General features: G+C 37.6%; 4 protein-coding genes across 8 annotated transcripts; 2 read left to right on the top strand and 2 right to left on the bottom strand.

The window, feature by feature from the left end:
• The first annotated feature begins 7,768 nt into the window (after nucleotides 1-7,768).
• LOC110630571 (transmembrane protein 256 homolog) lies at nucleotides 7,769-10,160 on the top strand. The gene is made up of 5 exons (XM_021778111.2): nucleotides 7,769-7,953; nucleotides 8,067-8,137; nucleotides 8,306-8,386; nucleotides 8,571-8,614; nucleotides 9,899-10,160. Exons 1-5 carry the CDS (start codon nucleotides 7,914-7,916, stop codon nucleotides 9,996-9,998), a joined length of 336 nt encoding a protein of 111 aa, XP_021633803.1. The 5' UTR covers nucleotides 7,769-7,913; the 3' UTR covers nucleotides 9,999-10,160.
• A 391-nt stretch (nucleotides 10,161-10,551) lies between these two features.
• Nucleotides 10,552-23,533, bottom strand: LOC110630569 (histidine kinase 2). Of its 5 annotated transcripts, XM_043949913.1 has the most exons (16): nucleotides 23,147-23,533; nucleotides 22,976-23,069; nucleotides 22,427-22,847; nucleotides 20,658-20,867; nucleotides 19,441-19,935; nucleotides 16,016-16,291; nucleotides 15,057-15,226; nucleotides 14,742-14,954; nucleotides 14,457-14,643; nucleotides 14,283-14,334; nucleotides 13,969-14,198; nucleotides 13,753-13,851; nucleotides 12,895-13,562; nucleotides 12,057-12,563; nucleotides 11,562-11,973; nucleotides 10,552-11,115 (listed from the first exon to the last, which is right to left on the bottom strand). In XM_043949913.1, the coding sequence occupies exons 3-15, from the start codon at nucleotides 22,817-22,819 to the stop codon at nucleotides 11,724-11,726; spliced, it is 3,750 nt and encodes a 1,249-aa protein (XP_043805848.1). In that variant the 5' UTR covers nucleotides 22,820-22,847; nucleotides 22,976-23,069; nucleotides 23,147-23,533; the 3' UTR covers nucleotides 10,552-11,115; nucleotides 11,562-11,723. The 5 variants fall into 5 exon arrangements, with proteins under 5 accessions (XP_043805848.1, XP_021633800.1, XP_021633802.1 ...); XM_021778108.2 differs by having other exon boundaries at nucleotides 10,552-10,941; nucleotides 11,013-11,115; nucleotides 22,427-23,533; XM_021778110.2 differs by having other exon boundaries at nucleotides 10,552-10,936; nucleotides 11,013-11,115; nucleotides 22,427-23,533.
• Nucleotides 23,534-30,706: 7,173 nt separating this feature from the next.
• On the bottom strand, nucleotides 30,707-34,348 carry LOC110629849 (OBERON-like protein). Its single transcript, XM_021777015.2, has 3 exons — nucleotides 34,173-34,348; nucleotides 32,158-33,313; nucleotides 30,707-31,429 (listed from the first exon to the last, which is right to left on the bottom strand). Exons 2-3 carry the CDS (start codon nucleotides 33,293-33,295, stop codon nucleotides 30,807-30,809), a joined length of 1,761 nt encoding a protein of 586 aa, XP_021632707.1. The 5' UTR covers nucleotides 33,296-33,313; nucleotides 34,173-34,348; the 3' UTR covers nucleotides 30,707-30,806.
• Nucleotides 34,349-36,863: 2,515 nt separating this feature from the next.
• Nucleotides 36,864-37,805, top strand: LOC110629175 (receptor-like protein 7). Its single transcript, XM_021776088.1, has one exon. The coding sequence runs from the start codon at nucleotides 36,864-36,866 to the stop codon at nucleotides 37,803-37,805; it is 942 nt and encodes a 313-aa protein (XP_021631780.1).
• The last annotated feature ends 26,083 nt before the right edge of the window (nucleotides 37,806-63,888 follow it).

Genomic DNA, 63,888 nt, shown 5'->3' with positions numbered 1-63,888 from the left:
ATCGAGGAGGAGACGACTCAACTCGGAGATCCAAGCACGAGAGCTCCAGAGTTTCCAAAGCTCCAAAACTTGCCTTTAAAGCTTAAAACTTGCAATGTGGGTTTAAAACTCAAGAAAGATGGAGGAGATCTAGTGAAAGAACACAAGATTTGAGGAGAGGGAGATCGGAAGCTTGTTGTGGCCGAAAATGGGAGAAAACCTCGCCCATTTCGGCTAAGGGTCCCTTTTATAGTGGCTGGCCAGGCCACGTTCGGGGGCCGAAGGTGCCTCCGCATGCATGCAAGGTTCGGCGGCCGAACTTGGAGTTCGGCGGCCGAACCTGCATTTCCCTCACTCAAACTTTCGGGCGCCTAAAGTCCCTCCGAAAGCATGCATGTTCGGCGGCCGAACCTCAAAGTTCGGCGGCCGAACCTGGGTTTTCCTCCAAGGATTTTTTTCATGTAAAAACTCATTTAATTCTTACTTAAAACATGAAATACATGAAAACATTTCATAAAATCATAGTTTTACCCTTCTAGAGATTTCCGACATCCGAGGTCCCACCGAACGGTAGAGATTCCGATACCGGAGTCTAGCCGGGTATTACACCTGTGATCCATAGAGAGCCCTATAGAGAAGACCAGGTTTGAGTCCTGTAACTCTATGGTAGCCAAGTTACCTTATGATATGCTGACCCTTACAGAGTGGGTTCTATGACACAGCGCATAGTGCATGGAGGTTACTTGGTAGAGTATCACTGGTGTAGCCCTGAGGGCGAGTTCAGATTAGTATGTCTGAACATTTGGTGCACATGGTTGGACCTACAATACAGTGTTTAAATGTTAAGTCTGGTAGTTTTCAAGAAACGTTTTTCCGCAGTCTGTTGTTGGATCATGTATGGGATTTTATCAGGTACACGGAGTTCAGGAGAGGCTTACTACGGGTTTAGGCGGCCTTAAGCCGATCTGGATCCTAGTGCCGAGCAGTTTGGAGCTGTTACAGAGGGGTATCGGTTTCCGGGCTGTTACATCTTCTGCTTCATTGAGGTCTTCTGCCTCATTGAGGTCTTCTGCCTCATTGAGGTCTTCTGCCTCTTTGAGGTCTTCTGCCTCTTTGAGGTCTTCTGCCTCTTTTGAGGTCTTCTGCCTCATTGAGGTCTTCTGCCTCATTGAGGTCTTCTCTTGTCAAGACCTCATTGAGGTCTTCTCTCGTCAAGACCTTATTGAGGTCTTCCTTTGCTAGGACCTCAGTGAGGTCTTCTTTTGTCAAGACCTTATTGAGGTCTTCTTTTGCTAGGACCTCAGTGAGGTCTTCTTTTGTCAAGACCTCATTGAGGTCTTCTCTTGTCAAGACCTTATTGAGGTCTTCCTTTGCTAGGACCTCAGTGAGGTCTTCTTTTGTCAAGACCTTATTGAGGTCTTCTCTTGTCAAGACCTTATTGAGGTCTTCCTTGTCAAGACCTTATTGAGGTCTTCCTTTGCTAGGACCTCAGTGAGGTCTTCTTTTGTCAAGACCTTATTGAGGTCTTCTTTTGCTAGGACCTCAGTGAGGTCTTCTTTTGTTAAGACCTTATTGAGGTCTTCTCTTGTCAAGACCTTATTGAGGTCTTCCTTGTCAAGACCTTATTGAGGTCTTCTCTTGTCAAGACCTCATTGAGGTCTTCTCTTGTCAAGACCTTATTGAGGTCTTCCTTTGCTAGGACCTTATTGAGGTCTTCCTTTGCTAGGACCTCAGTGAGGTCTTCTTTTGTCAAGACCTTATTGAGGTCTTCTTTTGCTAGGACCTCAGTGAGGTCTTCTTTTGTCAAGACCTTATTGAGGTCTTCTTTTGCTAGGACCTCAGTGAGGTCTTCTTTTGTCAAGACCTCATTGAGGTCTTCTCTTGTCAAGACCTTATTGAGGTCTTCCTTTGCTAGGACCTCAGTGAGGTCTTCTTTTGTCAAGACCTTATTGAGGTCTTCTCTTGTCAAGACCTTATTGAGGTCTTCCTTGTCAAGACCTTATTGAGGTCTTCCTTTGCTAGGACCTCAGTGAGGTCTTCTTTTGTCAAGACCTTATTGAGGTCTTCTTTTGCTAGGACCTCAGTGAGGTCTTCTTTTGTCAAGACCTTATTGAGGTCTTCTCTTGTCAAGACCTTATTGAGGTCTTCCTTGTCAAGACCTTATTGAGGTCTTCTCTTGTCAAGACCTCATTGAGGTCTTCTCTTGTCAAGACCTTATTGAGGTCTTCCTTTGCTAGGACCTCAGTGAGGTCTTCTTTTGTCAAGACCTTATTGAGGTCTTCTTTTGCCAGGAGATCTTGGGGACCCTGGTCTTCATGCTATGGGAGATCTTTTAAGATCCTCACCGACCGTTTTTATTTTGTTTTCCCGGGAGTTCTAGGGGATCCCAGTCTTCTTTGTTTTTCCGGGAGTTCTAGGGGATCCCGGTCTTCATGCTCCGGGAGGTCTTTTAAGATCCTCACCGGCCATTTTTATTTTGTTTTCCCGGGAGTTCTAGGGGATCCCGGTCTTCTTTGTTTTCCCGGGAGTTCTAGGGGATCCCGGTCTTCATGCTCCGGGAGGTCTTTTAAGATCCTCACCGGCCGTTTTTATTTTGTTTTCCCGGGAGTTCTAGGGGATCCCGGTCTTCTTTGTTTTCCCGGGAGTTCTAGGGGATCCCGGTCTTCATGCTCCGGGAGGTCTTTTTAAGATCCTCACCGGCCGTTCCGGGGTGACCTCGGGGCCCAGTTCTAGGGGATCCCGGTCTTCTTTGTTTTCCCTGGAGTTCTAGGGGATCCCGGTCTTCATGCTCCGGGAGGTCTTTTTAAGATCCTCACCGGCCGTTCCGGGGTGACCTCGGGGCCCACCGGCAGTTTTTTGTTTTGTTTTTCCGGGAGTTCTAGGGGATCCCGGTCTTCATGCTCCGGGAGGCATCTTTAAGATCCTCGCCGGCCGTTCCGGGGTGACCTCGGGGCCCGCCGGCAGTTTTTTGTTTTGTTTTCCCGGGAGTTCTAGGGGATCCCGGTCTTCATGCTCCGGGAGGCATCTTTAAGATCCTCGCCGGCCGTTCCGGGGTGACCTCGGGGCCCCGCCGGCAGTTTTTTGTGCCTTCTTGAGGTTTTTGCACAAGATTCAGGCTGATTGGCCTTACTGTCGCTTCGTCATCTCAGCTGGTTTTGTGCCTAACTGAGGTCTTGTTCATTTTTCTGAATTTTTTTGCAAAATAAGAGCTTGCACCGAGCGTATATAACGAGAATGCTTGTTGTTAATTCAATAATATCCGCCAATAAATAATATGTCACACATGTCACTCGGTTTCACCTTTCAGATGCATGCAAGTATTAACTCATGCAATTTCAGGGATGCAATGAACAATATTTTTGCATGTGTAAATTTCTCCAGGATTTTACTTTACAAAAGCAATATGTTTAAATACATAATCCCTTTCATTAGAATATTCATGCTATTTTAACTAGCAGCGAAAACTTTTCCATTGAGCTAGTTAATTTTATTTATTTTCTCCATGACATATTAATTATTTTTTATTTATTTTATTTTATTTTTAACTGAACATTATTAATTTTAAAAACTGAAATAATAATTCTTCTTTCCTTAATAATAGAAAACTCAAGCATTGATATGAGGGCATTCAGGACAATACTGACGCAAGACTTATTTATTATTATTATTATTTGAAAAATACGGATGCTTACCTCTCGAATCGTAGGAAGCTCCCTTCGCAGCATATCATAATCTCTTCCGGGGTTAAGTTTTTGTATATATTCAAGCTCATCATCTGAGAATGGGATTGAAGCTTGAGGCCAATGAATCCACTCAAAATGTGGGTCCTCCAATGTTTCGTGTTAAAAGAAGAGGAGAATCATTATGAACAGGACTGAGGTCATTACTCAGTACCATATCCCCAAAAGTCAAGCAACTCTCCTCCGTGGGGACTTTAAGAGCAATTTGCAACCTTCTTTTCACTGTATGTGCATTATCGCCACGATCCACTTCCGTCCTCAAGACACAACCAGTCTTAGTCTGCACAAAAACTCGTCTCCTCCCCGCGGGTTGTTTCCCCTCCATTCTCCTGTTCTCGTGATATTCCCCACCGAGTGGGCTGTTGAAGATTGCCACTGCCATCTGGGTTTGAACTGGGCTGTCCCAAGCACGTAGTCCACATGACGACGAAATCAGCAGCACCGACATCGTTCATGTCGACGCCGGCCTGCATGGTCTCATTGCTACATGGTCACGCCGACCTCACTTGTTGGAGCTCGACCAGACCCGCGACTTCCTCCTCAGGTCGGCACGTCTTTGGCAGCTCGTGGAGCGCTGGTGACGCTGGTCATCTCAAGATCGATGGCGACGAGATCGGCATCACCGACATCGTTTATTTCCGTGCCGACCTCATTCGTTGGAATTCGACCAGACCAGCAACTTCCTCCTCAGGTCGGCGCGTCTTTGGCTGCTCGATCTCCTTCCATTCTTGCTATTTCAACCATCCGACCTGCTTTTTCCTCACGGACTCCTCTTCTCTAACCTGTTACCTGGAACTTCACAGCAGATCTGCCCATCCAATCTCTACAATATGTGTATTGTTGATCTCACAGTTTTTAACAAAGATATTCATCATCTGAAATTTCACTTCTTTAAATCTCAAAGAAAAGATTAGTAATAATAAAATTTACTAAATATTAAAATAAACTATTTAAAAACTATCAAAATATTCTTGAACCAGCTGGGTCTTTCTTTTCAACTTAGTTATTCAGCTAGGTTATCCGCTGGGTTGTCTTCCCCGTCCTCGAGGTGACCGAGCTTTCTCTGCTGTTACAACGCACGGCTTCGGGCTTCACCGGTGACACCCATGATTGGACACGACATTGGATCGTCACCTTCCCGCGCCGGCTGTCCTGACGCCATTTATCAGGCGTGAAATCACTGTCATTGTGAACCCAAAGCAACAGATTCCTTGTTTTTCACTCTTTCCGAACAATGATGAAGAAGAAGAAAAGAGAAAAGTTGTTGCTGATTGGCAGTGGGCCCTAATCATCCTGTGTGGGTCAGGAATTCTTGACTTCTTGTTGAAAGCATCTCCACTCACGTCTTTACTCTATTATTTTCCTCAAACAGGGCCCCGATCTCGAGCGTGATCTCCAGCACGGATCTAGTTTCGCACATGGGTTCGGCTCCCACGTGTAGTCTCTTAACGATGTTGTTGATTTTAGTGAAAGTCCACCAGTTATTCCTTCTCAAGCCAACGTGCCTTCACTTATAATACTGTGATTATTGGATTTGCCGAGCTCTTTTCAGTTCTGCTACTTCGACCGGCGAAACCATTGACGGTCTTACTAGCGGTGTTTGATCAGTCGTTCTTTCGACAACCAGACGGGCTAATGCCGACCATGTCGATCTGGGTATCTCAGTTCACCTTGTTTTCGAGCTGGATGACATACTGCGTCCGAACTTTTCCACCTCGACCTGCCTGGATATTTGATTATTTGCTATTGTCTCCGGGTTGCTCTGATACTTGAGGGGCGTTGCTCTGCAACCGAGTTGAATGGCTATGAATCGTGTCTCCTCCGACCTCATGCCACCAGCTGGGTCTTTCTTTTCAGCTGGGTTACTGTAAATCTCCAGCTTTCTTTTTCGTGTAAGCTTTCTTTTTTGTATTGTCTCCCTGTCGCCCTGATGCTTTCCATCTGTCCTGAAATGCGACTCCAACCTCGACCACGAATCTAGTTTCGAACATGGATCCGACCTCAACGAGCAATCTATCACTGTGGTCGTCGGATTTGCTGAGTTCCTTTCTGTCTTGCTAAACACGGCTCCGACCTCCTTTTTTCTCACGGACTCCTCTTCTCTTTCTCTCACCTTCTTCTTCTCTCTCTTTTTTTTTTTTTTTTTATATATATACAACGGACCTCAGAATTTCAACAATACATATATTCCTCACCCTTTTTTTTTTTCTTTTACAGAAAATATTCACCAGACTTCAAAGAAAAAATCAGCCGTAATAAAATCTAATAAATATTAAAATAAATTATCTGAAAGACCATCAAAATATTCTTTAGCACAATGAACCTTTCTTTTCAGCTGGGTTATCTGCTCAAACTTTCGTACCTTATGTGGATCTCAATGGGTGGATCTGAAAACTTTTGAGATAGTAAAATCTCTTTCGTGGAGGGCACATTCCCGGCCAAGCTCGGCGAGGGGTTAAAAGGAATGGGTGGTTGGTTGTTTGGAGTTGTAGGACTGGAAAATAAGAACCGCTGCCCCTCTTGGGCAGAGCTCAGATTATTTGGAATGACGTTAAGGTTATTTTCTTGGTGGTTTGCCATTGTGGATCTCAGTGGGTTTTGAAAGTGAAAACTCCGGTGATGAAAAGATCTCCTTCGTTTCCCACAGACGGCGCCATTTGATAAATCTTTTCCTCTTCCTGGTTCATGATAGATCTGGTTTTCTTCTGGATCCTTTCTTGTTGGGCTCCCTGATGGGTCTCTCCATGTTCTACCTGGTGAAAGGATCTGTAAAATAAGAAAGAATGGTCAGGGGCCTACCGGGGGTGCCCCGGCAGAGGCCCTCCGACGCTCAAGTCAGATTTTATGGCTCAGAGTAGTATATTTAGGCAAGGGTTACAGAAAGAATAAAAATGGTGTCCAGGAAGGAAAAGGAAGAAGAAGAGAGCCCCCTCTGCGTGGCCTCTACCGTGATATATATATCTGTCTCTCTGCCACAATGCTAGCTGTCTTCTATCGCCTAGCTCCGTATGTACGGATGTGTCAGGCGCCTGCTCCATGCGTAACGGCCATTAATTCTCCTCTGATACATATGATTCTCCTCTGATACGCATGCGGAAGGACTTACCAGCGGGGCATCTTGGTCATTTTCCCCTTTCCGGGCTGGGTTGAATGGTAGGGCTGAAGTTGAGCCTGGTGAGGGCCTGATTACTGGGCCGAGAGGTTTGGGCCGGTTTGATTGAGGAGTCTAGGCGGAGTCCGGCCCTGTGACTGAGCGGGCTGGACCTGGCTCTCGAGGGGAATATTGAAGCCTCGGATCATGGACTGTTTTCATGGGCCTGGCCTTTATACCGGGGTGAAGAAATTCAGCGATCATCAATAATAAAATAGTTGATATGATAATTATATTAGATACTAACAATTAAAATAAGGGTAAGGTTATGATAAATTTAAATAATAGATATTTAATACCTAACTCGAACCTGATATATATTATATTTAAAATCTAAATTTATTTTAAATTTGATTATATAATATTTAAATTTATTTATTTATTTATTTTTTTGAAATGGTTAAATTTATTTTTATAATTTAAAAAGAAATCAGCTTTTTTTTTAAATTACAAAATTAAATTAGTTGAATATAAATCTCTTATTATTTCTTTATTTAAAATAAAAAATTAAAAAAATACAAAAGAAAATTGTGTAAGATAAGTTGATTCTCAAACTCCTTCAAATCATTTAATAACTCTTATATTTAAAATAAAAAATTTTAAAATATCAAGATCATTAGATTTTATTAAAATTATACTGAACCGGATTGAATTGCAACCGAAACCAGAACCGGGACTGAACTAGCACATTCGGGTTTTTACAAGTCAAATTATGATTCATATCTTCAAATGAACCAAAACCAAATCAGAACAATGGCCGGGTCAAACTCAAACTTGGAAGCTGCTTCTCCCTTGCGTCACCCCTTCAATGGAAAACCAGCTCAAACTATCAGCGGCCCAATTTCACTAGCCCCAATTTAGGCCCTTCATGGCTGCTTTCAGTTCAGAGTCCAGAGGCCTCTTCGTAGTTTCCAAAAGCTGCCTTGAGGTTGAGCAGATGGAGACGTCTCTGCACTGAGAACAATTAAGACCTTTAGACTTTGGTGTTTTTTTCCTGCAAGAAATTGAGAGAGCCAACAGAGCAAGCAGGGGAGAACTCAACAATGGACGCTTATATGTGGCACAAAGTAGCTGCTCTATCGGGTATTGTTTACTTTCCTTGATCATATTTGCTTTTCTAATTTTTTTTTTATTTTTATTTTTTAAATTTAATTTAACATGTCTTGCAATTCTATTTGGGATTGACACATAAACAGGAGTTGCAGCTCTTGGGTTGGGCACATATGGCGCCCATGTCTTCAAGCCCCAGAATCCCGCTTACAAGGAGGTTTCTCTCTTTTTCTTTTCTCTTTTGGGCGTTTTTATGTTATGAATTCATTCACTTTCTATATGGATTCTTTCTGCCCTGAAATTTGTTTGGTTTTCAAGAGAAGAACTAATAAATGTGTTTTTTTTTTGTTACTAATTTGTTGCAAAATGTAATTTTATTGTGAAGGTATGGCACACAGCATCTCTATACCATTTGGTTCATACTGCAGCTCTTCTTGCTGCCCCTATCACCAAAAATCCTAATGTTGTAAGTTTCCCACTTCCCATTTCTCTCTCTTTTTTATTTTTTCTTCTTTTGGTTCATCCCTGAAGATGTTTATTAATTAACGATCTTTATTCATACATGTAATGTGGGTAGCACTATGTTTGGGATTCTATTATCACTGTCTAAATGCATGTCTCTTTAAGATTTGTTCTTGTCTTTGTCTCAGTTTGGGGGCCTCTTAACAACTGGGATTCTTGCATTCTCTGGGACGTAAGTGATTATATTCTGCTTTTTGATGGGTTTTTTGCAGTTTGAGTAAACGTTTAAATGATATAGTTAAGCTTTTATCCTTTCAAGGCTACAAACTTTCCTGAGAAGTTAACTATGAAGTGCTTTCTTTTGGTATTTCAATGCTTTGTATATGTTGGGCAGTGGAAATGTGGAATGCTATTGAATTTTATCAAATTTGTATGTCCAAGATGACCTGTTGAATGCAAAAGAATCCCATGAATTCATGGGATCTTTTGGACTTGTGAGCATTTGTTGAAATACTGAATAGATCCCCTTTTCTTAATTTAGTTTGAGTATCATGAGTTTGATTATATCTGGGACAGCTACGCCAGAATAGGTCAGCCTAGTTGCAAATATTTGTAGATTAGCAACTAACTTTCAAACAAGTACTTGCCTTGGGCAATAAAGAGTTTCTTTAGAGATTTTAGAAGTTGTGACCAAGCATTTCTTATGTTTGACGAGTAATGAGATAGTAATGACTAATCTAAGTATTAAAGACACAAAAATTGAATATCATGCTCAACATTAAGATCTTGTCCCAGGATATGGTGAAACTTTTCCCTAATTCTATTTTTTTTAACTTAGCTGAGGCCGGAGGTGTGGCAATCTTGCAATGGCATCGCCTAATTGCCTTGTAAATGCAGTTCATTCTTCTCGAATAAAACGTTACACAAATAAGTATAGCACATGGTCTTGCTCTCAAGTGAAAATGCTGAACTTGAGTAGGGAAAAACCTTCAATTACATTATGTCAAACTGATGTGAAATATCAGTCTAATTAGTTTACTATAGCAATGGCATGAGAAACATACGTCTTTCTCTGGATTGTACATCATATTTTCTTTTCTGAACACATGGCGGAATAATACTGTCTGATATATTACAGATGACTTCTCTGCTACAATTAGAGAATCATTGGAATTGTTTTGAATTTGTTATCGTTTACACAATGTACTAGAATAATGGTATACTTATTCATGATTTGTGGAGCCACTGTATTCCACTTGCTGCGCTTGGAAATGCTGTGAACCAAGCATCTCTCTGTACTGGAATTTTTTGCAAAATGGATTTTCTTAGATGTTTTGGTGAGAATCCATTGCTGTTCTTTACTTCTTTCTACTACAAACATGTGTTGATTGGATGAGTTTCACTGCCTTCAAATTTTTTGTATCATTATTAATACTGTTCTGCTTTGTTGAATTTGCAATCTACAAAATTAGTTAACTACAGGTCAAAGAATAAAAAATTGTCTGGAATTGGGCAGGTGTTATACTGTGGCTTTACTTGAGGACAGAAAGTATGCTACCTTGGCTCCATTTGGTGGTTTTGCATTTATTGCTGCTTGGTCAAGCTTGCTTTTCTGAGGCATATATCTCACTTGTGCATTACTAGTCCCAACCACTTCTGTGGTGAGCTGTAAAATTAGATGCTATGTACTTTAATCTTAGAACTTGTGTTGCCTTTATGTTACTATTTCGATGGATTCACCATTCTTTGAAGAAAATAAAGACCCATCTCATTTGATATACAGAGCTTTTGTCTGATATGTGGGAAGATTGGATGGTTGGTTAAAATTTTCCCACTAAAAGTCTTTCCATGTGGTGTTTATCATTTTCTTTTCTATTTTCTTTTTATAACTCAGTTCACATCCTCATCTCCTGTTTGAAACAAAGCATTTGCAAAAAAAAAAAATAATAATAATAATCAATTCAATCCTTATAATCATGCATGATCAATTACCCTATATATCATATTAAAAAAAAAACAAAGAAATTACTCAATATGCTATCTATCATTAACAAGCAATATCAATCAAATTCAAGTTGAACAGCATAAAGAGTACATGAACAATGTCACCATTTACGTACAACAACTAAACTTTAATCCAATACTAGTTGGGACTTGGGATCTGCTAGATGAACATCGAAAAAGTTTATATGCAGTAAATAAATTTTATTTACAGCAAACTGGATCTTCATTACAAATTGACATACAACACTGCTTTCTCTTTCTTTAAATCTAAAGAACAATCAGAATGAATCTCAATTTGCAATTTTCAACTAAGAAAAAGCTACTGGTACATCTATCATGGGTGTGCTGCATTGAGTGCATAACCCCCTAGTTTATTTTGATCTTCCTTGGAAGAGATTATAGAAAGATAAATATTATACCGTCAGCAATTTGCTATTCGTTCCTTCATCCTCATATATATGCGCGAATATTTCATGCGTAAGTCAGCAGAAGATCGAAACTTGAATTCATCATCTCATCAGCATTCAAACAAGGATCACCTATCATCTGTCTACTCTGAAGAAATTACAAGAATAAAAATAAGGGTGAACAAACTATAGAGAAAAGGGCTCTGTGTAGAAAGCTACCATGTTAGTCATTGTCGTCTTCAATTTCTCATATGAGGAGCAACAGTTTGTATTTTCAAGATCATGCACACTCGAATCTGGTCACCTTCATAGTCTCAGATTCCTGAAACCAGAATACCTATGCGTTAAGTATCCACATGAATGAGAATTCTTCAATAACAGAATTCATAGCATATGGGTAAAAATTTTACAGTTGCTGAGGGAACAAGTAAAATTCTTGACCCGCAAAAAGTTTATGAAAAAAAAAATTCAGGAAAATGTTGATGGAAATATTTAAGCTACTTTCATGAGAAACTCTGTACTTATTCAGATCCACAGGAGAAACTTTTCTAGATAAAAATGAAAGAAAGTGCAATTCCAATAATCAATGAAATGATCTCCCCAAGAAACCGAAGACGATTAATATAGGGTCACACAGGGTTTCACAGAGGAAAAGGTATAAGCTTATGGATAAAAATAAAAAAATAAAAAAATAAAAAAATAAAAAAATAAAGGAGAATTTAAATGCATGTGCATTTCAAAACAAAAATTAATAAGATGAAATATTACCATAACTGGAAAGATGATAGGAATGTGTAGGGGATCATTCTGTCCGTCATTAGTCCGCTAACCAAATGCTTTACAGTCGATGTGAAGTTCAGCAATCAGCACAGATCAGCTGGCTGGCTGAAAGTCAGATGAGGAATAACTGATATCTACATGCATTCTCTATCAGCCAGACTCAAAAAAGCGAGCCACTGCGTTGTAAAGCTGCTCTTCCTCAAATGGCTTTGCCACATAATCATCCATCCCGCATTTCATGCATTCTTCATTTGTTGCTTGAATCACATCAGCTGTCATTGCCAATATTGGCGTGTGCCAGTAAGCCACATTTCCAAACATCTGTGCCGATGGTTCCCTAGATGCAATTTGCTCATTATATTGCCTCTCCCTTGACCGAATTTGCCGGGTAGCTTCAAAGCTGCATAATTAAAGCAATATGTAAATGGAAACATCAGAGAGGATAAGATTCAAGCATTAGCTTTCTAAGTAGAATTAGATTACCCATCCATTTCAGGCATATGGCGATCCATGAAACAAGCATCAAACGTGTGTGGTGGTTTTAGCAGTTCCAAAGCATCCTTGCCGCTCTCCACACAGGTAACAATTGCTCCGTATTTCTTTAGAGCTCCTTCTGCCACCCTTCTGTTGACTTTATTGTCATCCACCACCAAAATTCTCTTTCCTCTTAGTAGATTCTGAAGAGTTGATGGATTCTTTCTCTTTACTTGACTCTTCTTAACACTTCCAATGTCTTCTTGAAAGCAAGAAATTAAGACACTTAATCGAAGAGGCTTCATAATTACATTATCTATTAAACCAGCCGATGTGAGTTCACTTCGTTCCTCAAGACTAACAGTGGTAGCCAAGAGAAAAGTCTTTGGAAGGTTTATTACAATTTCTTTCCCACCATTTCGCTTGTGTTCTTTCAGCAAATGATAGAAAGCAATACCAGTTTCATTATGCCAAACATCTTTGTCAATAAGAACCACGGCCAAATCTGCTGGAACACTGTTAAGAACAATTTAACATGTTAGCTATATCAAACAGAATCATCATGTTCTATGGTATGTAAATTTTTTTCTGAAACCATAATCTACTGCTTCCACCCCTTTCAATTATCTTCAGTTCCTCTCTCTACCAGTAAACTTCACAAATACTTTCCAAAATTCAATTGTTTCACATTTCTTAGTTTTGAGTCAATGGAACAATTTATTTCTTTTCTTTCTTAGTTTTATGATCGAAGGATTTTTTCTTTTTAATTTACAGGCATTAAGGATTTTATTATAACCAAGTAAATCTCAACCTTCTGCACAAAACTATACTAGCAAGGCAAGTATACCTCGTGTAGCAACCTCCAGATAGATAAGAACATGCAGATTTCAGGCTAGAAGCTACATCCACAGATATCCCCAACCTCTGAAGATGATATCGAGTGACCTCTGCTCGGGTTCTTCTTTTATCAACTACCAAAGCTCTCCACCCTTGGAACTCCATAACATTACGATCACAAATTTGCCACTTCGTATCAAGAGAACTCAAATCTCCTTTTCTGAAAGCAGCAGTGAATGAGAAGGTACTGCCAGTGCCAGGTTCACTAACAAATCCAATCTCACCACCCATGAGATCCACCAGACATTTGCTGATGCTCAAGCCTATTCCAGTCCCACCATAGGTTCGTGAAGTGGAACTGTCAGCCTGCATAAACGGAGTGAAAATGCGACCTTGTGCATCCAGTGGTATTCCCACACCTGTATCCTCGACTGTAACTAGTAATCTAATCATCTCAGGTTCCCCCATTGTATCTGTGTTGTTTAAACTTTTAAAGCTTGCCCAACTTTTCCATCTGTCAACCACGGGACACCCGCTCAACGTATTATTAGTTTCATTCGAGATGTCTTTAACTAAATTCAAACCTTGCTCCAGCACTGCATCTCTAACACCGAGAGGACTTCTCACTTCAGCTGCCAGATGAATGGAGACAAATATATGTCCTTTGTCTCTAGTGAACTGAAATTAAAATGAGTATAATATAGTCAACGGGTTTATGAACTGATAGAAATAAAAAAAATGATGAAATCAAATGTTGTCTAATGTTATCAACAAGTGGCAACGTAGTTTATAACCATATTAGTTATATGAAAATGTTATATTGAGCATCCATCAAGAAATGTAAATATATTTATCTGCTGAAACTAACCTTCACCGAATTTTCAACAAGATTTTTAATTATTTGCCGGAACCGTCCAGGGTCACCAATAACAACTTCAGGCACTTGATCGGAGACATAAATGGCTAACTGCCCTCAGCCACAACAAGAAGGACCAAGTTTATGTAAGAAATGACGTCTACCAAAACAGAAGAAGAACAAGAAGAAGAACAACAAACAAAAGAAAGAAACCATCTTGGAATTTACCTCGATCCCTTTCTCATTGGATTTGCCTGAAACAAGTGATAGAACATTGTCAAGAACTGATCGCAGATCAAAAGGAACAGCTTCTAGTTCTAGCCTGCCTGAGTCTATCTTAGCCTGATCAAGAACCTTATTTATCAGTGAGATTAGATGTTTTCCACTAGTATGAGCAGTTTGGGCATAGTCCATTTGATTTGCATCAAGATCTGTATCCATTAGCATTTGCAGCATACCTGAAATATGATTGAAAGAAGCATTTGTTACTAAAACTTGCCATGCCGTCAGAAAAAGCATTGTGAATGAAATCTCTTAATTACCTAAAACGCCATTCATGGGGGTCCTGATTTCATGGGAAACAGTTGCAAGAAACTGCAAGATAGAAAACAATTCAGTCCCAAGAACAATGCGGAACTTTCAGCGAAGAAGAAGATAATATCCCAAAGTACAAGTGAAATTTCCAGGTAGAAGCCATCAAAAACACAGGGATGCACCTGAGATTTCGCCACATCTGCAGCTTCAGCACGGACTTTGAGCTCCATCGTCTCATGATAATCCTCCTCAACTTTAGCAATTCTACTTATGGCTGCATAAAAGATATGGCCAACGAGAAGAGTAATAACCAGGACTCCGACTGAAGCATTTATTGCTGTCCAAGGCAAAGTAGGTTTATGCTTGAACCTGTAATACCCAGAGGAGAACAAATTAAACCCAAGGGAAATATGTCACCACCCATCTGTATGCTAATAAGTAAACCTCATTATTTTCTGAAAAATAACCTGCAATGCATTTCATGCTTCCGCAATGGATCCCCAAAGTCAAGGTTGCTGATGTGCAAGAGGCCTGTATCAGTAACATCAGTGCCATACATAAGAATTGGAGCAGATGCATTAGTTGTGTCATAAACATTCACAACAATTGTTTGCTTGCTTGCAAGTTGGTGTAGAAGCTTCTCAACCAGTGATGGGATGTCATAAGATGCACCAAGATACCTTTATAACAAGTGAGAAACAAATTAGAAACAAATTTCATCTCATAAGATGAAACAAGGAACAATAGACTTAAAGTAAAAATTTTCAAGGCAACAGATATACCCCACAGTAGCCTCAAATCGTAGTTCCGGGGTGGCATCTGGAGGAAGATCAGCATTATAAATGGCAAACGTAAGTACAACTCCCAGGTGATTGGATTTTAAAAGCTTAAAAGGAGATGTCAATACTCCCTTTCCAGATGCCCTTGCTCGCAAGATGTTCCCTCGGTCTTCCTATATGTATACACAAGTTGATGGTAGAATCATCAGCTCATTGAAGGCCATCATTATGTGCACATAGAAGAAAAGTTTCCGAATGTAAATACTATCAGTAAACTCATATTCATATTGAGCTGTGGTGATAGAATAGAGTGCAATCATCAAAAAAAGAACTACAACCGCATAAGGACATGGTATTGCTGTAAAAGGATTCCTCTAACTTCCCACTAAAACCGCTAGAAAGAAAGGGCAAAAAATTTTTAACTTAGAAGGCAAAAGCAAGAGCCAATGGTTAAATTGAATGATAAAACTAAGCTATAATGAATCTTCAACAGGTCATATAAAAAATTAGTGAAATGGTCCAGATGATTATTAAAGCCAACTTGGTAAATCAACTGGCTTGATATATATATATATATATACACACACACAGAGGAAAATTACAAAATTCAGGATAGCAGTTTCATAGTTCACAAATTACAGATTAAAGATTTATTGCAATTATGGACAGGTAAATGGTGTCTATTACTCCATTCCTTTCTTCCAAACAAAGATCCATAAGAGTGGAGAAAAGGGCATTGTTCTAAGTTGCAACCACCAACAGATGACAGTTCTAATTTTAAGTTACCAGATTAACAAACCAAATGTCTGCTCTAATCCATCTTTGCATTAATTCAGTAGAGGAACATCAAAGATGTCAGATGGACTAAAAGCTAAAATACAACTATTTGGTCTAATTAGAGAGGAAGGAGCTGAGAAACACAAAACGGAACAATTGAAAGAACCAGGATGTATTTGGTGCACCTTTCCAGACATCATGTCAATAGAGACAATATGGGAAACAGTTTCTTGAGAAAATATCACAGGTGCATATTCATCTTGAATGGGTGCAGGATCCAACTTCTCTGGAATACAATCTTGAACTAGAGTCTGGTCCTCTGTCTCCATTTTCTTTATTGTCCAGCCATGTTGCTTCTCAAATTGCTCCCTTTCTGAATGTAGAACTTTCAAAGCATATGCAACACCACTAGTGAGTGGCCTCTCAAAAGCTGTTCTCTCGGTGTATTCACCAAAAGTTTTCTGTGAAATAAAATAGAGCTTAGAATAACATTGTTATGCCAGCTAGCATTACATATCAGTGTACATAACAATTTATTTCTGTGTGTAAAAGCTATGACCCTGTTTGGTATTATGGTTTAGGACCAATAGCATGCCTGACATTATTGTTAGAGTTACTGTTGAAAAAAGCAGTTTTAAAATATATTACCTAGGAGAGAATTAAAAATTGACTTGCAATTAAACTCAAAGTTTTTCAGTTATAAGAATTTTAAAATAACAAAATTACTCTTCATAAACTGCTTTTTCTAGCAGCATCTAATTGATACTTTTTAGAATGTGTTTTTTGACCAAAACCTCCATTGCCAAATGCGGCATTAAATGCTATTAGAAAAGTTTGGAAAAAGCTATTTTAGCATGTTAGTGTTAGTATGACTAAAATACATCGAATTTAAATTTAAATAAATTTGTAATACTAATTTATTAAAAAGGTGTTTTTTCTTAACATCAAGCCCAACAAATACCAAAAAGACCCTATATCAATTCTCAAGCAGTAGTGTTGCATTTCCTGCCTCTTATATGGTTTTGCATGATTCTTAGGTTATAAAGAATAGTATAGAAAAAGCTATCAACAATAATTAGGGGTGGGTATGGATTGGGTGAAAAACTGAAAATGGGATGACTAGTAAATGATCCACATGCCCATTTACAGATATGGGTATCCATACCCATTTAACCATAATTAACGCTAACCCATCTATTACCGCCTTAATGTCCAAGTTAGTGATGTTATCACCATAATGACCATCCTCACCGCCACGAGTACCAATGTGAAATATCAAAACTATTTATTTCTCATCATATCTCAATAAATTTTTATAGTATTGGCACCCTCTAAAAAAATATCTAGTGTTAGAAGTGATGAGATTCCATGCTACAATTAAGGGGGAGTATTATGGAAAGTTATTTCTATTTAATATAGGATTTATAGTCCTAAATAGATAGAATAACATATGTTTATATTCTTAAAATAGGAGGATTTGATATATTTCTAGTATAGTTAGAGAATCCCTTAATTTATGGTATCATACCATATATATCTTGAATCCTCTGTTATAAATAGGAAAACCTTTGTATTACAAGAAAATAATCCAATTCAATAAAGATGCAACCCTTTAAGATTTTCTATCCGTGAGTGTACACTATGCTCTCAAAGCTGAACCACATAAATCTTTGTGTTATTTTTTCTCTCTTCTTTTATTCTAACTTTAACATGATATTAAAGCCTTCAATTCTCTGAGACTTGGGCACGATTCACGAGTATTTTTCATTGACATTGTTCGCAGGTACTATTCATTGGTATTTTATATGGGCATTGTTCACAACTTTGTGTTTGATTGGTGTGGTTTATTCAATTGTATGAATTGTTTTCTGTTGATGTTTCCTTGCTGATATTGCCTTTGAAGAGTGATTTTGTGTTGATATTTCCTCATTGGCATTGTCTTTAGAGAGAGAAATGTAATTCTAAGGATTGTTTTGTATTTTGATACTTTGTGTGAGTGCCTTTGTGCAAGTGTTTTTGAAAATGCTCATGAGTTACTGGTTGTAAACCGTTATAAGAAAGTTTTTGGCTTTTACGTAGATGCTCATCAATGTTAGAATTGATGAGATTCCATGCTAAAATTGAGGAATTTGATATATTCCTATTCTAGTTGGAGAATCCCTTATTTTATGGTATCATGTCATATATGTTTTGGATTCTCCATTATAAATAGAAAAATCTTTTTATTATGATAAAATAATCCAAATAAAAATGTAACCCTATAAGGTTTTATGTCCGTAGATATAGACTCTCAAAGCCGAACCACTTAGATTTTTGTGTTATTTTCTTCTCTCTTCTATTATTCTAACTTTAACATCTATTAAAGTTTTTATTTTACTATACAACATTAATCCCTCAAAATATACCCAATGGAAGTAGTTAAAACTTTTTCAAACTAATTTTATATATATTGGACGCTCAGAAAAAACTTCTAGCTTAGCCCCTGACCACCATCACCTCTACCCGACAATCGCCATCACCACCACTTCTATCATGCCACCCACTACAATATATATTTTAGTGCACATAATTTTTGGATTAGTAAATTATTGTTAAAAAATAATTCAATAATTGTTTCATTAACAAAATTTTAATGAGACTTCCAACAATGCTTCTAAATAGTTTGCATCAATAGTCAATTCATTTAAGTAGCCCTGACCACGGATACAGTTCTTAAAGGTTCTAGCAGATTACATTTCTAACTTGTGGAACCAGTAAGCCAATGGTCTCACTTCGAACCGACTAGAGATAATTTTTTAAAACATTATAAAATAACTTATGGGGTTTTTCATTACAAATAAATGAAAAAAAAATCAAATAAGTAAACATTGAAAAAATAACTTATTTATTACAATCGGTTCCATTAAAAATCATTTTTCCCTTTTTTTTTAATTTAGTTACATTACCTTATATTAATTGGTGTTATTTCTTTTTTATCATGTTCAATTCTTGTATTTGAGTTAATTATATTGTTTTTCTATTTCCTTATTTATATTATTATAATTACAAGAAATCAATATCTTTTTCTTAATTGTATTTATTCACATTATTTAATGCCTTAATTGAAATGAAGAAGAGTTTAAGGTAAAATATTTAATGAGGTGAGGAAAAAATATATAAATATAATAAAGTTGATTTCTAAAAGGTTCACCTAAAAGTGATAAATGGCACTCCAATAGATTTTCTTTTGATTTATGCATTTTGCATGTCTTATCATTACCAATTAATAATGGATTTATTATTACCCATGTAGTAATGGATTTGCTGGGTAACAACCCATTTAATATACATCTTGAATTTAAGAGGGCCATTTACCACCCATATCTTTCTTGTAAAAGGTGGATATAGATGGGTAAATAGGTGTAGGTGAGTTTTGCTACCCTTAGAAAGAATTTATTACCAAACATTTTTGCACAGGAAAATACTGAAGAAGACTTGTTGGGTTCATCAAGGCAAAACCAAGTTTATCTGTGTTGGTATATCACAAGCTATGCTGTCCTAGAATGATGCACTTAATTAAAACTGAAGCATCAAACAGATCATTAACAAATTAAGGAGATGAGAAGATCACCTGATCAATTGCAGAGGGATCTTTTCCATGGTGAAAGGTGGATACAAGAATAGCCAAGGCATGAACATGATTCATGCTCACATTAAACTGATCCTGCAACATTCTTGCTCTTTCATCACACATATTGGTGAGAGTCTCTTCCCTTCTCAGCTTGATTTTTCCATTCAAGTGCCAAAACAACCAAATAGAGGTAAGAATCCCAAGCATAACAAATATTATAAGAAGCTTCTTCCTCCACTTTCCAGCACCCTTAGGAGGACTCTGTGATAACTGTTGCTGCTTCAGATGCAACAGTTGGTGCCGCTGCTGAGGCACTGGATCTAGATGAGCTAGCTTCAGCTTTTTCTTCCTCCAAAATTGCAAATGAAGAGCAGATAATGTGCAGCTCACAATCATTCCAAAAAGGACCCACCAACAAACTTTTTCCAAACCAAAAGAAAAAATATTACAACGATCTCCTGTGCGGTCCCTCAATTCCCTTGTTCGGAAGGTGTTCTGGTAAAAGCCCAAAAACAAAAAGAAAAAATTATTTATATGCCCTAACTCAAGGATATAAGATGTTTTGATTTTCTTCATCTAATTTTCTATTAAAATAGACACTTTGCATGAGTGAGTTTTCTTGAAGCTAAAAAGCGACTCCAGATCTTCAAATTTTTGCAGATGTGGAAAGCTAATTGCATAACCCTAGCAACATAATTAATAATATTAATGAAACATTGAAAACATGTTGTATCACTATTGCTAAAAAATTTTTTATTAGTATCACTTTTGCCAACTTCCTATGTTATATCCTGGCTATATAATTCCGTTCAAAACTTGGTACTTCTGAATGTGGGCCAATTCCACCACTGTAGCATTATCTGAGCCCCTCTCTTTAAGAATATGGTCAAAACACAAAATCAAAATATATAAAAAAGACAAAACAAAGAAGAGGAAATGCCTATTCTTCTCTAAAAATCTCCGTGATGTTAGCAGTCTGAAGGAGCTCACATTTACGCCTATCATACCCAATAAATAGCCAGGATAATTTTTTTAAATGTTTTCACTTTTTGTGTGCATGTGTGGTTGGAACTATTGCATAGTTACTTGCATTATTCACTCAAGCACAAAATTCTGGGGAACTAAATTGACAACTTCAAATCTAAAACTTTTAAGCAAGACTGCAAGAGATCCATGTTCAGTTGTTATCAGCAAACAAGTTGCAAAACAAAAGATACCAATTCGTCTCTCAATGATTGTTCAAGCTTCCTAGGAATGTTCGTTTCTTGAGCTGGGCATTGGTTGCTAGCTTCTACACCTTCAGTAGCCCATCCACCTTGTGGTTGAAACTCATGCTTCTTCGAGCACAGTACCTTCAGAGCACAGGCAATACCATCGGTCAACTCCTTTTCAGGTCCCAGTTCCTTGGAGCATTGAAGGGATGTTATCTGTAACATACAGGTTTGTGAGTACAATAACAGAAGTTAAAAAAAAAAAAGGATATATGATGAAGCAATCTTATTATTAATTTTTGCAATGAGAGGGAGAGCCGGTCAATTTCTTTCACAAACTTAAAATTATAATCATTAATGGGTAAAAAGAATGTGATATAAACAACTCAGCAGAAGGGTACGGCTAATCACCAAAGAAGTTGAAAAATAAAAAATAGAAAACCTGAACCTATATTTAATTTGCAATAATGACCTATACTCCAGATATTGTGAATTTTAACTTGCCGTTTAGCTATCCAGTGCCATCATGGCCAGGTTACCCAAAATCATTTCCATGTGATGTTTAACTTGTGAAAGAACACAATTAAGTGCACACTGAACACATCAATAGATTTGGTGGCTATCATCAATAGGTCCATCCTTCTATTGGTAGATCCTTTAAATCACCACATTAAAGCTGATTTTATATTTGCCAGGTTGCAAATGCACCTCATTAAAGTACACCTCAATCACTTAAAGTACAGGCTGTAGGTAATAGTTAAGGACAATTTGCAACTATGAGTATATTTAAATGGCTGTTCAGTCGGCTTCAAGAGTTGCCTAGTTGGCAAGTGGGTTCACTAACCACATTGTTGAACATGTTTGAACTCTTAAAGCCACAAAAGGGAAGTTTTTTTTCCTTTCCTTCTGAATCTCATTGACTAGCATAGATGATCTATTTTTTAACCTAATCAAGGAGGTCATATGATCAACAAATGAAAAATCGCAATACTAAGAAGGGGGAAATTTGAAGAGATAAAAGGTTATTTAGTTCCATATCCTCGAAAGACAAGCCATCTCACTTTTCTTCTCTGAACATGAGAACAACAATTAAATCCTACACGATTTATACAGTAAAATTAAAGTTTTTATGGAGTCCATGATTTCCTCTATATTCATCGGACTATTAAAAAATCTTATATCCAAAATCTTACTTTCATGCCAACAAAATATTGAGAACAGAAAAACTAAATGATAAATATATAAACAAAATACATGAAGATTTCTAATTCCCCTATTTTAGTATCAATAGTACATGACAGCAACATGGCCAACTCAATAGCAATGAACCACAAAATATCTGCCAAGAATAAGAGTTCTGAAAAAGAATGCATGCTGCTTACAACTAATTTCATTTTTTAAGTATAGGTTTTGACACAAATTACTATTCAACAATACAAAAACCAAGTAGCACAATGTCTTCCCATTGGCAGCGTCACGCCTGCCTGCATTGTAGTCCATCTGAGTTTTTAACCCATTGTCCCATTCAGCATGTTATATAGCGGATATAAACCAAGTTGTTAAAAAGAGCGAGTTGAATTTCAGAGAAGTAACTTGTAGTGTCTCATTCTCCACCGTAGTATATGTTCAGGCAACTTTTCAAGCAAAAAATAATTAACTAGTAAACCTGAATAGCAGCTAATTCAGCTTACAAACAAAACATATAGAACACAAAACAGGAAAATCCAGGCCTATTGAAGATAAATCTAGTTCAAGACAGATTAGCAGTTCAGCACCTGATCTGAATCAGAAAACAAAGAAACCAAAGCATGAAGCTGGCTCTTGCTGACATTAAAATGTTGGAGCAAAACTTGAGCTTTTTCTTCACAAGAATCTAGACTCTTGTCTTTCTTCCCCAATTCCCCATTTGTAAGACTCAAAAGGAACCACATGCTGGCTATGGTTAGAACACATAAAAGCCAAAGACAGAGAATCTTTCTCCATTTCCTGACAGAATTAGACCCATGCAAAGGATCATTTTGCTTCTTCAGCTTGAAACTTGCTGTCAATCTGCCATTTGAGCTACAAAGCTTGGAATTCATAGACATTTTAACCAAAGCCCACCTGTGTATCTTCACAAAGAGCCTTGAATGCTTGACAAAAACCCCAGTTCCAGCAGCACAACTCATCAAAGTTAAACCTCCAAGAGAAGAATCCCTGACAAATTCAAATTGAGAAGCAAAATTTGCTAAAATTCCGCCTCACATAACTCGTAAAAATCAACACTTTATCAACAAAACCCACGTAGAAGCCACAAAGAATGATGCAAAAACTGCACGGCTCACCTCTCTGATCTCTTCTTAGTATTCCACTTAATGGTTCAATACTAGTCTCCTTCCTCTTGTTGTATAGAGCATTAAAATCCCATCAGAACCTCCTCTGAAGAACACAAAAGAAGCAAAGTAATCATACCAAAGAGCAAGTTGAACAAAACCCAATCGTTATTTAGGGGAAACCTGTGAAGGAATCATTAGTGATGTGGATCCAGTTCTTTTGTTGCTCTTAAGGCTTTGTGCAGCCAAAAGTAGGCATCAAGAGTGAAAACTTTTTCAAACCCATCTCCAAGTAAAAAACTAAATCTGACCCAGTTGGCTTCTGTTTAAACCCAACAGGAATCAATCATCAGAGAGTGAGAGAGTGCTCTGTCTTCTCTCTCTCTCTCTACCCTTTTCTCTTCTCTAGACTCCCTGTCCCTCTCTGTCTTCAGTTTGCTGTCCAGCATTAGAATTAAGGTTGGGCACATCATTATCTCATCATCTATGGGGAAGTAAGCAAAACCTAAGATCATAATTCACCCCTTAAACAATATTATATTATCAATTTATTTAAAAAAAAAAAATTGATGACCAAGATCAAGAAAGACATTTTTTTATAATTCTCAATTTTTAATATTTTTCCCTATCATATTTTCTACTGCATGATTTATGTTTTTTTTAAAAATTTCACTTTTTTTTCTTGAATTTCTTACTCAGATCTCTCTCTCTCTCTCATTTTGCTTTTTGAGTGAGTTTTGAAAGCGACTGATCCATTCAGTGTTTAAAGATTAGTGTATTTGTTTCCTTCTTCTGTGCAGCAATACGAAGACTCTTTTAGCACACAAGACACGACCACAGATTCAACTTTCCACACTAAAATAAATAAATAAATAATTGCGAGAGAGATAAAGGGTAAAAATGGTATACGACCCATTACCTTTCAAGCACAGTATCTTTCAGACTCTCTGTTGGGTTATAGAAAAAGGCATTTCTTGATTTTATAAAAATTTTTTATTCATTCAAATATAAATTTTATAAAGAAACATGTGATGGATGGAAAACATAGATATTTTCTTTTCCTCTTTATTTTCCACCATTGTAATACTGACACGAATGAGCTTTTGGTCGGTTTGATTTACAATTAAACTAAACTGCATAAATTAAAAATTAAAATTTTAGTATTTATAAAAATCGAATTAAACTATTTTTAATTAAAAATCGAATCGAATTGAACCGATTTGATTCAGTTCGATTTAATTTAGTTTGATTAATTTTGATTTTTAATAATTTTTTTATTTTTTACACTTTATTTTTAATATTTTAAAATTTAATTAAAATATTTTAATCGATTTAATTTTTTTATATTATTGAAAAAATATATTATTATCATTAATCGATTCGGTTCGATTTTTTTAATTTTTTTCTGATCAAAATCGAACAGAATCGAAATAACTGAAATTTCTAAAATTAAAAATCAAATCGAACAGAAATATATAAAAAATCGAATCAAAATTTTAAATCAAAATATATAAAAAACCGAATCAAAATTTTAAATCAATTTGATTCGATCGATTTTTTCGATTTAAATCGAATACTGCTCACCCTTACTCATACAGGCTTAGTGGAGGCTAACATGCGCGGGACTTTCAGAAAAGTTAACGTGCGCACAGTTTGTTGAAATATTTTATTTGGAAGATAATGTGTATGAATGGGAATATGTGGGCTATAATAGCTTTGCCCACTTTTCATCTTTAAACAAAAAATAAAAAGTAAAACCCATTAAAAATTTTAAATTTATTACTTTAAACAATGACATGATTAGTTTGACCCCAATTTCTATACTTGTTCATTTGTCTTCTTTCATATAGTTAAGATTCCTAATCAAGTTTAAAGGAAAAACCATATAATAAGTAGACTCAATAATGAAATCCCATCAAGTTGGAGTTTAGACCCACAAGCCACTATGGTCTTCTAACTTCTCATCTCTATCTTTCTCCCAAGGAAGATTTCATTTGATGAAGCTAAAGCTAGAGCCAAGTAATTATTACAAGCCTCCTCCATTTGTCACCTTTTAATTTTTCTCATTAAAAATCATTATGCCATACATACAACACCATTAAAGCTTTGTAGAATATCTATATATGCTTTTGCCTTTATAGGTTAGCCTAGCTTGCATTTGACATTCCTAATCATGGATTAACATAATCTATCACACTGAGCCGGTCTGATTAATTAATTAATATTATTTTTTTATACAAATAAAATGCAAAAATTAAATAAAATTGATATGTTATATAATGAAAAAATCTATTTTAATAATAGAAGTGAGTATTTTATCGATTGTGATATTCTGAGATCTAGAAAAATAGAATTTTACAATGATTGAATAAGTTTTATTTGAAAGGAGGATGTTTTTCTCATTTTATTTTTTTCTTTTTATGTGCAAGTGACATCTAATGGTCTTGCAGCTATTAGGCCATCTATCTAATACATATGTATGAAAACATCAAATGTTTACTTCATACTAAACGGTCATTTAATTCTCTTCTGGCACACGTATAAACTGGACTGTTAGATGACTTGTTGTCCCCTCTTTTGCCAAATCTCATAGTCGAATTCAGGAGGAAGAGACTGAGACTCGAGAAGGACCCGATCTCAAGTCCGAATGGGTTGAGCCATCCCACTCGTGAGGTTTCACGAATCTTGAATTAGAATTTTCATTGTGGGTTCGATCTCATATCAAAATAGTGAAAATTCAGCGTTCATCTGATTGAATTTAAAATTTTAATGTTAATTGATATATTTTAAAACTCTAATAATTTAGTTGATGTATTTTGGCTACCTCAAACTAAAGTCCATAAAATATATCTTTAAAATATTTTGAATTTTATTTTTTTATTTACTTGAAAAGAAATACAGAAAATACTATAAAGAGCTCATGGGAATTTAGCTTTACAGTAATAAACAAACAAAGAATGAGGTGGAGGTGTTTTGTCGGAGGAGGGCCAAAGAATACACAACGGCGCTTCGATTCTTATCCTCCGATGTCGTGTAACTATGTGGGTCCCAAATGACAGCTGGATCTGACAAAAATCACGTTTCACATCCACCATTAAAAAAATAAAATAAAAAATCAAAGCATAATATGAGAGAAGGCACCAAGGCCAACACGTCATCGACGTCATGTGGGTCCCATTATAAGAGTTTTTTTTTTTTTTTTTTTCTGGTGTTGGCTTATAACCGCATCCGCATCCAGCCAATCTAAGAACCGACAGACAAATATCTGCCTCTACTACTTCTCTTATCCCTTTTTACCATTTTGCCCCTCCTTTATTTACTTATTTTTTAAATTAATAAAAATACTAAATAAAATGAGACGCCTACATGGTTACATCTCTCCTCTCACCTCACCGTATCAAAGCCTGAACCCTCAAGGGACCAGCAGATCCGTTTGAGAGCGATGCCTTCTGGCTTTATATATATATAATATCATATATTTTTTATCTTATAATTACTATTTATTTTTTTAACTATCTTTCAAGAAATTTAGATAATTTACCAAAATTCATTATTTACCCTTTATTTTTTAAATTTAATTAAAATTTTCTTATTTTTTATAAAATTAACTTATAACACTTTAACGAAATAACTACATTAGTCGGCTTATTTTAATATTGAATATTTTTATAGTTGACTTTATAAGTTGAACTGTCTATATTATTTAATCATTTTAATTAATGACATAAATCTAATAAAAGAAATTAAAAATTTATTTTTATTAAATTTAATAAAATATAAAAACTGAATAATAATTTATTTATTAAAATTATGAAATGGATAGTGAAAATATTAAATAACTCTTTTCCATTTCATACGCTCACAATAAATTTAATTTTATTATGAATACATCTGAATAAATTTGAGAAATTTTATATTTTATACTTTTTAATTTTCAATTTTCATTTAAAAAAAAATTATTTTCATCCCATAAAAATTTTGCTAATTTATTGAGAAAATGCTAAAAATTGAGAAAAATAAATAAAAACTAAAATAAAGACAGAGATGGGGTAGTTTAGATATTAATTAATTAATTAAGGCAAGAGGACATAGGAGAAGAAATTATGGGTTTGGTTGAGAAGAAGAAAATGCCTAAATTTGACTTTTAGGGTTCAAAAATTTTAAATGATTTTGGGTATTTGTTTGGGAGTATTATTGGTAATATTCAGTGGAATTCCTCTTTCACCAAATTAGGTAGAGATTGGTGTTTTCATGCATTAAATAATCATGAGCTTAATCTGACAGTAAATTCATTAAATTAAATTTTAAAAAATTTCAATTTTTTTAAATAAAAAATAGTGGAAACCTACATTTTCAATTGTCAAATATTAAAATAACTTAATAAAATATAAATATATTAATCTATTGATTTTGTTCGTTTACACTAAAAAAAAATTAATGAAACAAATAATATAAATTTATATATAAGATTAGTATACAGACATTCAAAAATTTAGTTTGATATTAAATATATTTAAATAAATTTAAAAAGTTTCAGATTCTATTTTTTTAATTTTTAATCTTATTAAAAAAATAATATACAAATAAATAGCGGTATATATAAATATAATAATAAAATTGATCTCATTATAATATAAAGTTAATATATCTAAACTTTATAAAAACTATGATTATTAAATTTTATTATATTTTGTAATTAAATTTAAATAAAAAATAATTAAAATAAAAATTTTAAATCATAGTAATTTTATATATTATTTTTATAATCGATTACAATAAAGATAATTTATAATAAATATAAATATAAATATTTTAAATAATTTTATTACTCTCTTCTCTTCCATTTTAATAATTTAATGATTTCATCTTCTTTAACTTTTATATATATATATAATTTAAATTAACTAGTACTACTTATTAAATTTAAATAATAAAATTATTTAAATTTTAAATTATAAATTATAATAGAGCTTTGGATATAATTACAATTATTACTAAAATAATTAATTAATTTATATAAAAAATTAATATAAAAATAACTCAATCAATTTTTAATTTATTACTCATACATAATAAATTAATTTATAATAATAAAATTTAAAAATTTTAAAAATAATAATAAAAAATATAATATTACATATTCAAATGTTTTAAATTATAAAATATTCTTATTGATTTTATAACAATACATTGATCTTGTCAGAATTATTTTAATTTTTATGTTAATTTTATTTTAAAAATATAAATTTATTTATTTCTTACATATTCATTAATTTAATTTAATTTTTTATTTTAAATTTTACTTTAAAAATATAAATTTATTAATTCAATAATCTTCTTAATATTTATCTAACATTTAAACATCTTATTTTAATAATTCTTATTTTAAAATTAATTTAAGAATATTTAAATTAATTAAAATTTTTTACTTTAGATTTTCTCAACAAACTCTAAAATTAATCTAAAATAATAAAATTATAATATAATATATATTTTTGTTTAAAAAAATTTAATCTTATTATATTTTTATATATTTTTTAAAATTTATTTTATTAACTAAATTTAATTTAAAAAATACAATTATCATCTTTTTTAAAAAATTAAATTTTAAATAATAAAATTATAAATTATTTAAAAATTAATTTATAAATAATTTTAAAAATTAAAGACATTATAAAAAATTCATTATTCTTTTTTTCTCACTTTTATATATAGTATAAAATTATAGATAAATCGTAAGTTTTTAATCTATTAATTTTATAAAATATAATAAAGTTAAATAGTTAGGATAGCGATGAAATAGTTACATTCTTCGTAAGGATTAAAACTCCATTTGTTTTTAAAATATTTTCTAATAAAATAATTTTTTTATTATTTAATTTTAATTTAAAAAATAATATATATTAATAAATTTATATATAAATCTTAATAGGATTTTTGAAATACAGATTTTTTTTTAAAAAGAAGTCAATTACTTTAAAATAATTTAATTTTTTAAAAAATATTTTTATTATTTTTTTGAGCACATTAAAAAATATAAAAATATTTTCTGAAACAAATAGATTCTAAATATTAAAATGAAATCAAATTGCGAATTACCTTTTTTTTATAAAAAATTAAAAATCAAATTATACATTCCGACTAATAAAATATAAAATATTGTTCACGTTTTCTATGCATTCTGAAAAATTGATTTATGAAAAAATATTTTTCTAATTAAAAAAAATAATTTTTTTAAACAAATGATTTTTTTTTAAAAAAAAAAGTAAATTATTGACTGCACTTAGAAAGTTTTACTAATACTATTATAAAAATATTTTGAAAAAGAAAAAATTGAAAACAAATTAATTTTTTTTTTCTCAAACAATTGAAGGCTTAATATATTTTTTTCTCTTGGTTTTCTTTTTCCCCTGAAAAGTTTCCCAAAGGTAATGTAAAAATCTATCCCAAGCTCACTCAGTCATCTTGCCGGCCCTAGCGATCACATCTTAAGTGGAACTAGGGTTAGGGTTCAATGGCTTTGATAGGCTGAGGGAATTTACTAGCATAGCAATCCACCTGTCACCCTTTACCTTCACGGCAAAAAATGATAATGCTCAATGCTAGGGCTTTTTAGATTTTGGGTGTTACAAAGAAAAATATTTAAAAAAGTAGAGAAAATATTTAACAAATAGAGATTTTCATGGCCATATTAGCCGTGAAGGACTGACTTGGCGCCTGTCTAATAAGTTTACAGGTTATACTGCGTGTTAAAAGTGCGGCACAATTTTTTTTAATTTTAATTTTAAAAAATAAAAATGGTGTTTATCGCGCATTACAACAGACCGTGAGGGACATTAATAATTACAAGGCCTTGTTATTTGTTTTTATTTTTAAAAAAATTTAAAAATTATATCTAGCACGCATTCCATATAATTAGACGTAGGAGAAACGGCCATTTGTTTATTTTTTTAAAAAATTTTGAGTCATGTTGAAAAATATGACCTTACGTTACGGTGATTGTGAAAAAATATTTGTACGGTTTAATTACTATATTATAATAATTAAAAAAAAAAAAACTAGCAGTGGTGCCCAGTCATCATTTTTATTTTATTTTTAATTAAAATTAAAAAAAAAATTATGCCACGCTTCTGACGCGATATGACTAGCGACTGTCTGACAAGTATTAAGTCCTCCTCTCACTGCCAACGTTTCTAAGTACTTTTATTTTTTAAGACCTAAAATCTAAAGCCCCAATAGTCATGGGTGAAATAACCCCCGTTCTTGAGAAGTTTGAAACGTACACAAAAATCAACCATCGGATTAGAACAGCCAATTAAAGCAAGAGAGATTATAACAAACATAAACAACTACTATTAAACTCGTCAATATGATTATAGAAATTCAGAGATGAAATATCAAATTATGTCAATATCCAGAGTCATGTGGGTAATTCAACGAAAAGAAAATTACAACAGCTGTAGCACTTGCTTTCAGCCAACTTCTTTTCTCAACGGAAATTTGCACGTCAGTAGCACGTTTTATTCACAAGCGCCTACCATTGTGTTTGTTTGAACTTCAAACCTCACACATGGAGTGAGGAACATGAAGGGTAACCGCACATCCACAGGAACATCTACTAGTCTATTTTGTATATACACGATAACAATTTTACGCAGAAAAATTATAAAAATAAATTACTTACACCTTAGCCTTAGCTCTCTAGCTCCTAGAAAGAGCGAAGCTGCGGGTTGAAAAGCTAAATAAAATGAAACCAACTAGCATTTCATTCACTTTGTTCAGAAAGAGTGACTGTCCTTTCACATTGTCAATTGATATATATAACAAATCAGAAAGCGTTTCCTCACGGATTTGACCTGAAATGGTGACGCTCATTTGGCTGCAATTCTGACTTTTGGGGGCCATTATAACCATTAAGCAGGTCATGAATTTTAGAATATGTCAACACCTGAGAAGGGTCAACTCCACCACTGCTTTGTGATGCATGTGTACTCTCCTGCAGTTTAATCTTCTCAAAAAGATACTGCTTCTCAGCTTCTGCTTCACTTAACCGGAGTTTGAGGTAGCTGCTGGCATATTCTTCTTCTGATTTGTCTGTTTTAGCAAGAGCAATTCTCTGCAACCTCTCAGCCTCTCGTTTTGCTTCATTGGCCTTGAGTTGGAACATATCAGCCTCAGCCTGCTTAAGCCTCACAATTCTCTCTAGCTCTTCTATCTGTATCTTTTTCTTTTGCCTGTCTAGCTTTAATTCCGTCACTTCCTTGGCCTTCTCCTCCAGTTCACGGTCACAAGCCTCAAGAGCCATACGAGCTTTCTTAAACATTCTCATCTTCTCATCAGCCACTAACTCCATCTTCCTTATAGCCTCTTGTACCACTTCAGCAATTCGGTTACATGCCTCCTGTGGGGCTATTAGCCTTCCACCCTCCCCATTTTCCAAGCTCTTAGGAGAGTCTACCTCAAGTTCTTCAATAGAAAATTAAAAAAAAAACACAAATAACTTAAATTTAATAATCCAATAATTCACATCAGCAGCTATTCTTATAGGTACTGTCTAAGCACGATTAGATATACATAACCGAAAAGGATGAGTTCTTATAGGACCATAACAAAACATGTAACAAAGCAGAGCTGAAACCTCAAAAAATGCAGATAAAATGGAACTTTTTTAAGTGTTAGAGAAAGGTTCAATGAAGTAGTTAGAACCAAGAATTTAATGATAGCATGAAAAATTAAACTGCTATAATGCTGATTCTCATAACTAGCATGAGATGGTGAAATTCTCATCAAATTGAGTCACTCACTTGTACAACAAGTGAAAGAAGGAAAACAAGGCTCTTGTTACAGTTGTCCTTACAAAAAATTAAGGCCCCTCCTACATAGCCAGAGAATGCAACAAGTATCCCTCCCCTAGTGAAACTTATTGCTACTTCATTATTAGAGATTCTCAAATTTGGCATAGAATATAGCGCACAGGAGAAAAGAGAAACAAGAAATGATAACTTGAGGAGACAAAAAATTGAAATATTATTTTGACAAACACATCGCTAGAAAACCCTCAGTAAATCAAATATCAATGTGAAACAAGCAGCCTATGCCAGCAGGTACAAACTAAAAACTCTTGCACTCATGCTGATTATTTAATGACACTAGCCAATACTCTTCAATAATATGATGGTATGCAAAACATGTACCTGCAAAAAACATAAGAATTACTCTGCAGGCCGTTGACTCTGCAAGTCCACCCTTCATTTTATCAATAAGTTCTTCACACTTCCAAAAGAGTTTCCTGCCTCTGGCGTCTTCACTTCCTCGGAAGATTCTACTGACAAAGTCAAGTTCTCTCATTAAAGCCTCTCGATCCCATGCTGGTGCACAATGTTGAAAAACATCTTTCACCCACCCTAGGAGCTCAGATGTTCGATTGCAGGCCCGACATCGAAAAAGCATTTCAGTAGGGCCTGATCCACTCTTTACAGAAGGGCCCATAGAAATTTGTCCATCACGAATAGCACAATCAGTGTGAGTCCAATGAGAACAAAGATCGCACCCAATCCAACGACAAGTATTGACTTCAAAATCAAACTTGTTACAGATTACACACATGCATAGATTGCAAAAACCATTTCTATTGGTACATATTTCACATGCACAATCAGCAGCTGGAAGTTGATTTTGGCATGCTATATTTCTGCATCTCTTGAAAACAAAAACCTCAATGAGGGATGTTTGAGAAAGACTAATACTTGGATGCAGAAATGCTTGAATTCCAGTGTTTATTGCAACAAGGATTTCAAGCTGCACCCGGTGAGCTCTAATTAATGTCTTAGCATTCAAATCAGGTCTACTCTGAACAAATTTCTGCAAAATTGAGAATTCCTCTCTATGCTGTGAGCCACCATTTCCTTCTAGTATAACTCGGAGCCCATTCTTTAGCTCTTCTAGAAACTCATCAGGTAAATGATGCATCTTTTCGGAGATAATATCAACTCGTTCTCTTGCTATGTCTCGAAGAGATATCTTATCAGCACTAGAAACACGGCGAATAACAGACTGTTCAGGACAATCATTTTCTGTTTTTCCATTCTCCATCTTCTTAGCCATGGCAGCATCAACAGTAGGCCAAGTTTCTCTAGAACTAGCACTCTCAGTGGGGGACTCACGGATATTATCTGAGTTTGATCTGGGTTCTTGGGCATCAGGAGACAGGTGAGGATCTGAAGAGACGAGGGACAGGGAAGTCTGTAGTCCTCCTGGCCGGGGTTGCTGACGTGGAGGCAACATTTTTGCTGAAGGCTGGTGATGGATGTTAGAACCAGATGATGTACCCATCAACCAATGTTACCTAATCTATCATTGTGAACAAATGGACTTCAACAGCAGCAATATAACAATGCCAGCCACAAGAATAAAAGAAATAAAAGCTACAGATTCCATTGAAATAAAAAATCAATTAAATAAAAGAGAGAATAATTTCTTGAAAACAATGATAATATTAAATTTTCTTCCATTTAGTCCTCCAGACTTTAAAAAAATCAGATTCATCTCTCCAGCCAAGTTTGTTAAATTTTGATTCTTACGATCCTCATTAAGTTATTTATTGGTTAATAAATAATTAAGAGCAGTTGATATCATGTCCAAAAACCGCACAATTCAACTTTAAATTCCAAGTGAAACACAATAATGATACAAAAAAGAGACAAGATCAGGTACTACTCATATATTAAAACACATAAAATAAGGGAAAAATCAATCACGTAAAAGCAAACATCAGTCACAGAATTAAATGCTTGAATTAAAAAGGGCAAGGGTGGCTAAAGAAGAAAACACTTTTTATGAAGTTCAAAAATTAAATCTTATAGAAAATACAGCAGCAGTAGATTAGATAAAAGTACATAAAGCACATAATAACAAGGCAGATCTGTTTGGTTACTGAGAAAGAAATTGCAAGGAAAGAAAAAGTAAAAACATGCCGGAAACCGAATCCCTGTTTCCAAAAATTAGGAATCTAACCAAAGTGAGATGAGACTAGATCATTTAGCTAAATTTAGCATTCCCAACACATTAATTAAACCCCAAAAACACTAAAAGTAACAAAGAGAAAAAAGAAAGTCAAACATTTCTAAAAATTTTCCTCTGTTTTCTCAGAAACCAAACAGCACGCAAGGTGATTGATTTTGAGAGGGAGAGAGAGAGAGAGAGAGCTTACCTGAGAAAAGCGAACTGAGCAGACGGATCGACAAAGAAGGAAGGACGGAGGAGAAAAGGGCAAAGTTCGGTTTTGGGATCACAGAGAACAATCTTACCATTTAGACCCTGGACGTTGAGGACTGAGAGAAGCACCACGACTCCCCACCAGGGACATAGATGGACAAAAGAATTGTAAGAAGACGGCTGAGCTGTTTTCTTTTCCTTAATTCTTTTATTTTTCAACGCTGAAATGACCGGCTCAACCGGTCGTGTGCTCAGTGATGACCGGAGTAGCAAAGCGCGTTGTTTTTTGTAATGTTGTCCACGTGGCAGTTGCTTGACCTGCCATAGATTGCTGTAGGGGTCAAAACTCTGTCGTTTTAACTTTTATTTTTCCTTAATTTTCTATTCTCGTGGGGAATGTTTGACTTTAGGTAAGCTTTTTATAGTTTGGTTTATAACAGAACTGATAAGTAAGATAAAATAAATCATATTTTTTGATCGCCTGTTTAAAATTAAGTTCTTTTTATTAAATTTAATCAAATCCTTTGATTTATTTTTTTATTAAATTTTTTTTTAGTTGGTTTATTTGATTTAACTAGATTATCATTCTTTTGAAAGGTTTAACTCTTAATTTGGTTATGTTATTGATGTGGCTTTAATCTTTTGTTTAACTGCTGATAGACATTTCAATATGTAAGGCAAAGAATATAAGTGAGTTACTATATAAAAAAATAGACAAAATTACTTTAATATTTTTTAGAATCAATTTAGACCTAAAAATTTTCAGGTACTCAAAGACTCGTGAGCAAGCTATTAGGATTAACATCCAATAAACTTTTGGTCAAAAGTTCAGCGCTTGGAATAGGGGTGATGAGGTGTATCGATAATCTTTTTTAAATTATCTAATTATTATACTAAAAATTTAATTTTGTTATATTTAAATATATCTTAAAAATTTTAAAATTTTGAATAACTTTAAAATTATTTTAAATAATAAAAATTATTTACTTTAAAATTTCAATATTTATAAAAAATAAAAAAATTAAGAACATCTAAGTAAATAATTCTTAAAATATCAATACATTTTAAAAAGGAATGAATATTTTCATCTACTTTTTAATACAAAATAAACAAATTCGAATTTATTATTTTAATGTCTATTTCAAAATTGTGAATTCATTATATTAATATTTATTATTTTTACAATACATTTTATAATATTTAATTTTTCAAATGTTTTATTTTAATAATACTTATTTAAATATGTTATTCTAAATTACGAGTAAATCGAATCAAATTAAAAAATAAAATTAATTTTAAAAATTAATTTGCATATATTTATTAAGAAAAAAAATTCAAAATACAATTGCGAAAACTAATAATTTAATTTTTTTTAATAATTATTTTTTGAATTATATTAAAATATTAATTTAATGTGTTGATTAAAATAATGATTTATAATTTTGATTTATAATTTTCATTAAATTTAATAATTTAACTTAATAATAATATAAATAAATTTAAATAGTTATTATAGAATATATTAATTAAAATTTTTAGTTTAGGATATATTTATTCAAATGCAAAAAGTCTTTTTATATCTAATAATAATAAGTATAGTTTTCTTTAAAATAGAATAACAAAATAATAAAATTATTAGAATGAAACATAAATAAGTAATAAAATAATACAAGTTAGCAAACATTGTCAAAATTTAAAATTCTCCATATTCATATTACTAATAAAACAATACCTAAAAAAAATTATAATAAAAATTTCAAGTCGTTACATCTTCTATTCCCACGCAATGCACACCTCTTTTCAGTGAGATATTTAGATAAATTGATATAAATAATTTTTAAATTTTATAATAACATAATTGAATTGAATTTAAATGAAAGAATTATTTACACAAAATAAACATAATAATTTAATGAAATTGAAGGCAATATGAAGCCAATAAATAAGACTTCATATAATATGCTGTTGCAATAAAATATAATTTAAATTATATGGTAGATTTTTTATGGAAAAATTTATTTTTTTATAGTGAATAATATATTTAAATATTCGGCCATTCAACAACCACGAAAAAGAATAAGGACACAGTGGTGTTAGTGAAAAACTCTTTTTTTCTTTTGCCAAACGATAGTGGAAGACTCGCCGACACGGTGGTGAGGAATTTAACAAGTATTTACAAGTAAACCAATGTAATTGGGAGGTCAAGGGAAGTTGCATCTCGTGATATTCTTTAAATATTTTAAAATTTTGCCTTTTTCTCTTAAATTAATTTTATTTTTTTATTGAGTCTCATAATTAAACAATAATAAACCAAAACAATAATTTTTTCAATAAAAATAAATTTATTGGCAATTATTCACTAATATTTATTATTTATTCAAGTTGTTATCAGTATATATTTTAAAAAAACTATTATACTCTACTTATAGTTTAGATTATAGGTTAAAAAAATAATTTATTGGCAATAAAATTTTAAAATCAATAATTGTATATTTTTCTTAAAAATATTGATTTTCAATAATAAATTTTATTTACTCATTTATAATTTAAAAAATATAATTATTTTTTTAATAAAATTCAAAAATAAAAAAGCTAGGAGTTTTGTTTTAAGTAATGTTTGTAATGGACACAGGCAACACCACCTACACTCCACAAGACAGCCGTCGTACAATAAAATTATCTGACAATGGAGTCACCACCTTTGTTCATTCGGTTGCTTTCCATTCTCATGTTGACGACGTTGTCCCATGCTATAGCATTTACGCAGTCTTTTAACTCTTCTATTCAACGATGCCATGATGATGAAAGGTTGGCCTTATTGCAATTCAAAAATAGCTTCAACATCTCTAGCTCTTGTTCTTATTCAAAGCTTGAATCATGGAAGCTAAATCAAGGCGTAAGATCAGGTGAGTGTTGCTCATGGGATGGTGTGGAGTGCGATGAGAAAACTAATCATGTCGTCAGCCTTGACCTAAGTGAGAGTTGTATTTATGGGTCGATCAACTCCAACAGCACTCTCTTTCGCCTTGTCCATCTTCAAAGACTTAATCTTGGAAGCAACGACTTCATCCACTCTCAAATCCCATCTGAAATAGGCCAACTCTCGAGGTTAACTCATCTCGACCTTTCTTTTTCTGGCTTTTCTGGCGAAATCCCAGCTGAAATCTCTAATCTATCAAGCTTGGTTTCCCTTGATTTATCTCGTAATCTTGATTTTATTAGTTATGATGGATTATTGAAGCTCCGTAAGACTAGCTTCAGAGGTCTAGTTCAAAACATGACCAATTTGAAGGAATTTGATCTAGAAGACGTGGACATTTCTTCAACGGTACCTAAGGTTCTTGCAAATCTTTCATCTTTGGAGTCTCTCCATCTTTGTGGTTGTGAATTGCATGGTGAATTTCCAGTGAGCATTTTCTGGCTTCCGAACTTAAAGATAATCGACTTATGCGAAAATATAAATCTAACAGGTTTTTTGCCTGACTTCCACCCGAGAAGTCACCTTGAAGGATTGAGGATCTTCTCAACAAGTTTTTATGGAAAGGTACTAAAGAGTCACAGTTTGGGAATTTTAACGTTTCTTGTATTACTGTTGTTGTATGTATTTATACACAAGAGTTTCGTGTAGTTTGTTACAAGAGATTAGCCTACAGATAGATTACAAGCTGTATAATAACATAAATTGAAAATATAACTTATCCTTATCACGCCCCTGCAATTCGAGTAGCTGTTGGTGCTGGTCGAATTGACAAATGATGCATAAGCTGATAATGTCGGGCCTTTGCTAATGGTTTCGTCAAAATATCAGCAAGCTGATCCTTCGAGCATATAAATCAAACCTGGATCTCCTTCTTTTGAACCTTGTCACGAACAAAATGGAAATTGACCTCTAGATGTTTTGAACGCGCATGAAAGACTGGATTTGCAGACAAATATGTGGCACCAATGTTGTCACACTAAATGATCGGACTGTGTGTCGAAACATAGCCAATATCACGCAACAAAGACTGAATCCAAACAAGTTCTGTAGTTGCCAAACCAAGAGCTCTATACTCAGCTTCAATTGAGGATTTCGCTACTGTTTGTTGTTTCTTGGAATTCCAAGAAATCAAATTGCAACCCATAAAAATAGCAAAACCCGACGTTGATTTTCTATCATCCAAGTACAAGCCCAATCAGCATCTGTATATACACTTAATGTTGTGTTGCTAGACTTTGAAACAAAGAGACCATAATGCACAGTAGCTTTTAAATATCTCAAAATGCGTTTGACATAAACCCAATGCTCAACAGTCGGAGAGTGCATAAATTGAGAAACTTTATGCACCGAAAAACAAACTTCTGGCCGTGTCAAGCTTAAATACTGTAAACCACCAACTATACTACGAAATAATGTGGAATTTGAAAAAGTATCACCTTGATGAGAAGATACACGATCTTTCGTAGTTGCGGGAGTAGAAAGACCCTTACAATCGGCCATTTGAGCTTTGGCTAAAAGATCTTGGATATACTTTTGTTGTGTAAGAAAAAGACCATCTATTGTCCACGTAGCCTCCATACCCAAGAAATAGTCAAGCTGCCCAAGATCTTTAAGCATGAATTTCAACTGAAGAGTCTTGATAATATTCTGCACAATATTAATATTGTCACCAGTAATGATGATATCATCAACATAGACTAAGAGGAACACAATATTTTTGTCTTTCGTATAAAAAAACAAGGATGAATCTACAGGTGATAAATGAAAGCCTTGTTGTAAAAGAACATTAAACAGACGTTTATACCACTGGCGAGGTGCTTGATGTAAGCCATATAAGGATCGCCTTAAACGATACACATAATCAGGATGTGCAGTATCCACAAATCCCAGTGGCTGCTCCATAAACACAAGATCGTCCAAGTCTCCGTGCAAAAACGCATTAGAGACGTCTAATTGTTTAATGTGCCAACCAAAAGAAACAGCAAGTGACAAAATAATTCTGATGGTTGTCGGTTTAACCACCGGAGAAAAAGTCTCTGAAAAATCAATACCTGGTCTCTGATGAAAGCCCTTGGCCACAAGTCGAGCTTTGTATCTATCAAGACTACCATATGATTTCTATTTAACTCAAAAAATCCACTTGCATCCGATGATATTTTGAGACTGTTGTCGAGGAACAAGCTCCCAAGTCCCAGTCTGAATTAAAGCATTAAGTTCAGTGATCATGGCTTCATGCCACTGGGGTTGTTTAATCACCTGTGTATAACAGCTAGGAACAGATGTAGAAACAGCCACTGTATGAGCACTTGGTGACCAAGGCAATTTGGGTTTTAAGTTGCCTGTTTGTTGCCGAGTTATCATAGAGTGTGTCTTTGTCAAAACGGGATCAACAGAAGCAAGAGGAAGCTGCTGGTCTGTATTTTCATTCGAAGAAGAAGGATTAACACCAGGTGCACTTAATGAAACGGTGTGTAGTGGTGTAACCAACTCGAGTTGACTCGTTGGCTGAGGGGTTGATGGCGCCGAGTCAATTGAAACCAGGTGGTCTAATCGGGGCTCCACGTCATTTAATGAAACGGTGCGTGGAATAGGGGAGCTCGACTGCATTTCATTTATTGAAACGGTGCGCAGCGTAGAGTCAGTAGGTTGAGATGCAAAAGTTGCCAAAGGCAGAGGCTGATTTATGTTTGAACGTGCATAATGTGGTACTGCAGGAACAGCTGGTGAAGCACCAAGAAGACCATCCTTTTGTGTTGTAAAATTTGGAACTGGAGGTAAAGGTATTAACGTTGGCTGCTGTTCAGTGACCGGAGAGCAATTATCAAACGGCTGCTTGAAGGGAAACATCTGTTCATAAAACAAAACATGGCGTGAGATAAAACGTCGACCAGAAGAGAGTTCAAGACAGATATAACCCTTATGCAATTTACTATACCCAAAGAAGACACATTGAGCAGACCTAGGTGCTAATTTATGTGGAGCATAAGGCTTTAACCATGTATAACACAAAAACCCGAAGACTCGTAACTCATCATAATTTGGTTTGGAGTGAAACAATAGTTCGAATGGGGACTGATTATTATGATGAGTTGAAGGCAATCGATTAATTGTATAGACAGCATTATCAAACGCAAAGGTCCAGTATTTATAAGGAATAGATGCACTATGTAACAATGCTCTCCCAGTTTCCACAATATGTCTATGCTTGCGCTCAGCGCACCCATTTTGTTCAGGCATGTGTGGACAAGAAACATGATGAACTATGCCATTCTCTTTTAAATATGTCGACAAAGATTGATATTCTCCCCTCCAATTGGACTGAAACTGTTTAATAGATACCCCAAAATAAGACTCAACCAATTTACGAAATTGAATAAATACCTGGAAGACATCTGATTTGTTTTTGAGGTAATATATCTAGCAATATTTACTAAAATGATCAAAGAACAAGACATATTATCGATAGCCATCATTTGAAACCACAGGGGAAAGACCCCACACATCAAAACATAATAATTCTAAAGGTTGTTTGGCAATAAATAATGAATCAGAAAAAGGAAATTTGTGTGATTTTCCTACACTACAACCATAATAAAAATCACAACCCTTATTTGCAACAAAAGAAATATTATTATTGTTGAGAACATTCTTAACAACTCTAAGATTAGCATGACTGAGACGTTCATGCCAAAGAGAAATACTTGCTGGAAACGCTTCTGGTGAAAAAGAATGAACTTGAGACTGCATCGGAAACAAATACAACCCATTCTTACTCTGGCCTTTGTACAACACCTGCCTCGTGGGGATATCCTTCACAAAATATTTGTCAGGAAAAAATTCAATGGAAGCATTATTATCAGTGCTAAACGCAGAAACAGATAATAAATTCTGTTGAACATTAGGAGAATATAATATATTGTCAAGAATAAAAGAACGACCATTAACATGAGAAACAGAAGACCCACAAGATGAGATTGGGAGAGTTTTACCATCTGCAATAGTGAGAGAGGTATTGTCTAGCACAGGAACAACATGAGAGATGTTCTCCTGATTCGCCGCCAAATGATAATTTTCCCCAGAGTCAACTGTCCAGGCCGGCATTGGAGGAGAATTTGTGTGAACAGCATGAGCTTGAGGAGGAGGTTTAGGTGATGGACACTGTCGACTCATATGACCACTGCCATTGCAATTGTAACACAAAATAATTGTATTCTGCCTAGAGAAAGAACCAGAACCACGTCCATGAGTATAATTATTAAAATGTCCAGTACCATTATTTCGGACACCATAACTTGAATTCTGGCCACCACGTCCTCGTCCACCCCTTCCACCCGATCGCCCACCGCCACGATTAGCATTACTGTAATTAGCAGTCGGCGGAACAGCAGACGAAAAAGCCAAGGTATCCATTTTCAATTGAGTTTCTTCACTCAATAACAACGCATAAAACTCATTAAAAGACATCGCAGAATTTCAGGCTTCCATAGCACGAGCAAAAGGTCGATACTCAGTGCCTAGGCCCTCCAATACATCAGCAACAAGTGAATCCTCATCTACAGAACTGCCGAGAGACTCCAACTGATCAGCAAAGGATCTTGCTCGTTTCATATAAGCATCGATTGAATCAGATCCTCGAGACAAGTGCTTAAGTTGCTTGCGAAGTTGCTGAATTTGTGTTCTTGCGTCTTTGGAATAGACAGTTACAATCTTATCACAGGCCTCCTTGGCAGTCTTGCACCGGAGGATTTGGTGCATAATAAACTTAAACACAGAACTGTTGATCCAACTTCGCACAATTTGGTCCTGACTAAACCAGTAAGAATAAGCAGGATTCGGTTCACCATTTGCAAGAGTTTGAAAAGGAGCTTGAGACGATCCATCAACATGAGATGCAAGTTTATAACCATGTAACAACGGCATAATTTGTGCCTCCCAGATCAGAAAGTTGGACGAGTTTAATTTGAGGGATAGGAAAGGTGTGATATTCGAAATAGAAACGGATTGAGAAGCAGAGACAGCAAAGATGGCTGGAGAAAGAGATGAGGATGTGGTAGACGAAAGGGATTGTTCTGTATAACCCATTCTGAGATTCGAGAAACAGTAGAGATGAGAAAAAGAAAATCGCAATGGCAGAGAGTCCTTTAGTGCTCTGATACCATAGAGTCACACAGTTTTGGGAATTTTAATGCTTCTTGTATTATTGTTGTTGTATGTATTTATACACAAGAGTTTCGTGTAATTTGTTACAAGAGATTAACCTACAGATAGATTACAAGCTGTATAACAACATAAATTGAAAATATAACTTATCCTTATCATACATTGAAAATATAACTTATCCTTATTAGGTACCTCCTTCTATTGGAAACCTTACTAATCTTGTTTGGCTTGACCTCTCAGATACTCTACATAACTTCTTCACTCGCTTGGATTGGAAGACTCACCCAGCTCACTTATCTAGGGCTTGCTGGTTTCCACATGAATGGCCAGATCCCATCTAGTTTCATGAAACTTACTTAACTTAATATGTTGTTTATGAAGGAAAATCAACTTACTGGTCCAATCCCACCCCCAGATTAACAATCTCACCTCGCTATCCTCGTTGTACCTTTCATCAAATAAATTGCAAGGTTCAATTCCTATCAATTTCTTTCGACTCAATCAACTTGAATTCCTTGATCTTCATTCAAATACTTTAGTTGGGTCATTGGATCTAAGCTCATTCTTTCAGCTCAACCAGTTAACCGAACTGACCTTATCATTTAATAGCTTGTCCGTGCAGTCTACAATGGCTACAAATGGCCACCTTCCGTAGTTGAGAACTTTAGGATAGGCTTCTTGCAACCTCACCCAGTTTCCCAACTTCTTGCAGAATCAACATGGCTTGGAATATCTAGACCTTTCTTCAAACAGCTTACAGGCTCAAATTCCTTCATGGATGTGTTCCATAAGTACAAATTTCATGGATTTTTTGAATCTTTCTCATAACCTTTTAACTAAGTTTGAACAAAATCCTGTTATTTTTCAATGGGCTCAGATTCGAACCCTAGATCTTAGGTCTAATCAGCTCCAAGGATCCCTTCCATTGCCACCACCATCCACCATTTCCTACCTGATTTCACACAACCAATTGACAGGTGAACTTTCTCCGTTGATTTGCAATTTATATTCTCTTGAAATTCTCGACTTATCCTTTAATAATTTAAGCCGTCAACTTCCTCGTTGTTTGAGCAATTTCAGTTCACTCTCTGTGTTGGATTTAAGAAGAAATAATTTTCATGGAGTTATTCCTGTAGCCTGGAGAGATGATTGTAAATTGAGAATGATTACCATTAGTTGCAATCGATTACAAGGACAAGTTCCAAAATCATTAGCCAATTGTTCATCGTTACAGTTGGTTGATTTTGGTAACAACCAAATAACTGATACTTTTTCTTCTTGGTTGGGAAATCTTGCAGAGTTGAGAATTCTGATTTTGAGATCTAACCATTTCTATGGTGTGATAGATTAAAAACCCAAAACCAAAGGCTTCACAAGTCTTCGAATCATTGACTTATCCGGCAATGGTTTCGTCGGAAAGCTGCCATCGCTGTACTTAGACATGTGGGCAACTATAAAAACCATAAAAGCAAACCACATGACATACATGGGGAAAATATAAGGCCCAATTTCACAGACGTTGATACGTACTATGGGGAATATGATTACTCAATAACTATGTTCAACAAAGGATTGAAACTGGAATACGACTGTAATACCCGGCTAGACCCCGGTATCGGAATTCCTACGTTCCGGCGGATTTTCCGTTGGAAGTCGGGATTCGAGGATGTCGGAGCTTGCCCTAAGGGTATAAGAAAGGTTTTTAAGATGTTTTTAAGTGTTTTTATCATGTTTGCATGGTTTGAGTTAAGAAAATTGAGTTTTGAAATGAAAAGGCCAAGGGGACAAAAGCCAGGTTCGGCCGCCGAAGGTGAAGTTCGGCCGCCGAAAGTTGCATGGTTTCGCATGCACGTTAGGCCGCCGAAGGAAGAGTCGGTTGGTCACTACAAAAGCCCTTTTGCCCGAGACTTGAGTGTGAATCACTCTGTTTTTGGGTCAAAGGTAGGTTCAAGCTCTCCTTGGTGTGATTTCTCATGTTTTCCTCAAATCTTGCATGTTTTAACTTGATTTGAGTTTTGTTTTAGAGTTTTGAGCAAAAGGAAGCAAAGTTGAGCACTTGGAGATTTTGATTGAGTTTTCCCCCATCTCCAAGCTTGGATCATCAATCCTCTAGTTCTTCAAGAGGTAAGCATGGATCCTCACCTCCCCTTATGTTTTAAGTAAGTTTAGAGTTTTATGGCATGTTTTGGGGGTATAAACATGAGTTTGAGCATATGTGGCTGTACCAGATGACATCAGTTTGAAAGGAGACATTATGAGGGAAGCTCATAATGCGCGATATAGCATTCACCCTGGAGCCACCAAGATGTATCAAGATCTGAAGAAAGTTTATTGGTGGCCAGCAATGAAGAGAGAAGTCGCACAGTTTGTGTCAGCCTGCGAGATATGTCAAAGGGTGAAGCTAGAGCATCAGAAGCCGGCTGGAATGCTTAACCCACTGCCGATTCCAGAATGGAAATGGGAGAACATAGCCATGGATTTTGTAGTGGGCTTACCGGCGACGTCCAACAGACTAGACTCCATATGGGTGATAGTGGATAGACTGACGAAATCTGCTCACTTCATTCCTGTCAGGAGCGGCTACTCTGTGGACAAGCTAGCGCAGGTATATGTTGAGGAAGTTGTGAGGTTACATGGGGCTCCTGTTTCTATAGTGTCTGACAGAGGACCCCAGTTTACCTCCAGGTTTTGGCGAAGTCTGCAAGAGGCTATGGGCAGGAGATTAGATTTCAGCACTGCTTTCCATCCACAGACTGACGGACAGTCAGAGAGGACCATCCAGACCATAGAAGATATGCTTCGAATGTGTGTGCTAGATTTTGGCGGATCTTGGAGGCAGCATCTACCCTTAGTAGAGTTTGCCTACAACAATAGTCATCATGCTAGCATAGGGATGGCCCCATATGAAGCTCTGTATGGGAGGAAGTGCAGGTCACCAGTGTGTTGGGAAGAGGTTGGAGAAAGGTCCCTAGCAGGGCCTGAGTTAGTAGAGATCACGAACAGGGTGGTGCCCATCATTAGAGAGAGGCTCAAGACTGCTGTTAGTCGGCAGAAGAGCTATGCAGACGTTCGCAGAAAGCACATAGAGTTTGAGGAGGGGGATCTGGTCTTGTTGAAGGTGTCTCCAATGAAAGGGGTGGTTCGTTTTGGGAGGAAAGGTAAGCTGGCTCCGCGGTACATTGGGCCTTTTGAGATTTTGCAGAAGGTCGGAAATGTGTCGTATAAGCTTGATTTGCCTATGTCTATGGAAAGAATCCATCCAGTCTTCCATGTTTCTATGCTACGAAAGTTTGTGTCAGATCCGAGTAAGGTTCTCAGTGAACCAGATGTGGAGATCCTAGGTGATCTCACGTATGTAGAACAACCAGTGCGGATCATTGACACCCAGATCAGAAAGCTAAGGAACAAGGAGATCCCGATGGTGAAAGTCCTCTGGAACCACCATAACATCGAAGAGTGCACCTGGGAGACAAGGGAGTCTATGCTCCAACAATACCCCTATCTCTTTTGAGGTTAGTGTTAGCTTCTTTTGTTCTTTATGTGCTTCATGTTATGTTTTTCCTCTGTTTTGAGTTAGAGAGGAACATTCGGGGACGAATGTTCTTAAGGGGGGGAGAATGTAATACCCGGCTAGACCCCGGTATCGGAATTCCTACGTTCCGGCGGATTTTCCGTTGGAAGTCGGGATTCGAGGATGTCGGAGCTTGCCCTAAGGGTATAAGAAAGGTTTTTAAGATGTTTTTAAGTGTTTTTATCATGTTTGCATGGTTTGAGTTAAGAAAATTGAGTTTTGAAATGAAAAGGCCAAGGGGACAAAAGCCAGGTTCGGCCGCCGAAGGTGAAGTTCGGCCGCCGAAAGTTGCATGGTTTCGCATGCACGTTAGGCCGCCGAAGGAAGAGTCGGTTGGTCACTACAAAAGCCCTTTTGCCCGAGACTTGAGTGTGAATCACTCTGTTTTTGGGTCAAAGGTAGGTTCAAGCTCTCCTTGGTGTGATTTCTCATGTTTTCCTCAAATCTTGCATGTGTTAACTTGATTTGAGTTTTGTTTTAGAGTTTTGAGCAAAAGGAAGCAAAGTTGAGCACTTGGAGATTTTGATTGAGTTTTCCCCCATCTCCAAGCTTGGATCATCAATCCTCTAGTTCTTCAAGAGGTAAGCATGGATCCTCACCTCCCCTTATGTTTTAAGTAAGTTTAGAGTTTTATGGCATGTTTTGGGGGTATAAACATGAGTTTGAGCATATGTGGCTCATCTGAGTTTTTAGGAGTTTTGTTGTTGTTTTTGGGGCTTGAACTAGTTTTAGGCCTCTATATGCATGAGATATGATATATGTTAGTTGAGAAGTGTTGGTATGCATGTTATGGGTGTTTGATAGGATTTTGGAGGCTGAGAGCATAAGTGGTGCTCGGATTCTGCCTTTCTGGAGAATCCAGGTTCGGCCGCCGAAGCAAGGTTCGGCCGCCGAACCCCTTGTGGAGGCAGTTTCGGCTGCCAAACCTTGCCCCCGAAAGCTAGGCTTTTGGGTGAGAAAGGGACTTTCGGCCGCCGAAAGAGGGAGTTCGGCCGCCGAAAGTGCATGAGTTTCGTCTCTGGACGAGGCTTTCGGCCGCCGAAGGTGCCGCCGAACATGCATGAGTTTCGTCTCTGGAGAGGGGTTTCGGCCGCCGAAAGTGCCGCCGAAGGTGCTCTGTCCAGCCTTCTTTTGCCCATTTTTCCATGCATGCCTATGATGTTTTAGAGGGGTTTTGGGGAGATATGAAGAGTTATGTTTAAGTAAGTTTGGTCCTCATTTGAGTCCACCTGTGTAGGTACGGACCCGAGAGACCAAGGAGGCCCACAGAGTTAGAGTTACACAGAGACTGCTCAGCAGTTGACAGAGGTGAGTGGAACAGAACTTTATTTTAAAAGTTAAGAACTGTTTTAGCATGATTCATGCATCATTAATGCCATGTTTATGTAGGATGCTTTGCATTAGTATTCACCAAGTTGATGCATTGCATTATTACTTGTATATGTGGATTGGACCGAGGCGATCTCAATAGCCCATAAGTCTGTCATTATTGTATGTCCTGTGTGAGCTCCTTTGGGGCCGGGCGTTTACCTTGGATGAGTCCTGTGAGAGCCCTTATAGGGTCGGGCACCATGAGTAGTTAGTGAAAGACCTGTGTGAGCTCCTTTGGGGGCCGGGCACTGACAGAGGGAGTTTTGGGATCATGTCCAATCCGAGATGTGAAATGTTTGTGCAGTGATGCATCATATGATAGCATGTTTTAAATGTGATTTTTATAGATTCCGCTCACTGGGCTTTAGTAGCTCATCCCTCTCCCTAACCCCATTTTTCAGGGCCTCAGAGAAGAGAAAGAGCAAGAGATAGCAAGGGTAAAAGGCATATGTAATAATATAGAATAGTGGACATGATAATGATGTACAGTACAGAGTTTATGTAATGTATAGAAATGATGTAATGATAAGTTATGTATTGAGTTATAGCATTGTGCTTGGCCCTAGTGTATGTTTATCCCTTTGCACATGATCATTTTATGATTGAGATAATGTTGTTATGATGTGCTAGGCTTGGTGCATGGTAGTCTTTCTATCTCTGTAGTTACTGTATGGTACCATAGCAGGTATCACTCTTCGAGTGCATACAGACAGAGCATGCATAGTCCAGGCTTAGTTGATGAGAAAAGTTTCAAGAAAAGAAAAGATAGTCAAGCAAAGAAAGAAAAAAAAAAAAAAAGAGAAGAGTAAGTAACAGTTTTAAGCTTAAGTATGATCATGTAGGGGATTTATCAGGTACACAGAGTTGACAGTAGGCTTACTACGGGTCCCGGCGGCCTTAAGCCGATCTGGATCCTAGTGCCGGTGATGGCCCGGTAAGCGGGCTGTTACAACGACAAGATTCAAGATATTTTCCTTGCCATTGATTTCTCCAACAACAGATTGAAGGAAAAATCCCAGAAATCATTGGAAACCTTAAAGGGCTTAATCTCCTCAACCTTTCAAACAACCTGCTCAAGGGTCACACACCACCATCTTTAGCAAGTTTGAGCTCATTAGAGGGATTAGATCTTTCAAAGAACAAGCTTTCAGGAAAGATACCTCCAGAGCTCACTCAGCTCACTTTCCTTTCTTTCTTTAATGTCTCCAAGAACGAGCTTGAAGGGCCAATACCACAAGGGAAACCATTGATTTGTATTCAACTATTGATCAATTATGGGTAAAGAATTTAATTTAAATTTATATTCAACTATTGATCAATTATAAAAAAAAAAAATTTATCTTTTCTAGATAAATGTGGTATGCAGTCAGACCAAATTGTAAATAATTGAACAATATGAATGATTTTTGAGAGAGGATAAGAATAATTAATTGTTATAAAAATTTTTTTATTAATAAATTTATTGTGGAGTAGACTTATGTTGAATCACTTTAAATTTTATATTCATTTATTATTTATAAATAATTAAATCGGTGTATTATTTATTTTTTGTATTTATTATGTGATTATACTATTCTTAAAAAGAAGTTTAGAATTAAAACGTCAATAAACCTTCATTTGATTTTTCTTTTTATTTCAATAACATATTTAAATAGTTCCACGTGAAAAAGAAAAAGGACATGTTTGGTGATAGTGGAGGACTTTTTTCTTTCCTTTTGCCAAAGGATACTATAATATCGGAGAACTTACTGACACGGTGGTGAGGGATTTGAAAAAGAGGGTGTTGCTTGCTGGAACAAGAAAGAAAAGAGAGAGAAGGGTGGGCCGGGTGAGGGAGGTGTGATGCAACATCTTACAATTAAAATAATTTTGAATAAATATGAAAATAACACTATCAAATAAAGATTATCAAATTTAAATTTCTTAAAGAATGATAAGTGTTGATAGTAAAAAACATCCTTTTATATTTTAACAGTTTTTAAGTTAAAAATTTTAACTAATATACTATATATTAAATCAATTAAATTTATTTACAGTCTATTATTAAATTAAATCATTAAATGCAATGAAAATCTCATATTATTATTTTAATAAATATTTTTAATTAATATTTTAATATAACTTAAATAAGATAATTGTATAAAAATCTCAAAGACAATTATACAATAATTTTTTTAATAAATATATCTAAAATCAATTTTTCGGGTTGATTTAATTTTTTAAATTTGATTATATTTACTTATAATTTCGAACGGTAAATTTCTAATAGTTATTAACTCATTTTTTAATATTGTTTATATAATAAATATAATTTTATTATACTATCTCTATAATTATTAAGTTAATATAATAAATACTATTAAATTATAAACTGTATGTAACGACCCCAAAATGGACCGTCACCGGCGCTAGGATTCGGGTCGGCTTAAGGCCGCCAGAACCCGTAGCAAGCCTGCTATACTCTCTGTGTACCTGTAAAAATCACACATGATCATACATTTTCTGTGAAAATAAAAACTCGTTTCTGAACCAAGGCTTAACCTGTGCATGCACTATCTTTGTACTCTGTACTCTGTACTCTGTACTCTGTACCCCTGACTAGAGCTTGCTCTAGATGGGTTAATTCATACCTGATAAGCCTGATTTTTCACATACAGCAAAACATATATACATATACCGATCATGTACAAAACATACATCACTAAGTCAAGCACATTTCTAACTTTATACACAACTATTACATCTCTTTAATATTACATGTCCACTCTAAGCTATTACAAATCTCTTTACTCTTTCTCTGAACTCTGCTGGACTGTCCCTGTACACTGAACCTGCAAAACTGGGGTTAAGGGAGTGGGATGAGCTCTATAGCCCAGTGAGTAGAACAGTAAAACATCTCAGTAAAATATGATCTCATGAAATGCACCATATCACAGACAAGCCACATCAAGAGTAAACCTGTCACCACATAGTCCCAGTAACTCTATGCCAGGGCGTAGAATCGAGCACCTGGTCTTCCTGTCATATAGATATATGTGTATATAACACCTTTGTACTTACCATTGCCAGGGCGTAGTCAAAGGCTCCTGGACTTTGCTATACCTGCCAGGGCGTAGTCAAAGGCTCCTGGACTTCTCTATACCTGCCAGGGCGTAGTCAAAGGCTCCTGGACTTCCTGTCTGAGACTATTGGATCATTCAGCATTCACTCACATCACCAAATAACGATGCAATGCAACATATTTGTGGATACTAATGCAATCAACCTATGGCATAATCATGATGCATGAGATATGCTAAAACATTCCATTGTGCAAGTAAAAGAGTTAAGTTTAATTCCACTCACCTCTGGCTAACTGGACTGACTCTGCAGGCTCTGAAAACTCTGGAGCAGAACTCACTGCTGCTCTCTCTGGTTCCTCTGGTCTGTACCTATACAGATAGACTGAAATGAGGGACCAAACTAGCTTATGACCAACTCTATTAAACTCCCCAAGAATCCCCTTAAACTCACTCTAACATCCATGCAAAGCATGCTAAGGAAAGCTGGACAGAACACTTTCGACGGCATGTTCGGCGGCCGAAAGTCCTCTTCAGAGACGAAACTCAAGCACCTTCGGCGGCCGAACTTCCACTTTCGGCTGTCGAACCCTTTCGGGGGCAAGTTTCGGAGGCCAAAAGGCACTCTAGAGACGAAAGTCTCTAACCTTCGGCGGCACCTTCGGCGGTCGAACTTCCCTCCAGAGCCGAAAGTCCAAAAGCTCGGGGGCAAGTTTGGGCAGCCGAAGCCACCTCCTCACACCTCTTCAGGGGTTCGGCGGCCGAATGTACCTTCGGCTGCCGAACCTGAGTTCATCAGCAGGGCAGAAACTTGCCCTGCCTCTCGCCAAATGCACCAAACTCCTCTCCAACTTCACACCACACTTCCTCAACTCGCATACACTCATGTATATGCTCAAAGGGGTCAAACACTACCTAAAAACCCCAAACACACAACAAAAACAACACAGAAACAAGCTCTATGCACAAAATCATCAAAACCTCAGACATAACCCTATTCATGCATCTCTTTCTATAAACCCCATAAAACCTTCAGAAAACATAAAAACAAGCTCAGGATCTTCACTTACCTTGTGAAAACAAGTAGATGAATGATCCTCACGTGGAGTTTTGGAGCAACTCTCCTTCAAACTCTCCAAACTTCACAACTTTGAGTTTTTAGCTTAAAACCTTCAAAAGATCATAAAAACTAATCAAATCTTTGCATGCGTTAATGAAAACATGAAGAAATACTCACAAAGGGCAGAGTTTCACCTCAGCAAGTGAAAGAAACGGTGCTCTACCGCTTCAACCGATTGAGGGCCATTTATAGGTGGCTGGCCAGACCACCTTCGGCGGCCACACGTGAAACCGAGAGCCATGCATGTTCGGCGGCCGAACCTCAACTTCGGCGACCGAACCTGGCTTTTCTGCCTTGGTTCATTTCACTCAAAAACTCATGTCATTATGCTTAAAACTTCATGAACATAGCAAAACATTTAAGAAAAACATAAATCTCACCCTTCTAGAGACTTCCGACAGCTTGAACTCCACCGGAAAGTAGAATTCCGATGCCGGACTCTAGCCGGGTATTACATTCTCCCCCCTTAAGAACATTCGTCCTCGAATGTGCCTAAAACAAACAATGAACACATAAAAAAAGAGGAAACTAACCTCAAAACAAATATGGATACTACTGGAGCTTAGACTCCCGCGTCTCCCAAGTGCACTCTTCTAGATTATGGTGGTTCCACAGGACTTTCACCATCGGAATCTCCTTGTTCCTTAGCTGTCTGATCTGTGTGTCCAGAATCCGCACTGGCTGCTCTATATAGGTGAGATCTGTATGAATCTCCACCTCAGGCTCACTCAGAACCTGATTCGGATCTGACACAAACTGCCGTAGCATAGAAACATGAAATACCAGGTGAATTCTCTCCATAGAAGCAGGTAAATCCAGCTTATACGACACATTCCCGATCCTCTGCAACACTTCAAAGGGTCCAATGTACCGTGGAGCTAATTTACCCTTCGTCCCAAAACGAACCACTCCTTTCATTGGAGACACTTTCAGCAATACCCAATTACCCTCCTGGAACTCTAACTGCTTTCTGCGAACGTCTGCATAACTTCTCTATCTGCTCTGCGCTGTTTTGATTCTCTCTCTGATCATGGGCACTACTCTACTGGTAATCTCTACTAACTCTGGCCCTGCAAGAGCCTTCTCTCCTATCTCTTCCCAGCAAATAGGGGATCTGCACTTCCTCCCATACAAAGCTTCATACGGAGCCATCCCTATGCTAGCATGATGGCTGTTATTGTAGGCAAACTCCACCAGAGGTAGATGCTGCCTCCAAGAACCGCCAAAGTCTAACACACACAGTCGAAGCATATCCTCTATGGTCTGGATGGTCCGTTCTGACTGTCCATCAGTCTGTGGGTGGAAAGCAGTGCTAAAATCCAATCTCGTGCCCATCGCACTCTGCAGAATTTGCCAAAATCTAGAGGTAAACTAAGGTCCTCTGTCTGAAACTATAGACACTGGAACTCCATGTAATCTCACGATCTCATCCAAATAGACCTGTGCCAATTTATCCACAGAATAGTTACTCCGTACTGTAAGAAAATGAGCAGATTTCGTGAGTCTGTCCACAATCACCCATATAGAGTCTATCCTGTTGGACGTAGCTGGTAAACCCACTACAAAATCCATGGCTATGTTTTCCCATTTCCACTCTGGAATCGGTAATGGGTTAAGCATTCCGGCTGGTTTCTGATGCTCTAGTTTCACCCTCTGGCAAACCTCACAGGCTGTCACAAACTGCGCCACTTCTTTCTTCATGGCTGGCCACCAATAAACCTTTTTCAGATCCTGGTACATCTTGGTGGCTCCTGGGTGAACACTATACCTCGCATTATGAGCTTCCCTCATAATGTCTTCCTTCACACTGCTCCTATCTGGTACACAAAGTCGACTCCCATAACGAAGGATCCCTTTGTTATCAAATCTGAACTCTGCACTGTTGCCTGACTGAACAGTCCTGGCAATTTTCATCAACTCAGGGTCCTCATGCTGTCTCTGCGCGATCTGCTCCAGAAACACAGGTGTCACTCTCATCTGTGCTATCAACGCACCTGTACCAGATAACACTAACTGTAATCCTTCTTCTAAAAGCTTGTAAAGCTCCATCACAACTGATCTCCGCTCTACTGCTATATGGGATAAACTGCCTAGTGACTTCCGGCTTAGGGTGTCTGCGACAACATTCGCCTTAACCGGATGATACTGGATCTTACAATCATAATCACTGAGCAATTCGACCCATCTTCTCTGCCTCAAATTCAGCTCTCTCTGACTCAAGATGTATTGTAAACTCTTATGATCAGTGAAGATCTCACATTTAACCCCGTAGAGGTAATGCCGCCACATCTTAAGTGCAAAGATAACTGCTGCCATCTCTAGGTCATGGGTGGGGTAATTCAACTCGTGCTTCTTCAACTGTCTAGAAGCATAAGCTATCACCCTATCACTCTGCATCAAAACACAACCCAATCCCACTCGAGATGCATCACAGAACACTGTAAAATCCTTATTACTCACAGGCAGAGCTAACACTGGTGCTGTAGTCAATCTCCTCTTGAGCTCCTCAAAGCTCTCCTCATACTGGTCTGACCAGATAAACTTCTGGTTCTTCTGAGTCAGTTTGGTCATAGGAGCTGCTATTTGTGAGAAGTTCTGAACGAACCTCCTGTAGTAACCTGCCAGTCCCAGAAAGCTTTTAATCTCAGTCACTGTAGTGGGTCTGGGCCAGTTAGCTACAACCTCTATCTTCTTGGGATCTACCTCAATACCTTCTGCTGATACCACATGTCCCAAGAAGGAAATGCTCCTCAACCAAAAACTCACACTTCGAGAACTTGGCATGCAAACCATGCTCTCTCAGTGTCTGCAGAACTATCCTCAGATGCTGGGCATGCTCCTCTGTATCTCTGGAATACACTAAAATATCATCGATGAACACAATGACAAAGTGATCCAGAAACTCACTGAACACTCTGTTCATGAGATCCATAAATGCTGCAGGGGCGTTAGTCAACCCGAACGGCATCACTAAGAACTCATAATGCCCATATCTAGTTCTGAAAGCTGTCTTTGGTACATCTGCCTCTCTGACTCTCAACTGATGATACCCGGATCTTAGATCTATTTTAGAGAAACAACCTGCTCCAGCTAGCTGGTCAAATAGATCATCAATCCTAGGTAGAGGATACCTATTCTTGGTAGTGACCTTGTTCAACTGTCTGTAGTCGACACAAAGTCTGAGGGATCCATCCTTCTTTCTGACAAAGAGCACTGGAGCACCCCAAGGTGAGGTACTAGGGCGGATGAAACCCTTATCTACCAAATCCTGCAACTGCTCTTTTAACTCCTTTAACTCTGCTGGCGCCATTCTGTAGGGAGGAATAGAGATAGGTCTAGTATCTGGCAGCAATTCTATTTCAAACTCTATCTCCCTACCAGGTGGTAGTCCTGGAAGTTCGTTTGGAAAAACATCGAGAAACTCTCGGACCACTGGTACTGTAGCTGGTTCCCTCACCTGACTGTCTAGCTCTCTCACATGAGCTAGAAACCCTTGACAACCCCTCCTAAGCAAACGACGAGCCTGAAGGGCTGAAATCATACCTCTGGGTGTACCTCTCCTATCTCCTCTGAAGACACACTCTGACCCATCCTGGTCTCTGAGACTAACTATCTTCTCTCTACAGTCCAAAGTAGAACTATATGCAGATAGCCAATCCATCCCTAGAATGACATCAAAATCTGTCAAGTCTAGAACCACAAGGTCAGCTGGAAGGCATCTACCCTCTATGAACACTGGACTGAAACGACAGACTGACAATGCCACTGATGGGTCACATCTAGGTCCACTGACCCAGAGAGGATACTCTAACTCAGAACTGATCAAACCCAATCTCTCTATGGCTCTCGAAGCAATAAAGGAATGAGAAGCACCGGGGTCCATCAAAGCATACACATCTGAACACCCAATGATGAGATTACCTGACACCACTGTGTTCGACGTGTTAGCCTCCTCCTGTGTCACAGTGAAAAGACGTGCTGGGGCTACCGGATTTCCACCTCGGGAACCTGCTGCTGAAGTAGAGGCTGCCCCTCTCCCTCTACCTCTGCCACTACTCTGAGGCATGACTGGAGCTACTGGCTGAACAACTGGCTGTACCACACTGCCGGAACTCATCTGCTGGGATGGTGCAAAAGTCATCTGCGGACAATCCCGAGCAATATGCCCTTCCTGTCCACATCGAAAACAAGCTGTAGATCCCAACCGACAAACTCCTCCATATGGTTTTCCGCATCGTCTGCATACTGGAGCTATGCCAGAGCTTGAGCCACTACCTATTCCCAGACCTGACTTGACTTTATTCCAGAACTTACTCTTTGTTCCTTTTGCTCTATCCCATCTCTTGCTGCCTGAAGTGGGGGCTTTAGAACCCGAAGCCTGTGCCTTTGACTGTTTCTGAATATTGGCACTAGCTTCCATTTTCCTGGCTGCGTCCACTATAGTGTGGAAACTCTCCTTTTCTGCTGGAAGAATCAAGGAAGAATACCTGGGATGCAGTCTCATAGTATATCTCCTTGCCTTCTTCTGATCAGTATCATAGGCTTGACCCACATACTGAAGCAAATCCAGGAACTTATCTGTGAATTCATCAACACTCATCTCATCTGTTTGTCGCAACTGTTCGAACTCTATGACTTTCATCTCCCTGGAGCTATAAGGAAAAGCCCACCCTGCAAACTCATTGGCGAACTCTCCCTAAGACATGCTGGTCATCCTGGGTTCCACATAATTCTTGAACCATTCTCTGGCCTTCTTGCATTTAAGTGTAAACCCTGCCATCTCAATGGCTCTACTATCATCAGCTCCCAACTCACTGGTTATCATCCTCACTGATATGAGGTATTCAAATGGATCATCTCCCGTATTATATTTAGGAGCATCCAATTTCAAGTACTCCGTCATTTGTACCTTACCTCCAGATGAGCTAGGTTGATGTCTGTCAACAACAGGGGCTCTTGGTTCTGGTGGTGGTACTGGGTCATTTGGTTCTGGGTGTGCTGCACTTGGATGGGTAGGGGAAGGTGGATACATAGGATACGGTGGATAATAAGAAGGATAAGGCATATATGGCATGTACGGAGGATATGGGATAAAACTCGAGTGCTCCGACATACCTCCCATCGGATATTCTGGGTCCTGCAGAAAGGCTGGATAGCCAAAACCTGAGGCCTGAGCGCCTCCCTGCGACTCTCCCATACCTTCCTCAAATCTGCCTATACCCATGCTATCATCTCTCGACTGGTCAATTTCCATAGCCTCCCTCCTTTCCTCTGATCTTCCTCCCCTAGCTGTACCTCTTCTGCTCTCGTCTACAGACCTTCTCGGGTCTATTGACGTACCTTCCCTGCTAGATCTCTGAGACCTTGCCCTCGGCAATGCAGGAGGACGAGCAGTTGGTCTCTCAATCTCTGGTGGGATTCCAGTCAATCGAGCTGATCGACGAGTTCCTCTCATCTTGACTCTCTGGAAAACAACACATAATATAGCACTTTAGCACATAAACATCACATTTCAGTCATGCACATGCAAAACTCATGGCATATCATAGCAGATAGGACTCAACACCCTATCCTAGTGGACATGATTTCCTATTGTGCTTGACCACTTCTAACCTGTATGAGCCCAACACTGTCTCTATAGGTCCGATCATGTGAACCTAGGGCTCTGATACCAATCTGTAACGACCCCAAAATGGACCGTCACCGGCGCTAGGATTCAGGTCGGCTTAAGGCCGCCAGAACCCGTAGCAAGCCTGTTATACTCTCTGTGTACCTGTAAAACTCACACATGATCATACATTTTCTGTGAAAATAAAAACTCGTTTCTGAACCAAGGCTTAACCTGTGCATGCACTATCTTTGTACTCTATACTCTGTACTCTGTACCCCTGACTAGAGCTTGCTCTAGATGGGTTAATTTATACCTGATAAGCCTGGTTTTTCACATACAGCAAAACATATATACATATACCGATCATGTACAAAACATACATCACTAAGTCAAGCACATTTCTAACTTTATACACAACTATTACATCTCTTTAATATTACATGTCCACTCTAAGCTATTACAAATCTCTTTACTCTTTCTCTGAACTCTGCTGGACTGTCCCTGTACACTGAACCTGCAAAACTGGGGTTAAGGGAGTGGGATGAGCTCTATAGCCCAGTGAGTAGAACAGTAAAACATCTCAGTAAAATATGATCTCATGGAATGCACCATATCACAGACAAGCCACATCAAGAGTAAACCTGTCACCACATAGTCCCAGTAACTCTGTGCCAGGGCGTAGAATCGAGCACCTGGTCTTCCTGTCATATAGATATATGTGTATATAACACCTTTGTACTTACCATTGCCAGGGCGTATTCAAAGGCTCCTGGACTTTGCTATACCTGCCAGGGCGTAGTCAAAGGCTCCTGGACTTCTCTATACCTGCCAGGGCGTAGTCAAAGGCTCCTGGACTTCCTGTCTGAGACTATTGGATCATTCAGCATTCACTCACATCACCAAATAACGATGCAATGCAACATATTCGTGGATACTAATGCAATCAACCTATGGCATAATCATGATGCATGAGATATGCTAAAACATTCCATTGTGCAAGTAAAAGAGTTAAGTTTAATTCCACTCACCTCTAGCTAACTGGACTGACTCTGCAGGCTCTGAAAACTCTGGAGCAGAACTCACAACTGCTCTCTCTAGTTCCTCTGGTCTGTACCTATACAGATAGACTGAAATGAGGGACCAAACTAGCTTATGACCAACTCTATTAAACTCCCCAAGAATCCCCTTAAACTCACTCTAACATCCATGCAAAGCATGCTAAGGAAAGCTGGACAGAACACTTTCGGCGGCAGGTTCGGCGGCCGAAAGTCCTCTCCAGAGATGAAACTCAAGCACCTTCGGCGGCCGAACTTCCACTTTCGGCTGCCGAACCCTTTCGGGGGCAAGTTTCGGAGGCCAAAAGGCACTCTAGAGACGAAAGTCTCTAACCTTCGGCGGCACCTTCGGCGGTCGAACTTCCCTCCAGAGCCGAAAGTCCAAAAGCTCGGGGGCAAGTTTGGGCAGCCGAAGCCACCTCCTCACACCTCTTCAGGGGTTCGGCGGCCGAATGTACCTTCGGCTACCGAACCTGAGTTCATCAGCAGGGCAGAAACTTGCCCTGCCTCTCGCCAAATGCACCAAACTCCTCTCCAACTTCACACCACACTTCCTCAACTCGCATACACTCATGTATATGCTCAAAGGGGTCAAACACTACCTAAAAACCCCAAACACACAACAAAAACAACACAGAAACAAGCTCTATGCACAAAATCATCAAAACCTCACACATAACCCTATTCATGCATCTCTTTCTATAAACCCCATAAAACCTTCAGAAAACATAAAAACAAGCTCAGGATCTTCACTTACCTTGTGAAAACAAGTAGATGAATGATCCTCACGTGGAGTTTTGGAGCAACTCTCCTTCAAACAATCCAAACTTCACAACTTTGAGTTTTTAGCTTAAAACCTTCAAAAGATCATAAAAACTAATCAAATCTTTGCATGCGTTAATGAAAACATGAAGAAATACTCACAAAGGGCAGAGTTTCACCTCAGCAAGTGAAAGAAACGGTGCTCTACCGCTTCAACCGACTGAGGGCCATTTATAGGTGGCTTGTAATACCCGGCTTACTCAGGCATCGAAATTCCTGTAGTCCGGTGGACTTTCGGATGTTGGAGTTGCCAGTAAGGGTTTAAGCAAAGGTTTTCAAAAGGTTTAGCAAAAAGGATTTTGAGTTTTGAAGAGAAAACGGCGAAGGAGACAAAATGCAGTTTCGGCCGCCGAAGGTGATGTTCGGCCGCCGAAAGTGCTTGAGGTTCGGCTTCCGAAAGAAAAGTTCGGCTTCCGAACATTGCATGGTTCGCCTGCATGTTTGGCCGCCGAACGTGGTTGACCAGCTCCTCTATAAAAGCCACTTCGGGCGGTGGAAGAGGAAAGTTTTCTCCCTCTTCCCATCCAAGGTGAGCTTATGTCCTCCTTGGCATGATTTCTTAGTTTTTCATGATTCTTCAAAGTTTTAGTAAGCTTTACCTTGGTTTTGACGGTTTTGAGCAAATTTTGGAGTTGCAGCTTGCAAAGCTTGGTGCTCCACGTTTTGAAGTTGAGGTCACACCAACTCAAGAGGTAAGGGTTGATCTCTACATTTTATGATGTTTTAAGCATGTTTGATGGATAGTTTTAGGAGTTTTATGGGAAGAAAGGGTTAGATGAGCATGGGTGTGCATGGGAGGGTTTTAGGGACCCTTTGTGCACTATGTGTTTATATGTTATTGTTGTTAGAGTTTAAGAGTGTTTTAGGCCTCTTTGGGTATGTTTAGAGGTCTATACATGTCTTGAGGAGGTTTTATGCATGTTGGGTATGTGAGGAAGGGTTGAGGAGAGGTGTTGGTGCATGAACTGGGTTCTGGAAGAACTCAGGTTCGGCCGCCGAAGTGAGTTTCGGCCGCCGAATGCCTTGTGGAGGTGGCTTTGGCTGCCGAAGGCTGCTTCCGGAAGGTGGACTTTCGGATCTGTCATGCACATTCGGCCGCCGAAGGTGCCGCCGAAGGTTGAGTTTCGTCTCTGGACGAGACTTTCGGATGCCGAAGGTGCACCCGAAGGGATAGTAATAGGACTTTCGGCCGCCGAAAGTAGAGGTTCGGCCGCCGAAAGTATGTGAGTTTCGTCTCTGGAGGAGACTTTCGGCCGCCGAAAGTGTCGCCGAAGGTGCTCTGTTTTGCCTTCCTTTGCATGAATTGTCATGCATGTTTATGAGGCTTTAGAAGGGTTTTGGGAAGGTGTTTTAGAGTTATGCTAGAGATGTTTAACACCTCATAAGAGTCCTTGTGTGTAGGATTTGAGCAGAAAAGAGGTGTTTAGCTACAGTACAAAGTTGGCCCAAGTAGTAGAGCAGAGGCTTCAGGTGAGTGGAACTAACTATGCATCTTTTTAAAAATGTTGTTTAAAGATTATAATGATATGAGCATGAGACACGCATCATGAATGCCATGAGATACTAGGTTGCTTGCATTAGAATTCACGAAGGTGTTGCATTACATAATTTGTTGAGTATGTGGATGACTGTTGAGTGATCCTGTAGCCCTCAAAATGGTATGTTATGTTATGACATGACATGAAAAGAAGTAAAGAGTCAAGTATGAGGAGTATGAACAGGGAGGCCTAACCGCCCCTGTTATTGAGTCAGTATAGTCAGGAGGCCTAATCGCCCTGACAAAACATTTTTAGAAGCCAGTCAGGAGGCCTAATCGCCCTGACAAAATGTTTTCAGGAATTAGTCAGGAGGCCTAATCGCCCTGACAAAACGTTTTCAGGAGAAAAGTTAAGTGATACATGAGTCAAATATGTGGAGGGCTATAGGTGACAACTTCTTCCTTGATGTGTATTGTTGTGATGTGATGCATAGCATGAGAGCATATGTTTTTATGAACTGTTTTCATGGTTTCCGCTCATTGGGCTTTAGAAGCTCATCCCTCTCCCCTATTCCCATTTTTGCAGGGCCAGTTATAGTGATGGATAATAGGAAGGAGCTATGAGAAGTTAAAGATGGTAGAGACTAAAGTAATGAAGAGTTATGTTTGAGATGTAATGGAATAGATGGTTATGTAAGGGTAATGTAAGTGAGGATATGTTATGTTTGTATGCATGTATAGTATAGTTGTGGACATGAGAATGTATGGACATGAGATGTATGAATGTAAAGAGATAAAGTAAAGCTATGAAGAGTATATGAAATATGGTTTAGAGATGTGCTATGCCTAATGTGTAGAGTGATATTATGTCTCTGGTTGGCTAATCCTATAAGGGGTACATGATCAATGAGTTTTAAGAAAGGATATGTTTTCATGATGTATGAAATGTTTTCAAGAACGAGTAAGTTTAAAGAGAAAAGATGTTTTAAGGAAGAATGAAATGTCTTACAGAGGATTTTATGGCCAAGCTTAATAAATAAGAGCATGCATGCGTTGAGCTTGGAAAAAATGAAAGAAGAGTTTTTAATCACAGTCCCTCGGGGTAAGCCTGGGGCATTTAAAGGTATAAAGTTTTATGAAAAGAGTGATCATGTAAAGGATTAGACCAGATGTATAGAAGGAATGTCAGGCTTACTACGGGTCTAGGCGGCCTTAAGCCGATCTGGATCCTAGTGCCGAACAGTTTGGAACCGTTACGGAAGGGTACCAGTTTCCGGGCTGTTACATGGCTGGCCAAACCACCTTCGGCGGCCACACGTGAAACCGAAAGCCATGCATGTTCGGCAGCCGAACCTCAACTTCGGCGGCCGAACCTGGCTTTTCTGCCTTGGTTCATTTCACTCAAAAACTCATGTCATTATGCTTAAAACTTCATGAACATAGCAAAACATTTAAGAAAAACATAAATCTCACCCTTCTAGAGACTTCCGATAGCTTGAACTCCACCGGAAAGTAGAATTCCGATGCCGGACTCTAGCCGGGTATTACATTCTCCCCCCCTTAAGAACATTTGTCCTCGAATGTGCCTAAAACAAACAATGAACACATAAAAAAAGAGGAAACTAACCTCAAAACAAATATGGATACTGCTGGAGCATAGACTCCCGCGTCTCCCAAGTGCACTCTTCTAGATTATGGTGGTTCCACAGGACTTTCACCATCGGAATCTCCTTGTTCCTTAGCTGTCTGATCTGTGTGTCCAGAATCCGCACTGGCTGCTCTATATAGGTGAGATCTGTATGAATCTCCACCTCAGGCTCACTCAGAACCTGATTCGGATCTGACACAAACTGCCGTAGCATAGAAACATGAAATACCGGGTGAATTCTCTCCATAGAAGCAGGTAAATCCAGCTTATACGACACATTCCCGATCCTCTGCAACACCTCAAAGGGTCCAATGTACCGTGGAGCTAATTTACCCTTCGTCCCAAAACGAACCACTCCTTTCATTGGAGACACTTTCAGCAATACCCAATTACCCTCCTAGAACTCTAACTGCTTTCTGCGAACGTCTGCATAACTTTTCTGTCTGCTCTGCACTGTTTTGATTCTCTCTCTGATCATGGGCACTACTCTACTGGTAATCTCTACTAACTCTGGCCCTGCAAGAGCCTTCTCTCCTATCTCTTCCCAGCAAACAGGGGATCTGCACTTCCTCCCATACAAAGCTTCATACGGAGTCATCCCTATGCTAGCATGATGGCTGTTATTGTAGGCAAACTCCACCAGAGGTAGATGCTGCCTCCAAGAACCGCCAAAGTCTAACACACACAGTCGAAGCATATCCTCTATGGTCTGGATGGTCCGTTCTGACTGTCCATCAGTCTGTGGGTGGAAAGCAGTGCTAAAATCCAATCTCGTGCCCATCGCACTCTGCAGACTTTGCCAAAATCTAGAGGTAAACTGAGGTCCTCTGTCTGAAACTATAGACACTGGAACTCCATGTAATCTCACGATCTCATCCAAATAGACCTGTGCCAATTTATCCACAGAATAGTTACTCCGTACTGGAAGAAAATGAGCAGATTTCGTGAGTCTGTCCACAATCACCCATATAGAGTCTATCCTACGTAGCTAGTAAACCCACTACAAAATCCATGGCTATGTTTTCCCATTTCCACTCTGGAATCGGTAATGGGTTAAGCATTCCGGCTGGTTTCTGATGCTCTAGTTTCACCCTCTGGCAAACCTCACAGGCTGTCACAAACTGCGCCACTTCTTTCTTCATGGCTGGCCACCAATAAACCTTTTTCAGATCCTAGTACATCTTGGTGGCTCCTGGGTGAACACTATACCTCGCATGATGAGCTTCCCTCATAATGTCTTCCTTCACACTGCTCCTATCTGGTACACACAGTCGACTCCCATAACGAAGGATCCCTTTGTTATCAAATCTGAACTCTGCACTGTGTCCTGACTGAACAGTCCTGGCAATTTTCATCAACTCAGGGTCCTCATGCTGTCTCTGCGCGATCTGCTCCAGAAACACATGTGTCACTCTCATCTGTGCTATCAACGCACCTGTACCAGATAACTCTAACTGTAATCCTTCTTCTAAGAGCTTGTAAAGCTCCATCACAACTGATCTCCGCTCTACTGCTATATGGGATAAACTGCCTAGTGACTTCCGGCTTAGGGCGTCTGCCACAACATTCACCTTACCCGGATGATACTGGATCTTACAATCATATTCACTGAGCAATTCGACCCATCTTCTCTGCCTCAAATTCAGCTCTCTCTGACTCAAGATGTACTGTAAACTCTTATGATCAGTGAAGATCTCGCATTTAACCCCGTAGAGGTAATGCCGCCACATCTTAAGTGCAAAGATAACTGCTGCCATCTCTAGGTCATGGGTGGGGTAATTCAACTCGTGCTTCTTCAACTGTCTAGAAGCATAAGCTATCATCCTATCACTCTGCA

The sequence above is a fragment of the Manihot esculenta genome, chromosome 13, assembly GCF_001659605.2.
Source record: "Manihot esculenta cultivar AM560-2 chromosome 13, M.esculenta_v8, whole genome shotgun sequence".
Taxonomy (NCBI): Eukaryota; Viridiplantae; Streptophyta; class Magnoliopsida; order Malpighiales; family Euphorbiaceae; genus Manihot; species Manihot esculenta.
The sequence above is the reverse complement of the archived record's forward strand: the minus strand, read 5'-3'. Positions and strand labels throughout refer to the sequence as shown.

Excerpts from the sequence above, each read along its gene's own strand:
- LOC110629849 (XM_021777015.2), bottom strand. The coding sequence starts at position 33,295 with ATGGGTACATCATCTGGTTCTAACATCCATCACCAGCCTTCAGCAAAA. Across the intron at positions 31,430-32,157 it reads AATTCTTATGTTTTTTGCAG|AACTTGAGGTAGACTCTCCT; the intron begins GTACATGTTTTG and ends TTTCTATTGAAG.
- LOC110630569 (XM_021778107.2), bottom strand. The coding sequence starts at position 22,819 with ATGAGTTGTGCTGCTGGAACTGGGGTTTTTGTCAAGCATTCAAGGCTC. Across the intron at positions 20,868-22,426 it reads TGTTTTCTGATTCAGATCAG|ATAACATCCCTTCAATGCTC; the intron begins GTGCTGAACTGC and ends TGTATGTTACAG. Across the intron at positions 15,227-16,015 it reads TTGACATGATGTCTGGAAAG|GAAGACCGAGGGAACATCTT; the intron begins GTGCACCAAATA and ends GTATACATATAG.
- LOC110629175 (XM_021776088.1), top strand. The coding sequence starts at position 36,864 with ATGGAGTCACCACCTTTGTTCATTCGGTTGCTTTCCATTCTCATGTTG.
- LOC110630571 (XM_021778111.2), top strand. The coding sequence starts at position 7,914 with ATGGACGCTTATATGTGGCACAAAGTAGCTGCTCTATCGG. Across the intron at positions 7,954-8,066 it reads CAAAGTAGCTGCTCTATCGG|GAGTTGCAGCTCTTGGGTTG; the intron begins GTATTGTTTACT and ends ACACATAAACAG. Across the intron at positions 8,387-8,570 it reads TCACCAAAAATCCTAATGTT|TTTGGGGGCCTCTTAACAAC; the intron begins GTAAGTTTCCCA and ends TCTTTGTCTCAG.